Source organism: Muscardinus avellanarius (genome assembly GCF_963383645.1).
Source record: "Muscardinus avellanarius genome assembly, chromosome: 8".
NCBI lineage: Eukaryota > Metazoa > Chordata > Mammalia > Rodentia > Gliridae > Muscardinus > Muscardinus avellanarius.
The window spans coordinates 41,472,366-41,544,454 of record NC_137794.1 but is presented as its reverse complement, the minus strand read 5'-3'; the positions used below and the strand labels follow the sequence as shown (position 1 = coordinate 41,544,454).

At 39.3% G+C, this 72,089-nt stretch overlaps 2 protein-coding genes and 1 pseudogene across 3 annotated transcripts; 2 read left to right on the top strand and 1 right to left on the bottom strand.

The window, feature by feature from the left end:
• Positions 1 to 24,900: 24,900 nt before the first annotated feature.
• On the bottom strand, positions 24,901 to 25,998 carry HTR1E (5-hydroxytryptamine receptor 1E; the record flags this gene model as incomplete). The annotated part of the gene is made up of 1 exon (XM_080700021.1): positions 24,901 to 25,998. The coding sequence occupies one exon, from the start codon at positions 25,996 to 25,998 to the stop codon at positions 24,901 to 24,903; it is 1,098 nt and encodes a 365-aa protein (XP_080556147.1).
• Positions 25,999 to 50,775: 24,777 nt separating this feature from the next.
• On the top strand, positions 50,776 to 51,018 carry LOC308266036 (uncharacterized protein; the record flags this gene model as incomplete). Its single annotated transcript, XM_080700085.1, has 1 exon — positions 50,776 to 51,018. The coding sequence occupies one exon, from the start codon at positions 50,776 to 50,778 to the stop codon at positions 51,016 to 51,018; it is 243 nt and encodes an 80-aa protein (XP_080556211.1).
• Positions 51,019 to 51,365: 347 nt separating this feature from the next.
• On the top strand, positions 51,366 to 51,886 carry LOC308265785 (protein tyrosine phosphatase type IVA 1-like; annotated as a pseudogene). Its single transcript has 2 exons — positions 51,366 to 51,700; positions 51,774 to 51,886. The product of its transcript is annotated as a protein tyrosine phosphatase type IVA 1-like (transcript).
• The last annotated feature ends 20,203 nt before the right edge of the window (positions 51,887 to 72,089 follow it).

Below are 72,089 nucleotides of genomic sequence, written 5' to 3'. Positions count from 1 at the left end.
TCCCAACAATTGTTGGAAGTTGATATTTTTACTCCTCATCCCATTTTTGTAGTTCTGGGATTGAGCCCAGGGGCATTGTACATCTGGGTTACACCCCCACCCTATTTTGTCATTTTTAGACAAGGTTGATGAAGGCCTCACTAAGTCTCTGAGTCTGGCTGTGAACCTGCCATACTCCTGAATCAGCCTCCCTAGTATTGGGAATATAAGCATATACCACCATACACTAGTTTACCCTTATTTTTTTTAAAGAATCTAATTTATTCATTCAACTACTATAAACATACTCCTTTGGTTAATTAAGACAATTTGTCTGGTTAATGTTCTCCCAGTAGAATATCTCTTCAGTTAGAGTATCTCTTTTTTAAAATTATGATACAATATATGTAAAATTTATCATTTTTATTAGTTTTGTGCATATATTCGTTGCCATTAAGAATATTTGTATTGTAAGATCATCATTATTCTCTAAAAAATTTTCATTATCTCAACCAAAACATTCTAAGCCCATCAAAGAGTGACCCCCAAATCCTTTTCCCAGTCCCTGCTTCTAGAATACCTGGGATTATAAGTCTACACAACCACACCTTGCTCACTGTTCAACTTTCTATTTCTATGAATTTGAGTATTCTAGGTACCATGTATAAGTGAAATCATACAGTATTTGTCTCTTTATGACTGGTTCATATTTAACATAATGTCTCTGAGGTTTATCAATATTGTAACAGGTATGAACATGTCATTTTGTTTAAGGCTAAATATCTCAGTGCATGTATGTATTTTATTTTTGTTTTTCATTCATCTGTCCATGAACATTAGGTTCTTTCCATTTTTGGTTATTGTGAACAATGCTGCTATGAACATGAATGTACAGATACGTTTCCATCCCTGCTTTCTTTAGCGTATTACAGGCATCAATGGAATTACTAGCACATAATTGTTTTTAATTTTTTGAGGAATTGTCACCCTGTCTTCCAAAGCAGTCACATTACTTAGCATTCCCATCAGCAATGCACAAGGGTTCTGATTTCTACCCTTATTTCTTTCTATAGATGAAGAAACAGAGTCTGAGAGATTAACAAGTTCTCTGACAGCACTCAGGTAATAATGTTGGAATAGAGATTTAAATAGAGGTTGTCCTATTCCTTGTTCAGTATCCTTTTTAGTTTACCAGAGTAAGTCTCCATTCCAAAAATGTCAGAGAAGTAACTTATTAAAATCATGATTGCTTGAGGATATATTGTCAAGAATCCTAAATAGCTATTCTCAGCCAGCCTCAGCAACTTAGTGAAGCTCTCAGCAGTTAGGGAAACCCTGTTTCCAAATAAATAAAATAGGAAGCCAGGTGTGGTGATGCACACTTGTAATCTGAGTACTTGGGAGACTGAGATAGAAGGATCTGGGTTTGCAGCCAGCCTCAGCTACTTAGTGAGGCCTTCTGCAACTTAATGAGACTATATCAAAATAAAGAGTTAAAAAAAAAATCAGGCTGGAGGTGTAGCTCAGAGGTAGAATACCCCTGGGTTCAGTCCCCAGCTCCATAAAAATAAAAAAAGCTTATGGTTTATCTCCAACTTTCATTTCATTTTCTCCTATGTGCTGGCCTCATTAGCGTAGGCTTCTTTAAACAGCAGAGGATGTGGCCACTGGCAGCTCTAGGCTTCCATTGTCACAATTCCCCGGCACCATGCAAAATCCCAGAGAAGGACTTTGATTGGCCACGCGCCCACTCCTTGCCGGGTGTGGAATTCCGTGGTTGAAAGCCACCTTGCTACCTGGTGGGAAGAGGAGACATTTTTCTACAGTTTCGAGGGAGTTCTTTACAGAGGAACAAAGGGGGGAAAAATGGTTTCTGCGCATGGGCAAGTTGTTCCAGCATGCATGCTAAAGGGAAGGTATGTGGGCAGGAAGACCCTGGTTTCTGACGGTTATCAAAGAGTAAAAAAGCACAGAAAACAAATACTGTCAACTTTCAGAAATGTCCTGTAAGAAAGATGCTTTTTGATTTACTAATACAGCAAGAGTGATGGAATGCAAAACTGCAGTTCTTGACTTTTCCTGATGGTGTAGGCCTGTCCTTCAAATGAGCAGGTGTGAAGTGCTTCCTCTCCTGCGGCCACTCTCCTGCTCTCCTTTTTTTTTGGCTTGCTTTTGCCAAGGCACACAGGGCTGAGCATCACAGCGTCCTGGAGGCAGCGAGTTATGATGCTCATGGAATGTGGTCAGTAAGCCACTTTTCAGATGTAAACTTAGGTACATATTTAAATATATCTTAAATATATCTGTTAATACTATCTTCTGTTAATACTATTTCTTGGAACTTAAGCATACATTTTAGATTTTTTTTTGTATCAGGATTGAACCCAGGGGCATTCTACATCTGAACTATATACACTTTTTTTTTTGGAACAAGGTTTTACTAAGTTGCTTGCTAAGGATCTCACTAAATAGCTGGCCTCGAAGCTATGATTCTCTTATCTCAGCCTCCTAAATAATAGCATTGCAGGCCTGTCCTACCAGCCTGCATAGATTCTTTATACTGTATTAAAAGTTAAGGAAAGATGATTTCCTTGGTAAAAGATACTTAATTGATGTTTTCATACTGCCTGTTTCATGTTTCTGTGTCTTGCTGTCAGGTGTGAAAGTGGAAACTTAATAAACAGGAACCACTTCTTTCCTTTTCCATTTCTCTTGGCCTTTTCATTTTCTTTAAAAAGACAAAATGGTCAAATTCTTGTAGCTCAGGTACTCTCTTTAATGTTCCCTGAAGAGAATCGAACATCCGGGGATTTAGCCAGGCATAGTGGCACATTCCTATAATCCCAGTACTTGGGAGGCTGAGACAGAAGAATCACAAGTTTGAGGTCAGCCTCAGCATTTTAGTGAGGCCCTCTGCAACTTAGTGAGACCCTGTTTCAAACTAAAAACAAACAAACAAATAAAAAAATAAAATAAAATAAAATAGGGCTAGGGGTGTAGCTCTGAGGTAGAATGGCCCTGGGTTCAATCCCTGATATCAACAAAGCAAAACAAAACAAAAAAAAATATAAAACAAAACAAAAGGATTTGGGTACTTTAGTAGGCCGATAAAAAGATTAGTTGCTATGAACCCATGGGGACAAAGTATGTTTATGTATAGACTAGTTAATTTAAGCAAAAATGCATACAGCAAGTTATTGATAATTTATATTTTATTATTTTTAAATGCACCTTCAAAAATTCTACTTTGATGTTATCATCCACATTTTTTCTTTGGGGACTGGAATTTGAACCCAGGGCCATTTTACCTCTAAGCTACACTACCAGCCTTTTTTATTTTTTTATGTTATAAATTTTCAAGAAGGATTGAAAATTCAAGTCCTTGAACCTGCGATCCTCCTATCTCAGCCTCCCAAGTACTAGGATTATAGGTGTGTGTCACCATGCTTGGTGCAAATTATTATTATTATTATTATTATTATTATTATTATTATTATTATTTGCAGTACTGGGGGTGGAACCCAGGGGCTTTTCTACCTCTGGGCTATACTTCCAGACCTATTTTATACTTTATTTGGAAATAGGTCTCACTAAGTTGCTGAGGGCCTCACTAGGTAGCTGAGGCTGGCTTTGAACCTGTGCGATCCTCCTGTCTCAGCCTCCCAAGCGCTGGGATTACAAGCGTGCGCCACCACGCCTGGCCTGGTGCAAATTATTTTAAAAGAACAACTTGGTTTTGAGTCAAATATTAAAGACTAATTCTTCTTTACTGAGCTACTGGCAAAACTGGTGAAGCAGTGAGTTCTCTGTCCTGGCCCACGTTCTCCACTTTCAGGTCTCTGGTTCCATGTGTCTGCCTGATGTCGTCCAGTTGGAGGCTGATATCCTCACTGTCATTTTGTCCTGGCTTGCTCAAAGGTCAGCCTAGAATTTCTGCTTTAGTCCCATCAGAATTCTGCAAGTATGCTTGTATTGTACTTGTTATTTCTTTTTCTTTTCTTCATGGAAATAGCTCCAGTCATGAAATGAGGAAATGAAGGGGATTTCATTCTGTCAATTTTTTTTTTTTTGGCCTTAATGGGGATGGAATCCAGGAGCATTCTCCCTCTAAGCTATACCCCCAGCCCTATTTTATATTCTTTATTTTGAAACAGGTTCTTGCTAAGTTGCAGAGGGCCTCACTAAGTAGCTGAGGCTGTCTTCGAACTGCGATCCTCCTGTCTCAGCCTGTCAAGTATTAGGATTACAAGCATGTGCCACTATACCTGGCTCATTCTGTCAATTTTTGTTCAGATGACTTTGAATGAGGATACATGGGTCTAGGGTGTGCCCACACATACCCCGAATCCGTGCTGTTCAGAGGACGAGCCCTCTAGTCCAGAAACATCATCAGCTGGGTTTCTGTTAGAAATGCACAGTGGCCCTACTCCAGACACACGGAATCAGAAACACAAGAACATTTCCCTTTACTGAACTTTAACACACCATACTGAAGACACTGCCCAAATTCTCTTTCGTCCATTGGAGTCTCAGCCAGGGAAGGAATCTGTATTGTCCAGTTTACCTTTGGTAGCTAGGGCCTGGCATAGAAATATTTGTTGAATGATAAATGAATGGGTATCTGCTGGAGTGAGGGCTATTTGCTTAAGCAAGTTGTTAAGGAACCAGTGCGTTTAAAAGAGCTCAGTTAAGCTGTAGCGTTAACAGCGAAGACAAATGAGGTATGTAATTAATACTTCTGATGCTATTGTTATTACCTCAAAGAGATTTTCTGCCCTGCTGACTAATTAAGCAAGGGTAGACAGTCCAGTCTCAAACATGAGAAAAGATTTGTTCTATTTGGCAAAGAAGGTTACTTGTCATATTCTACCGTAACCCCATCTCCCTTGTGTTCTTTTCCAATGCTGGTGATTGAACCTAGCACCATTCTACCTCTAGGCTACACCCCCAGACTGATTTAAAAAAAAGTATTTGGAAACAGGGAAGCTGGGCGTGGTGGTACTTGGGAGGCTGAGAAAGGAGGATTGCAGTTTTGAGGACAGCCGCAACAAGTAGTGAGAATCTCAACCTAATGAGACCCTGCTTCAAAAATAAAAATAAAAAATAGGCTGAGGTGATAGCTCAGAGGTGGAATGCCACTGGGTTCAGTCCCCAGTAACACACACACACACACACACACACACACACACACACACACACACAGAAAACAGTCTTATTAAGTTGTCGAGAGCCTCCCTAAGTTGCTAAGGCTGGCTTTGAATCTGTGACCCTCCTCTCTCAGCCTCCCACACCCAGCTCTCCTATACCTTTGAGTCATGAGATTTTTATTCTGCTGCTGACATGACTACATATTGTCTTTTGCAGTCTAAAATTTTGTTCTTTTTTCAACTTAAAAAGGTCATCTGCTAGTTAAATTTACTTACATGTCTGTCCTCTTGTTTTATTTCTGAAATCTCTCTAGCATCTTCCCACTCTCTTCCTCGCAGCCCTCCTCTTTCTATAAGCTCCCCCTTTTCTCTCTCTGCTTCCCCCAGTACCTGTCTGCCTGTGTGCCTTCTCCCATTCTCTGTCTCCCATTCAAGGATGCTTTCAGACCTTCAGGTCTGATCATGTTCTCATTTGGTTAAAAACCTTGTTTTGTATGTGTGATATTGGGGATGGAACCCAAGGTTTTTCTACCTGCGTGCTACACTCCCACACCTTTTTTTTTTTTTTGGTATTTTATTTGAAAACAGGGTCTTACTAAGTTGCTGAGAGCCTCACTGATTAGCTGAGGCTGGCTTTAAATCTGTGAGATTCTCCTGCTTTAGCCTCCCAAGTACTGGGATTACAAGTGTGCGCCACCATGCCCAGCTTGGTTTTCTGATGAGGACTGAATAAGATCCAATGTTCTTAACGAGGCACATGAGGCTTCTCGTAGACCCAACTATCCAGCCAACCTCTTCTCCTGCCATTCTCCTTCCTCCCTCATATGTTGGCCACTGCAGGCCACTTCTCATTTCCTGAACACTGTTTATATCTCTGTAGTTTCATACCATTGTTTTTTTTTTTTTTTTTTTTTTTGCGGGCCTGGGGATGGAACTCAAAAGCATTTGACCTCTGAACTACACCCCCTGCCCTATTTTTTATTCTTTATCTTGAAACTAGATCTCATTGAGTTGCAGAGGGCCTCACTAAGTAGCTGAGGCTGCCCACGAGCCACGATCCTCTGGTCTCAGCCTCCTGAATGCTGGGATTACAAGCATGCACCGCCATGCCCGCCTAGTTTCATACCATTTTTTATGCTGTTTATCTAAGTAAATTGTCAGCCTAGTGAACTCGTGTGTGTGTGTGTGTGTGTGTGTGTGTGTGTGTGTGTTTGTGTAACTGCGGATTGAACCCAGGGGTATTCTACTTCCAAGCTATTCCTCCAGCTGTTTTTAACTTTTTTTTTTTTTTGACTAGGTCACTGAAGGCCTCACTAAATTGCTGAGGTTGGTCTTGAACCTGGATCCTCCTGTCTTAGCTTACCAAATACTGGGATTACAGGCATGTACCATGATGCCTGGCTCCTAATGAGCTCTTACGTTCTTTTTTTTTTTTTTTTTTGGTACTGGGGAGGAAACCCAGGGGCCTTCTATTTCCAGACTATACTCCCAGACCTATTTTTATATTTTATTTGGAAACAGGGTCTCACTAAGTTGCTGAGAGCCTAAGTAGCTGAGGCTGGCTTTGAACCTGTGCCATCCTCCTGTCTCAGCCTCCCAAGTGCTGGGATTACAAGTGTGAGCCACCACGCCCAGTTTATGTTCTAGTTTAAAATGTGATCATTGCAGGTCCTTCTTTCCTATCATCTACAGAACTGTTTATTTCTTCTGTGCTCACATAGCACATTGTACATATTTCTAGGATCAAATGTATCACACCATTGCATCCGCTTATTTACTTATCTTCCTGTTCCAATAGACCATATTTTTCTTAAGGTTCAGGGCTGTGTCTTATTCACAACACAATATGTTGCAAAGCTTGACGCACAGATGTTAAATGTCTATTGCTTGAATAAAATTTGTTTTCAATTTAATTTTTAGTAGTCTAATCCTCCTCTCCACCCTTACTGATTTTTAGTGATTTTCCTTTGTAATTTTTATTTTTTAAAATGTGCTTTTACTGTTGCATTACAGCTTCACATCATCATGTAGATCATGTTGACAGTGGCATACATGTACATAGCACCTGGTGCCCCCCTCCATGTTCCTGCTTCCAGATAGAGAGTACTGAGATTGACACTGGTATATTCACGTATGTAGTCAATGGTAGTATTTCCATGGATGAACTATGGTAGTTCACTCCCCTTCTCTTAGACCACCTCTCTGACTCTACTGAGGTTCCTCCTCCATTGTCTAGGGTCCCTCTGAATCCTAAGTATGACCTACCTTGTGCATATTAGAGAAAACATAAGACCCTTCACTTTCTGTGACTGGCTAATCATACTTAACATTAATGTTCTCCAGGTCCTTCCATTTTCTTGCAAATGACACAATTTTGTTTTTCTTTATTGCTGAGTAGAACTCCATTGTGTATATTTCCCATAACTTTGTAATCTCTTCATCGGTTGAGGGACAACTAGGCTGGTTTGGATGCTTGGCTATTTTGAATTGTGTTGCTGTGAGCATGGGTATCCATATATTTCTGTAGTTCTCTGATTTGGGCCCTTTTGATACCCAGGAGTAGGATAGCTGGATCATATGGTGGATCCATTCTAAGCTTTATTTTTTATTTTTGTGGTATTGGGGGTTGAACCTAGGGGTATTCTACCTCTGAGCTATACCCCTAGTTCTATTTTTATTTTTTATTTTGGAACAGGATCTCACTAAGTTGCAGAGTGCCTCGCTAAGTAGCTGAGACTGGCTGAAAACCTGTGATTCTCTTGTCTCAGCCTCCCAAGTACTAGGTTTACAAATGTTCACTACCACACCTGACTTTCTAAGTTTTCTCCATACTGATCTTCATAGTGGCTGATCTGGTTTGCAGTCCCACCAACCCCAATCAGAATGGCAGCTATCAAGAAGTCAAATAAGAATAAATGTTGAAGAGGATGTAAGGAAATAGGAACCCTTTCTTATTTTTATTAGTAGAGTTTCACTCACTAGAAATATGCCAGTTTTCAGTAGATTCAGATCTATAACAATATTAAAGATAAAATTAAAGGAGGTGATATTGTCCCTTAGAATGGTAGTGACTGAGCCCCTATGAGCACATGGTGATGTCATAACTCTGCTCTCCAAAGCCCTATGGGAAGCCCAATGAGGACTCATGTGGGTGACAAAGCTTGGTCCACAAGCCTTTTTCAGAACCTGTGAGCACTTGCGTCTTGAGGCCCCCTGCTTCCCCCACCCTGCCTTTTAGTGCTCCTTCCCACTCCCTAGGTTAAGACTTAAGGAAAATCAAAATCACTTACTCCTTGCCAGTCAAAGGGCACCAAAACTCAAGCAAAGAAAGCAACAAAAAGTAATAACAAGTTCTATGGAGACTAGAATTGAAATACAAGTAGTGAAAACAAAATGGAGAAGTTCAGTTTCATGGAAGAAATTGAAGGGCATCGGAGAGTAAGAGAAATGATACACATTTCCACAGTAGAAAAGTCAACTGAAATGAAGACTTAGCCAGGCGTGTTGGCGCTCGCTTGCAATTCCAGCATTTGGGAGGCTGAGACAGGAGGATCATGGTGCACAGACAGCCTCAGCTACTTAGTGAGGTCCTTTGAAACTTAATGAGACCCTGTTTCAAAGTAAAAAGTAAAAAATAAGACTGAGGCCGGGCGTGGTGGCACATGCTTGTAATCCCCGCGCTTGGGAGGTGGAGACAGGAGGATCGCGCAGGTTTGAAGCCAGTCTCGCTGGCTTAAGAGACCCTGTTTCAAAATAAAATATCAAATAGGTCTAGGAGTGCAGCCTGGAGGTAGAAGGGTTCCATCACCAGTACCACCACCAAAAAAAAAAAAAAACAAAAAACCCAAAAAACAGGACTGAGGGTGTAGTTCAGAGGTAGAATGCCTCTGGGTTCCATCCCCAGTACCCCCCCCCAAAAAAAAAAAAAAAAAAAGAAAGAAAAAGAAATGAATACTCAAATTTGGTCCAGATGTATTATTATTTTCCAGATGAAGCCCTGGGCTAAAGGTTCATGACTCATCACCCTCAGTGCCAGTGGTTCTATGACAGTTTTTTGTTAGTAAAGAGTTTCACTCGCTAGAAAAATGTCAGCTTTCAGTATACTCAGATCTGTACAATATTTAAGATAAAGGAGGTGATACTGTCCCTTACAATGGTAGTGACTGAGCCCTATGAGCTCATAACTCTGCTCTCCAAAGCAGAGTTGCTTGGAAGACAGACAGTAATGCAGGTTACTTCAAGTAGTGGTGGTTTATTGTAATGGTAACTTGCAGTAAGAGAGAAATGGATTTCTGGACTATTCTTATAGTTAAACTCTGGGATTTGGAGCATGGTTTGGGAATGGGAAGGCCATTTGGGGTTAGAAGAGGCATCTCTGGTGGACAAGTGAAATTGCTGGTTTTCAAGCAGCAGGAACTAATTGAGCTTCATTTGTGTGCTCTGCTTTGGATGGGAGTCAACTGCTCTGTTTTGTTTCAGCCTCTGTTTGCTTAGCTTTCTCCTTATGCTTCCAGGGACAATAGAATGTCTCTTTGTGTATTTTTAGTTCAAATCCTTGAGAGTAAGAATGTCACCATTGCAGTGAATCACCTTGTATTTATTGGGAGCTTTAGTACTAGACCACTTCATTGTGTGTGGGCCAGGTGCCTGGGTGCCGCCAACCACTTGACTGCAGGCAGGGAAGCAGGGAGATCACTTCCTCAGAGTCACTTTTCTCATCAGAGACTGTGCCTGGTAACTCATTTAGAAGAAGCTTGCAGAGCCGGGTGTGGTGGCGTACGCTTGTAATCCCAGCATTCGGGAGGCTGAGACCGGAGGATTGCGGTTCGCAGACAGCCTCAGCTACTTAGTGAGGCCCTCTGCAACTTAGTGAGACCCTGTTTCAAAATAAAGAATAAAAAAAAAAATAGGGCAGGGGGTGTAGCTCAGAGGTCAATGGCCCTAGGTTCCATCACCAAACCCGCAAAAAAAAAAAAAAAAAAAAAAAAAAAAAGAGCTTGTGGGCAGGGCTGAAATTCTAAGTCAAAATCCTTTTCATATAGACACATTTTTGGAAGCTGACCATGATTTATCTTCAGCATTACCAATAGGCCAATAGCTTCATATTCTATAATTTCAGTTTGTATAGTATCTAACAATCATACATGAAGGAGACATGTACATACTTAGTACATCTGACATCATGCTTCTGACACTGCATTCCTTCTCCTTTTTCTCCTCCTTTTCTTCCTTCTTTTTCTTCATGGTACTGGAATTGAACAAGGACATTATATTCCTGAGCTAATCTTTGGCCTGATTTTATTTTGAAACAGGGTTTCACTAAGTTGCTATGGCTTGCCTCAAACCTGCAGTCCTCCTGTCTTAGATTTCTCCTCTTCCTCCTCTTCATCCTCCTTGTCCTCCTCCTCCTTTTCTTTCAATACAGATATTTTACTCAACAGTTGTAGGTCATTCCTGTGGGCAAAGAGATGTATGTGATATCCAGGACTCAGCAGTAACTTCAGAGAAGTCTCCAAGCCTCTTGCTCCGATTCCAATAAGGCAAGCACATTGCCCTCCTGTGTGGGGCCTTTCACATTGCTGATAATGGAGTGGCTTATGTTGTGTGCCTGTGTGCACTGTCCCTGGAAGCTGGTCCTGCTCGGTACCTTGATGACCCTGGCCAGCTTGGTGGGATGTACATAGCTCATGTCCATGATGGTGACTTGGTGGTGGTCAGGAGGAGATGACATTACATTTCTGATTAGACTCAACTATTCAGCCTATGACAATTGCTGGTATCAGATTTACCTTTGCTTTGCTTTCTTATTAAGGATCTCTCTCTCTCTCTCTGTCTCTCTCTCTCTCTCTCTCTGTCTCTCTCTCTCTCTCTCTCTCTCTCTCTCTCTCTCTCTCTCTCTCTCTCTCTGTGTGTGTGTATATATCGGGCCTTAGTTTTTCATTAGTGAAAAAATAATAAAAAGTAGCCAGGTAAAATTGTCGGAGAAAAAGCTACATGCTGTCTCAAAGTTTTAATTATATTTGTCAACACTATTTACATTTTAGTTGCCTGTACTATTCTCTGCAAAACACTTCCCTTACTTGCCAACATATAGAAAGAAAAGATGATGGGAAGTTTAGCTTGTAGACTAAGATTTTGTATATGACTACTTCATGCTTGTGGATAAATATTTCATTAGTATCTTTCTTCCTATACTACATATTTTTTTGCTATATTGCTGTTATTCTCTTTTGCCTTCCAAATTCTAACTCAGTCTTGATTGCTTAATAGAGACTTATCCATTTTCCAATCTCCTGTTGAATGTTTAACTATGAATCATAAACACTGTGGGTCATATCCAAAACAATTTTAGGAACAAGAACCATATTGGAGGCATCACAATTCTTGATTTCAAGTTATACTACAGAGTTATAGTAACAAAACCAGCATGGTATTGGAATAAAAACAGACACATAGACCAATAAGATAGAATAGATCGGGCCAGGCGTGGTGGCCCACGCTTGTAATCCCGGCGCTTGGGAGGTGGAGACAGGAGGATCTCTCAGGTTCGACGCCAGCCTCGCTGGCTTAAGAGACCCTGTTTCCAAATAAAAAAAGTATAAAATAGGTCTGGTATTGTAGCTTGGAGGTAGAAGGGTTTCCAGGTACCCCAGTACCACCACATACATAAAACAAAGATTCAGAAAAAAAATCTACACACTTATAGCCAATTAATTTTTGACAAAGTTTCCAAACACATATGTTGGAGAAAAGACAACCTTTTAAACAAATGATATTGAGAAAATTGATAATTCAGTTGTAGAAAAATTGAACTAAATTCAGCTGGAGATGGATCAAAGACATGGAAATTAGACCAGAGAGCTACAAGAGGAAGGCATAGGTCCAATACTCCAAAATATAGGCATAGATATAAACTTCAACAAGACCTTTATAGCTCAGGAAATTAAAAAATGAATGAATTAATGGGATAGCATAAAGCTAAAAAGTTTCTGCTCATCAAAAGAAACCACCCGCCAGGTGTAGTGGTGCATGCTTGTAATCCTAGCATTTGAGAGGCTGAGACAGGTTCAAGGACAGCCTCAGCTACCTAGTGAGGCCCTTTGCAACTCAGCAACTCAGTGAGACCCTGTTTCAAAATAAAGAAGAAAAAATAGAGCTGGAGGTGTACTGAGGGTATAGAATGCTCCTGGGTCCCATCCCCAGTAACACACACAGACACACACACACACACACACACACACTAAAAACAGAAACAAAAACAAAAGGAAGCCATCCAAGCCAGGCATGGGGCACATGCTTGTAATACCAGTACTTGGGAGCTGAGACAGGAGTATCACAGGTTCTCGGCCAGCCTCAGGTACCAAGCAAGGCTCTCCAAAATTTAGTGAGACCCTGTTCAAAATAAAGAATAAAAAATGGTACTGGGGTATATCTCAGAGGTAGAATGTCCCTGAATTCAATTTCCAGTACAGAAAAAAAAAAAAAAAAGAAAAGAAACCACTAGGAATCTAAAGAGCAAGCCTATTTAACGGGAGAAGATCTTTGCCAGTTATCCCTCTGATAGAGGACTAATACCTAGAATATACAAAGAACATAAAAAACTTTACACTAGAAAAATAAAAAAAATGGGCAATTGAACTAAATAGACATTTCACAAAAGAAGAGAGATAAATATGGCCAATAAATACATAAAAAATGTTCAATATTATTAGCAACCAGGGAGATACAAATCAAAACTGACTGAAATTCCATCTATCCCCAATCAAAATGGCAAGCATAAAGAAGTCAAATAAAAATAAATGTTGGCGAGGATGTGGGGAAATTGGAACCCTTTTACACTGTTAATGGGATTACAAATTAGTTCAGCCACTGTGGAGATCAGTGTGGAGATTCCTCAGAAATCCGGGACTAAAGCCACCATATGATCCAGCTTTACCACTCCTGGGTATCTTTCCAAAGGGACTGAAATCACAGAATTACAGTAATATATGCATACTCATGTTCATAGGGGCATAATTCACAAAAGACAAATTGTAGAACCAAACTAGGTAATCTAACCCATCAACAGCTGAATAGATAATGAAATCACGGGAAATATACACAATGAAATTCTACTCAGCAATAAAGAAGAATAAAATTATGTCATTTGCAGGAAAATGGAAGGACCTGAACATTATGTCAAATTAGATTAGCCAGTCACAGAAAGTGAAGAGTCTTATGTGTTCTCTAATATGCAGAAGCTATGAAATAGTTGGGATATCAGGGAGGTGATCTAGGGGACAGGGATGGGGGAAAGTGGGGATTAATGAAGGAATTACTAACATTGGCTTTGTTTTCAGATGTGAAAATACCAATGTCAATCTTGATACCTTGTGTGGGGACGGGGGAGAATGGGGAGAGGACTGGAGGAGGCTCATTAAGTTCGGTGTGCGTGTATGTCACTGTCCACATGATTTACATTATGATGTTAGACTACGATGTACCAATAAAAGCATATTAAAAACTACAGAAATAAAGTTGGCATTTTGTTGACAAAAAGAAATACTTGAGGTCACTGGTCTGCTTATTATTATACACATAAAAGTGTACATTTTTAGACAGGCTTGGTGGTACATGCTTATAATCCGAGCATTTGGGAGGCTGAGATGGGTAGGATCGAGGTTTATGGCCAGCCTCAGCTACTTAGTGAAGTCCCTGACAACTCAGTGAGACCCTGTTTCAAAATAAAGAATAAAAAATAGGGCTGGGGGTGTAGCCCACAGGTAGAATGTCTCTGGGTTCCATCTCCAGTACTGAAAAAAAAGGGTACATTTTTTCCTAGATATGTTTCCAATGCCTTTCCTTTGGCTGCCTTCATAAATTAGCTTTACTTACATTACCCCTTGATGTATAATTGTTGAATACTATACAAACTGGAAAAATATCATAGTTCATATAATCTTATTTCTTGTCTCCAACAATACAGAAATTCTTGCTTAGACATATTCTTGATTATACATTTTTTAAAAGAGCTGCACCTTCTCTTCCCATGCTCCAGAAATTTGAATCACTTTAATTGCTCCTAAGATTCAGATGGGCAAAATGCCCTCCCTCACCTGCTTAAGTAAAGGTAACATTTATATTTTTCTTTAAAATGCTGTTATATCTAAATAAAAATAAATACAATAGGTTTTCTAAGAATCTGTTTCTAAGATCTGGGTGTTATCATTGTATGCCTGTACAATTTGCCCTCATTCATCCCTTTTCCCTTGCAGACTGGAGATCCCAGCCTAGCAGGATGCCAAAGTCAGGGCAGATATTCCTTTAATGTTTGCTATTGTTTTCCAACCTCTACTTTCTGTTGCTAAATTCTTGCTTTCTTTATATTGTTGCTCTTATACTTCTTCCTTTAATTAACATTTTCATAAATCTGCTTAAACTTAGAGGCCCAATTCATTTTGATGACCTAAAACTCTGCTGATAATGTCTCCCAATTCCTCCCATTGCTGTTTCTTTTGCATTATTATCATTGTCCTGATACTCCCTTTCCTTAAAAAAAATTAACAAGTCTGCTTCCGTATTTCAAGAAGATTCTCTCCATACTGATTATATAATTATACTTCTAAATTTCTTAAAGTCTATAATCAATGTGTTCATTTCAATTAAATTCAAAAAACATATATATTATGTAAATTGAATGCCACTGTGCAACAAGCTGTGTGTTAGTGCTTCCCAGGAGCCAATGGATTATTTTCTGAAAGCAATTTCCTCCCTAGAATTATTCTCATCTATATGAAGAAAATAATTTGAAGCCATTTTTTATGGTAAGGCTGAAACCAGTTGTACACTCTCTGGGGTGTGGTTAATAGGGAGAGAGGAGGTTTCCTGATTCAACAACTTAAGGGTCTCAGGAACTTCTAGTGTCAGCTGCCTTCTTATCATTTGAAATGTCTTCTACTGAAAGGTACCTGAGATGACATTTTAGGACATGAGAGTAGGTAACATTCGTGCTTTCTCTCCAATTTAAGAAAAGCTCTAGCTGGGCATGATGGCACATGCTCGTAATCCCAGTGCTTGGGAGGCTGAGACGGGAGGATCACACAAGTCTGAAGTCAGCCTCAGCTACTTAGCGAGGCTCTCAGCAACTTAGTGAGACCTTGTTTCCAAATAAAGTATAAAATAGGTGTGGGAGTATAGCCCTGGGTTCCATCCTCAGTACCACAAACAAAAGAAAAGCTCTTCCCTTTATAAACTAGTTGAGGGTCTGAAATGACATAATTGTCCACAATTCTCATAATAATTCTCATAATAATTCTCATAATAATTCTCATAATAATTCTCATAATAATAATAATAATAATAATAATAATAATAAAATAATTCTAAGTCTGCGGGTACTTAGGTGAGACTCCACCATGCCCGGCTGTCAGAAACTTTTTAATTGATGTGATAACTGCATTTACTGGCCTTTCATTTTGATGTTGGGAAAATTCAGGGCTGGGGTTGTAGCTCAGTGGTAGTGTACTTGACTATCATGCATGAGTCCCCAGGTCTAATCTTTAGTACTGAAAAAGAAACCAGGAAATATATAGGTATGATGTTGGGAAATTGAAATTGGCTTTGACCTTTGAAACCCTCTGTGATGTGCAATTAAACTTCAAAAGCAGCGTGTACATCGTGTTTGGCCTTAAAGTTTTCAATCTCTATTTGATTTCTGAATTAACATTAGTAATGTTTCTGAACATTCCAGGTTGACACACCTGCACTTTTTAGCAGGTAGTCATACTGGTATTTTGGGTGGGGCAGTTCATTATCAAGTGGGACTGACTTATATATTACAGAATTTTGTCTCCCTAAATCCTACACAAGATGCCATTACTCATATTTATTGGAGATAACTAAAATATACATATACATATCCAAATATCTTTTGTGTGTGTGTGTGTGTGTGTGTGTGTGTGTGTGTGTGTGTTGTGTGGTATTGGGAGTCGAAACCAGGGGTATTTTGCCTCTGGGATATATTCCCAGCCCATTTTATTTTAATTTTGAAACAGACTCTCTCTAAGTTGCTGAGGGCCTTGCTAAGTTATTGAGGCTGAACTTGAATTCGTGATCCTCCTGTCTCAGCCTCCCAAGTACTGGGATTGCAAGTGTGTGTCACTGTGCCTGGCTCCCAAACACCTTTTAAAACTACTGTGTAAAAAAGTCCTACTGTGCTGGGTGTGGTGGTGCACGATTGTATTCCTGGAGCTTGGAATGCAGAGACAGGAGGATCGCGCTGGTTCGAAGCTAGCCTTGCTGGCTTAAGAGACCCTGTTTCCAAGTAGAAGGTTTCCAGGAACCCCGGTACCACCAAAAAAAAGGTCCTACTGTGTGGTGCTCAAGCATTTTTTCATCTCATTAATCAGGTTTCTATCATTTCTATTTGTTCTAGTTGGTAGTAAGGCACAATGCTTTTCACTAGTGCATGTGGTGATTCTTGAAAACTGACAAAGATTGATTCAATTCTATGCAGTGGTTATAATTTTCTTCATACTTTTAATTAAAAGTTGCTTTTAAACTGGGATTGCCCCCCGACCCTGGGTGGGTGGACAGGCGCTGGTGGGGCACCCTTAGGCGATCACCTCCCCACCCGAAAGGGCCCTGTGGTCCGGGCCCCTGGCCCCGACCCTGGGTGGGTGGGCAGGCGCTGGTGGGGCACCCCTAGGCAACCCCCTCTCCACCCGGAAGGACCCTGTGGTCCGGGCCTTTGGCCCCGACCCTAGGCGGGTGGGCAGGCACTGGCAAGGCACCCTTAGGCGACCCTCTCCCCACCCAGAAGGACCCTGTGGTCCGGGCCTCTGGCCCTGACCCTGGGCGGGTGGGCAGGCGCTGGTGGGGAACCCCTAGGCGACCCCCTTTTCCCCTGGAAGGACCCTGTATAAAAGGAAAAGAAAAAGAAAAAAGGAAAATAGCAGAGAGGGGTCAAGGAGGCCGTGGCAGATGCCAGGATACTGGAGATGCAGACAAAACTTATCCAAATGAACTGGAATTATTGGAAAAATTCCCCGCTAAGGAGGACTACTTTTTCTCTACATTGTTAAGAATCTTGGACATCACCTGTAAGAAGAGAGACTTTAGTGGAGACCAAGGAGAAAGGTGGTGCTGAACGAGGTCTCCACGTTGGCGGTGGAGACTTGTATTCAGGAGAAGCAGAAATTGGAGCCTACCAACCTTATTATTATTTTTTTTTGGAGAAATTACACCAAAGGTTGAATGCTACCATTGCGCATGCTTAGGAACACTGGACAACATTCAGAGTGAAAAAAGAGTTTGGGAAAGATTTGAAATGGTGGAGGCAGTGGCAATGACAGTGGCCAGTACTCAGGGGAGGCAGAGATCTGATGCATTACACCTGGAACCTTTGAAGTAATGACACCAGAGGCAGAATGCTACCACCATGCACCCTCGAGAACGTGGGACAAATGGTTGGGCGAAGAGGGTGCTCGGATCAGAGCCTGCTGAGGGGTGAGGCCGGCGACGGACACAGCAAAGCTGGGATTGGAGCCTGTCGTGAGGCAAGGCCAGTGCTGGAGCCTCCGAGGCCGGGATCAGAGCCTGCTGAGGGGTTAGGCTGGTGCCGGGGCCAACAAGGCCGGTATTGGAGCCTGCCATGAGGCAAGGCTGGTACTGGGGCCTCTGAGGCCGGGATCGGAGACTGCCATGAGGCAAGGCCGGTGCTGGGGCCTCCGAGGCTGGGATCGGAGCCTGCCGAGGGGTCAGGCTGGTGCCAGGGCCAGCGTGGCTGGGATTGGAGTCTGCCGTGAGGCAAGGCTGGTACTGGGGCCTCCAAGGCCGGGATCAAAGCCTGCTGAGGGGTTAGGCCGGTGGTAGGGCCAGCGGCCGGCATCCAAGCCTGCCATGAGACAAGGCCGATGCTGGAGCCTCTGAGGCTGGGATCGGAGCCTGCCGAGGGGTTAGGCCAGTGCTGGGACCAGTGGCCTACATTGGAGCCTGCTGCGAGGCAAAGCCGGTGCCGGGGCCTCTGAGGCCGGCATTGGAGTCTGCCAAGGGGTTAGGCTGGTGCCAGGACCAGCGGCCGGCATCAGAGCCTTCCATGAGGCAAGGCCGCTATTGAGGCCTCCGAGGCCGGGATTGGAGCCTGCCGAGGGGTTGGGCCGGTGCTGGGGCTAGCGAGGCTGGGATCAGAGTCTGCTGCGAGGCAAGGCCGGGCTGGGGTCTCAGAGGCCGGGATTAGAGCCTGCCGAGGTGTTAGGCCAGTGCCGGGGCCAGCATCCAGCATCGGAGCCTTCTGTGAAGCAAGGCCGCTACTGAGGCCTCCTAGGCCTGGATCGGAGCCTGCCGAGGGGTTAGGCCAATTCCGGGGCCATCTGCTAGCATCGGAGCCTGCCGTGAGACAAGGCCGGTGCTGGGGCCTCCGAGGCCAAAATTGGAGCTAGCTGAGGAGTTAGGCCAGTGTTGGGGCCAGCGAGACCAGAATCGGGGCCTCCCATGAGGCAAGGCCGCTGCTTGAGCCAGCGAGGTCTGGATAAGTCCACCGGGTAGCCAGGCTACAACTGGGTCCATCAAGAGTGGGATCGGTATTTGTAACGCGGCATGCACAGAGAAATAGGGCAGAAAATTAAAACCAGATGCTTCCCCTAATCAGCAATAACTAGGAGGAAAGGGGCAACAGGAAGTGGTCGAGCTATAGAAAGGGCCCTATAGTGAAGCAATTAAGGTGACCAATCAGAGGGTATGGAATAGGGGAGGATGGAGCCTCTTTAAAAAGCAGGAGGTACTTAAACCTATGTATCAAAGTTAATCACCAAACAAGCATGGGATAGAGGGAGGGGGAGGGAATGGGATGGGGACTGGATGAGGGCTAATTGGATGATGTGTGCTTGTATATCCTCTCAAGTCTTGTATTCCAATGTGATATATGATTACAATGCACCAATAAAAATAAATTAAAAAAAAACTGGGATTGGGGGCACATGCTTGTAATCCCAGCATTTGGAAGACTGAGACAGGGAGATCACTGCGGACAGCCTCAGCTACTTTGCGAGGCCCTTTGCAACTCAGTGAGACCCTGTTTCAAAGAATAAAGAATGAAAAATAGGGCTGGGGTGTAGCTCGGAGGTAGATGCTCCTGGGTTCCATCCCTGATGCCAAAAAAGTTGCTTTTACTTGAATTTTTATTGGAGTCAATGCTTATTTTTACTGATTCTGATATTCTCCTTGCTTTTGCAAATGCAGTGCTCAGTGGAGGTAAAAGTGTGTGGAAGACTTTAAAAATTAAGCCAATACAGCAAACTCACATTCTTAGAGTAAGACCAACTTGATGGTTAAGACTCAAATGTCTTGTCTGGTTGCCAGCCCAGTTAGTGAATCTTATTTGGGATTTTTTTTTTTTTTTTTTTGTACTGGGAATTGAACCCAGGGACATTCTACCTCTGAGCTACACCACCAGCCCTTTTTCTCTTTTATTTTGAAACTGAATATCATTAAGTTGCTGAGGGTCTCACTAAATTGCTGAGGCTGACATTGAGCCTGCAATCCTGTTTCAGCCTCCTGAGTACTGGGAGTACAGGTGTATACCACCATGCTCTGTGAGAAACTTCCTCAGACATAATGATCAGAGTTTACAAATGGAAGTCCTATACTGTTGTACATAGCAGTCAGTGTTAGCAATGCAAATAGGGATTCTTATCTTAACCAGTTGTAACTAGGATCTACCAACCAGGGAGTGACTTATGCCCAAAAATTCTTTCACCAGGAATACAAACTGAGACAAGTAAAGTGATGTGTGCCTGTGGTCCCAGTTTTTTGGAAGTCCGAGGCAGGAGAATCACTTAAGCCAAAGAGTTTGGGGCCAGTCTGGGGAATATAGCAAGACCCTATCTCAAAAAACCAAACCAAACCCATACAAAAAATCACTGGATATTCTAGTTTCTAATGGAGGCAGGTTATGTTTGCACTAGAAAAACATCATATTAGAAGACTTCTAATTTTTTTTTTTTTGGTGGTACTAGGTAGGGTTACTGGAAACCCTTCTACCTCTGGACAACACTCCCAGACACCTATTTTTAAAATATTTTTAAATTTGGAAACAGGGTCTCTTAAGCCAGTGAAGCTGGTTTCGAACCTGCGTGATCCTCCTATCTCGGCCTCCCAAACGCGGGGATTACAAGCATGCGCCGCCACGCCCGGTTGAAGATTTCTAATTTTGATGGGCAATAGTAATCAGTATCACCTAACACTTGGTTAAATGAGCAAACTAAATGATAATTAAAAAAAACAGGTTTAGTTTATATTAGTAAAGATATGCAGCTTTTTTAAAACTAAGGGTGAAGGTAGTTGTGAGAGAAATGGATTTAATTAGTAATCTGAAAATAAATTGGTGAAAATGAGCAAGAGAAAATCAGTTCATTCACTTATTTTTTGATTTTTATTTATTTAAACTCTTAAAAATTATAATTGGCCAAAATTTTCAAGGATCATATATGGACGGAGGATAATGAGAAAGTGAAGTGATTTGCTCATACACTTTCTAGGTACAATAGACATGACAAATACTGGAGTTTTAGTATATGTATAATCAAGGTCAAATTTCTTATATCAAAATATCAGCATCCCTGTACAGGCTGTGTGGCCATGTGATTTGTTCAGTAATATTGGAACTGTTTGTGCAGAAATCAATATCCCCTTGTGGCAGACTGCTCATGGTCCACTTGTTTCCATCCTTTTCTTCCTCCTTTTATTCTGAATCCCCATCCTTATTTTTAGCAAGGCATATATACCTGCCCAGCAAGAGACTTCCTCTCTTTGTCTCTCTTATGATCAGTGTGACCACGTGACCCAATACACATGGAATATAAGCAGAAGTGACATGCCTAATTTCCACCTAACTCATTTGTTCTTCACTTTTTCTCTTTCTTCCTATGGACAGGAACATGGAGTCATCTTTGGCCAAGTAGGTGAGGGCCAGCCCCATGGGAAAGGCAGAATCACAAGATGGAAGGAGCCTGGGTCCCTAGAAAACTTGTGGATCAGAGTCCCCTGCTCACTCTGGGCTGCCTTCCTACCTTTTGATTGTCATGTGAGGGAGAAAGAAACTTCCATTAAAAAAAATTGTATTTGAGAGTTTTGTTTTTTGAAAGAACTGTAGTTGGAATCCTAACAAAGGATATTCACGTATAGTCAGTAAGAAATCCATTTTTTTCCAGTGTAGAAGTTATCTTCAGCCTTTTTTGGAACAATGATGGACAAGCAGGGTTCAATTTTGGAGAAAAAGAGATCAATATTTAATCATAGGATTTTAGTAGTTTGATTTTCTGAGTGAAGACAGCATATTTCTATTTTATTTTCTAGAGATTTTACTCCATTCACATTAGCAGACATTTTATTGAGGACCTACTCTATGTAAAACACTGCAAGAGTCTATAGGGATACAGAGAGGAAGTAGACACAGTCTCTGCTCTCATCAAGCTCACAATCTACTGGAGAAGACAGCACAAATACACAAACAAGTGCTCAAGAAGATAAGATTCATATAATAGCTAATGGACAAGTGGTGTTCTGTGGACCACAGAGCTGCAAGAGAGGATTTCCACACACAGACAGGGAAGGAAATTCTCAGGAAGACTTTATGGATGAGATTATGTCTGAGTGGCATGTTGAAGGACTAATGGAAGAAAAGATTGGGAGTGGTGGTCCTCAGCTTTCTGAGGCACTGAGAGGACAGCTAGGGGAGCTTTGAAAGCATAGGCAACATTCAGAATTATGTGGTGTGTGAGTGGAAAGAAGTGGTAAAATAGATTCTGAAAAGGTAGTTTGAGGCCACATAGAGGATACTTGTATGCTGTAGTAGAAAACTACTTTTTAACTGATGGAGAAAGAGTAGAGGATTTTAAGTATTACAACTTAAAACCAACAGTACACAGCTTGGGTATGATACTCTCAAATTTTAGTGTGTATCAGCATCTCATGGATAGCTTGTGAAAATAGAAATCAGTGGATCCACTCTCAGAATTTCTAATCCAGTAGGTCATAGTGAGCTCTAGACTTTGCATTTTTATCCAATTTCTTGGTGATGTTAGTGTTGCTGGTCTGGAGAGGCCACTCTGAGAACCTCCTCACAGTGCTGGAGGACAATGCTGCTGGCAGGTGTACAGGGGAAGAGTTTCAGGTGGAGGGGTCCAGAAGCAGGCTTATCTGATAAAGGAGAGGACCAAATCATTGGAGAACAAGGTGGCAGATACAAATGGACAAAGCTTTAATGCTATCTGGGTGTGGGAGACTTTCCTATGACAGAGAATTACACTTACCTAGTAGAAATGATAAAAAGTATGGTAATTCTATTATCTGAGACTGAGAACAGAATGTAAGAGGAGAAGGCTTGTGGGTAGGAAGATAATCATGGTTAGTTTAGATTGGCTGCATTTTTGGTACCCATGGAATATTCATGGGGAGATGCTCACCAGACACAATTGATGGGGTGGGAGGGAGAGAGAGGGAGAGAGAGAGAGAGGTATCAAAATTAAAGTTACAAATGGAAGAGACACAGGCATAGAACTAATTGTTAAAATGGCAGTTTGAGATGAAATATGGAGATATAGGAAGTGACTGCCGCTGAGGACAAAGCCCTAAGATAAAGAGTGATAGGACAAATGGTGAGAAGGTAAGGAGAAAGTTGGAGAATCAGGAGGGCAAAATATCCTCAAAGGCAAGGGCTTATGTAAGAAGCGAATGGTCTTCTGTTGTAATTGATAAGAGAATGAGGTAAAGATGGAGGGAAGAACACCGAATTTATCCACTGGCCAGTCCATGACCGTTGTCTGTTAGCTAGCCCATGGCCTTTGGGAGATCAGAATGGGGAGAACTGTGAGGATGTAATCAGATGGCAAGGGATAGAAAAGTCACTGAAAGGTGAGAGGTGGAGGCAGAAGTGGATTAGTGATAAAAGAAACTCGGGTAGGAGAATTAGGGGAAAGATAAACCAGGAGCTTAATGTGGAAGGAGGGCTAGAGAAGGTTGGTGTTAGTGTCCAAAGATTTAAGAACAGCTGCACATGGTGACCTGTAATTCCAGTACTTGGGAGGAAGAAACAGGGGGATTGCAGGTTTAAAAACAGCCTTAGCTACTTAGGACCTCTGCAAATTAGTGAGATCATTTTCAAAATAAATAATAGAGCTCAGAGGTGGAATACATCTGGGTTTATTCCCCAGTACCATAAAAAATAAAAACAAAAGAAAGAAAGAAAGAAAAAGACCGAGAAAAACGATAGGTGAGAGTAGGGAAGAGTGGGGACAAAAAGGGTTAGTCTGGGGAAGAGAGGTAGGGAGAGGAGCACAATTACAGACACGTCGGAAGGGGATGGATTTAAGAGCTGAGAACTTGGAGGTGGCAAGGAGGTAAATCAATGTCTTATCAGTGAGCACGGGGAGTGAACAGGTGAGGAGTGGCTCTGAACAGGGTCATCGGGCCCGGCAGCCTCCTGGCTCCACATACAGGCTGGTATGGAGGCCCCAGGGATTCCAGGAGACACAATCTCACACTCATTTCCTGATTGGTGGCCTTTGCTGTATACATAGATTTCAACATTTTATTTCTTTCCACGTGTACAACTGGTAATTTAATGAGTAACGTTCCCTGACAAAGTTTTTTCAAATAATGTATTCCCTCATTTGATCACTGCACTCTATTAAGCTTCTTTAAAAGTTCCCCAAACCTGACATTCACACCCACCTGAATCCTGCTAGATTGAGAGAGTGTATGGGAGGCTTAGCTGGGATACTTTGGAGAATGGGAGGAGCCCCAGTGTGTCTGTCAGCAATGCATTGACCAAAGTAGATTTAGATGATTTCTTATTTGTTTAGGTTTCATTTTTATAGTTAAAGATTTAGGAAAGTGCCAGTGTGTTCATGGCTGGATAATTTTTAGAGAATAAAGAAAATTATTTAATTATGAATCCCAAAGAGCTTTTTGTGCTTAGAAAGAGTAGGTTATATAGTCACAGAGCTATAGCAAACGATTTTAGCTCACATCTGCAAGAAGAGATGACAGGATGCCACTTTCTTTTTATGTAGTCATGCAGTTCCCACTGGAATATGTATGCATATTGAGCTATAACCTCAGATTTAATGCCACACGAGGATAAGCTATCAGATATTTGATTGATAAACAATTAGAAATTCTGCAAATAAAATTTGGGGGCATTTTTATTTACTTATTTACTTATTTATTTTTATTTTTTATTTTTTTGTGGTACTGGGGATGGAACCCAGGGGCATTCTACTCCAATCTACATCCCCAGCCCTATTTTTTATTCTTTATTTTGAAACAGGATCTCACTGAGTTGCAAAGGGCCTCACTAAGTAGCTGAGGCTGTCCTTTGAACTGTGATTCTCCTGTCTCAGCCTCCCAATTGCTGGGATTAAAAGTGTGCGCCACCACACCTGGCTTGGGGGGCATTTTTTAATTGCATGGTTAGCCAAAATGTCTAGAAAAAAAAGAACAGAAAAAGCATGAACTCTTTCACTTTATTATTATTTCTATTTAATTTCTATTTTATATGGTAATGTTTATTTGAAATGATGTATCACAGATAAGACCAGAGGTAGAAGAAAAGCATACCAAATAACAAGCCTCAAACGCAACAGAACTAAACAAACAAATGAACAAGACCACACATACTTACAAACTCTCCTGAACCAAGTGTGTTCAAGAATTAATAAGCCACAACCCTTACCCCATCCACTCACAAGGCTCTGGTAAAAAAGTCATGCCTCTTGGCTTTTTTTTTTTTTTTTAACTAAGTATGCTCTCGGCACCGAATGAGTTTTTTAAAAGCCAGTTTAAAGTCTTCATTGAAACTGGTGTACAACATAGGGTTAATCAGAGAATTAACATAGCCAAGCCATGTCAAAAAATCAGCCACTTCGGAAGACACGGTGTAAATGCTCAGACCTACAATCAACTCTTTGATGAAAAATGGCAGCCAAGACAGGATGAACGCGCCCAAAATCAGCCCCAGGATGCGGGCTGCCTTGCGTTCCCTGGTGCTAGAGATTTGCTGGCGCTCTCCCGGCTGATCTAGATCATTGTCAAAGGGAGGGATCCTGATGGAAGCATGGATCTTTTCAAACTCTGTGGTAGGGTCTGAGGTGGAGAAGTCAGACACACAGAAAGTCTGAGTAAGTTTGCAGTTCGCAAAAGAATTCTGGCTGTCTGTGCTTCTGTTGCTTAAATGCCGGCTCGATCCCCTCTTCTGATAAAGGCTCTTGGCTGCATGGTAAATGCGGTAATAGAGAATCAGGATCAAAGTCAAGGGGATATAAAATGCCCCAAGCGTGGAGTAGATGGTGTAGATGACGTGGTCGTGTTGGATGGTGCACTGGCTGGGGGGCGGGCTGAGTTGGCGGTGGCTCCTCCAGAATAGAGGGGGCATAGAGATGAAGATGGAGATGGTCCAGACGGTGAGGACCATCAGCCCCGCCCTCTTGGCGGTCCTCTTCCTGGCATATTCAATAGCATTGGTGATGGCCCAGTACCTGTCCAAAGCAATTACACAGAGATGGAGGATGGAGCAGGTGCAGCAGGTCATGTCCACACTGAGCCACACCTCACAGATGAAGTACCCCAGCTTCCAGCTGTCCATGACGATGTACATGATGCTCAGGGGCATGACAAGCACTGCCACCAGGAGGTCTGTCACTGCCAGAGAGCAGATTAGGTAGTTGGCAGGCTGGTGGAGCTTCTTGGTGGTGCAGATGGCCACAATCACTGCCGAGTTCAGCAACATGGTCAAGGTGGTGATGACCACCAGAGTCAGGCATATGAACATCTTCTCCGTGACAGTCTTGGGCCTCATGGCCACAGTGGCTTCTGTGGTACAGTTTGTGAGGTTCATGTTTCCCTTCTTCCAGTCCACGCTGTGGAGAAGCTGTGGGCTGCTTTCCTTCAGCTGGAAGCCATGTAGCCTTGAATGCCTTTCATCTGTGAGAAGTCTATAATTTCGTCAGCTATGCAGTCATTTGTGTTCCATTTCTTGTGGGTCACAGCATTTCTTCTGAATGGAGAGTTCCTGGAAAATATTATGCTACTGGTTAATGAATAAAAAAAAGCCATATTTTTTTCTTGGAAAACTTGTTAATACTTTGGTTTTTATAAAATACCATACATTTTAGATATAATTTTCTTTTTTGTCTCTGCAATTTGTATATATTTTTACTTTATTCCTCAAAGAATACTTTCTTTTTGAGTTAAGTTCCCAAACTCTTTTTGATAAATATAGATTTTTTAAGTCTATTTTTCCACCTAAATATATATATATATATATATATATATATATATATATATAGTCACCTGATTATATGTATATATTTTACCACCTGAATATATGTGCAAAAAGACCTTCTGAATATTTGAAGACATATATTTACCTTATCTAAGACTTTAACATTATGGTACATTCAAAATATTATATTGTTTATAATGAACAAGCTTGAAAGCAGATTTTAAATTTCATAGCAAATAATCAATTCTGACAGTATGTTGGTGTCACAGTGGGGATGTACAATTTTGTCTAATTACTTCTGACATTTTACATATCCCACTGCATATTTCTTTGAAGAAAAGAGAGAATAAAACATACAACATTACTTTGATGTTTGTGGCAGATTGTTTCCAGAGCAATACAGTAAATCAACAATACCATCTCCAAGCTCATATATTGGGGCTGGGGGTGTAGTTCCGAGGTAGAGTGCTTGCATAGCATATGTGAAGCACTGGGTTCAGTCTCCAGCACCTTGAAACAAAGCAAAACAAACAAACCCCAACCCAAAAGCCAAACAACAAAAACACCCAGAAAAAATTGAACTCTTATAAGGAGGGAAGGATGGGGAAAAGGTGGTCAGATATGACAATGCATTCTTTATGTATGGAACGATCATACATAATATATTTATTGATATATACAATTAATGTGCTAATAATAAAATAAAAATGAATGAAATACATATATGATGAAAGAACAAAATAGTGCTTCATTTCAGTTAACATTTGTGTTCCACATGTGTACCCATATACATACGTATTTGTCTATCTCCCAGAGAATTGTGATTAAGCAGGTCAGTCAATGAGATAGTGGCATTTTAAAAGAAAGATAAATCAAAATCTGCATGAGAGCATTCAGTTCTGGCTAATGGCTCTTAAATAGAAGGCTGATCAGATTCTCTGATTTTTGTTCCATGGGATTAGGGCCAGGATGATTTTAAAGAAAAGTGGGTGTTATAGCAGTTTAAGAAGGGACCTAGGTTGATGTGTGTGTCAGGTGTAACAAACACAATGTTAGCAAAGGATGGGGTAGCAAAGGATGGGGTAGCAGCAGCGAGGCATGTGTGAGGCTGGAGTGAATGTGAGGGGGAGTCTTTCGATGGATCTGGGATGACAAGACAGAAAGCAGAAGCAAAATCTCCAGGCTGTGGGTAAAATCTAGATCTGGGTAAAATTTCTCCTGCTCACACAGCAAAAACCAAGAGGAGGGGGAGATGGAAGTCATTTATCCTTCAGCTGTAAAATTTCAATAAAAGATAACAAGATTTCACTAAAGACCATAAATGGGAGAACTATTTTAAGCGTCTGTATCTTTCTGTCGTTACACGATACCTGTCTTTTCCGTTATCTTTCATGTGTTTCTGTGGATGTCCCTACGTTTGGATGTCTCTTGTTGTTTCTCTTGTTCTTCTATGTGACTTATTCCACCAACAACTCCTCTATTAGATTGAATATTTTCTTCTACATTGGTATCTTTTCCTCCTTATAAACAGATCAAAATTGTATTTTAGGCAGGCTAGAAAAGTGAAAGAAGATAGGCTTTGAAATCAGACAGACCTGGCTTCAGACTAGTCAACTGGACCGTTGACTAGTGGCTTGAGTCAACCTTTCTACATTTTATCTGTGTTCCAAGTATTTATTTCTTCATTTTAGACCTCTTTTTTTTTTTTTTTTTGGTGGTACCGGGGTTCCTGGAAGCCCTTCTACCTCTGGGCTACACTCCCAGACCTATTTTATTCTTCTTCTTCTTTTTTTTTAATGTGGAAACAGGGTCTCTTAAGCCAGCACGGCTGGCTTTGAACCTGCGCCATCCTCCTGTCTCTGCCTCCCAAGCGTGGGGATTACAAGCGTGTGCCACCATGCCCAGCTAGACCTCTATCTTTTTAATAAAATAAAACAAGGTGTGTGTGTGTGTGTGTGTGTGTGTGTGTGTGTGTGCGCATGTGTGTGTGTGTGTATGCACATGTACATATCTTCATCCTCAGTTATGTTTTATTAGGTTGCTAAAATTTGTTAGGTATAGTGGTTTTTAATAAAAATACTTTTTTATTCTGGGGCTAATATAGAGAAAATAGAAAGATGTTTGGATAAGGGATGAAAAGCTATAAATTTCATTTTATGGTACAGCAACTAGAAGATGCATTTGTTTTGAGAGCATGCATTTTAAAACATCAAAAATAACTCAGCTCTATGGAGCTGTCTAAATCTGCTCTTTACTGAGCTCCCTCAACTCCTAATTGTCATTTCTCTCGTGACACCATTTTCTTCCTTGTTTTTTAACTGCTCTCATTGCCCCTAGCAGACTATATATTTCTGGTAGGTAGTATTTATGCCTGATCCATTTTTACTTACTTATAGTTAAATTATCAAAAATATTACAGGTTGGGCAGCTGCCTTCTCAGCTCTTTAAGGTGACGTTCTGGTTTATTTTATGCTTAAGCCTTTTAGAACAGGAGTTATATTTTGTGCTTTTGTATTTTTAGTCACAAATCCAGCTTGCCATCTTCCAACACTTTTTCTCTTTAACAGTGTCTTGATGTTTGCTGCACAATAACACATAAAATATGTTCTTTTGAAGGGTCAGGTAAGATTAGGTCCAGGAAGACTCAAGTGGGCAGCAATTAAGACTGCACAGGTCTGAAAACTGGGCCTTGAGCCCTTCACTGTTGGAAAGCTAGGGATGTATGGAAGAACGGCAAAGCAGACAGTCAAGGGCAGCTGTTGAGGTGGAGGAAAAAGAGAAGAGGTGATTTTATTCTAAGACCACATGTAGAAAGCTTATAGACCAAGAGAGAGTGATCAGTGGCATAAATACTGCTGAAAAGCTGGGGTGATGGGAATGGACTGGGTAATATGATGATATCAGTGACCTGACTGATGGAAATGAAAGGCTGAATGAAGCAGCTTCAAGGAAGAGTTGGAGGAGAAAAAAATAGAGACAGTGATCAAGCACACTTATTTTAAGGGCCTTGCTGAAAAAGAGTACAGACATAAGGCAGTAGTTATGGAAGGGGATGTGGAGTCAAGGTGGTGGTTATTGTATAGTAAAATGAGAGATTGTCTTTTTACAACCGGGCTGTTATATAGTTTTCTTTGCTACTCTACTCAATATCTTTTCTATTGGGATAGAGAGCATTTTCGGAGCAAGTGACATAAAGAGAGGGGAAAAAAAGCAGCAAAGGAGGAGGAGGATGATGAGAGTCAGGCAGTGGAGTCTGGGGCACCAGTTAAGCAGAGTTCCTTAAGCATTTAGATAATTTCTGGGGCAGTGAAGAGGGTAAAGATCATGGTTATACTCAGGAAGTGATTCAACCTCAATTCTCTTAGGTTCCTTTTATCTTCTTAGGAAAATAATACATAGTTTCATGACCACTACCAATTTCTTAGTAGATAATATGATTTTTAATTAGAACAGTGCTGGTTAAATAGTACCTAGAAATCTCTTATGTTGTCTTAGCTTTTCACATAGTGGCGGAGGAGGGACTGTGATAACGCTTCACTCAAAACATGTTCTACAGAACTGATCCAAATACTAATATCAACACACTAAATTTTATTAGTCTAGCAGAATGGAATATTAGCTAATCATAGTTAAAAATCAATGCATCCTATTTAGGAATAGAAATGGGAATTTCATGGGGATTTGTAACTTTTAGTTTCTGCTTTAATTGTGACATAGAAAGTACCACTGCAGCCCCAGGGTCTATTCAAATGTTTTTTTCATAAAATTAATAATAGGAAAGAATCATTATAAACCAAATTTGTCAGTACACACTGCTTTCTATTTGTGGCTATACTACAGAGCCTGCAATTTATACCATTCTAGTGAAAGTCAGAACACTGGGGAGATTAAGTCATGGGAACACTATTTTATTTCAGGGCATCATCTTTTGCAGATAGAGAGAGGTAAGAATGTCTTTTTTCCTCATCCATCAGGATTTCCATAGTATCTAGCATTATCTAAAAGGATAAGTTATCTGGCACTTGCTCACAACATCTCTCTTTCTTTCTTTCTTTCTTTCTTTCTTTCTTTCTTTCTTTCTTTCTTTCTTTCTTTCTCTTTCTTTCTCTCTTTCTTTCTTTCTTTCTTTCTTTCTTTCCTTCCTTCTTTCTTTCTTCTTCTTTTTTTTTGAAGGTCTGGGGGTGGAATCCAGGGGCATTCGACCTCCGACCTACACCTCCTGCCCTATTTTTTATTCTTTATTTTGAAACTGGGTCTCACTGAGTTGCAGAGGGCCTCACTAAGAAGCTGAGGCTGTCCGCAAACCGCGACCCTCCGGTCTCAGCCTCCCGAATGCTGGGATTACAAGCGTGCGCCACCACGCCCGGCTTCACAACATTTTTCTTAGAGAAAGTTTTATATTTTGTGTCTAGTTTCTTCATTAGAAAACTAAATTAACTGCACAAATTCTATTTTGTTCTGAAAAGTGTTCCTGAGTCAGATGTTTTGGCAAGAAAGCTTAGAGTGGTGGCTACTTGTGTGGACTCTGAACACTGGCTTAGTCATGCATCAATTGTAGTGTAAGGCTAAGAAGTTCTTTAACCTTACCCTATTCCCTTAGATAAAAAGTTGCTTCTTTAATTTAGGGATGGTGAGCTGGGCATGGTGGCACACACCTGTAATTTCAGTACTTAGGAGGCTGAGACAGGTTTGAGGCCATTCCTCAGCAATTTAACTAGGTCCTCAGCAATTTAGTAAAACCCTGTTTCAAAATAAAAAATAAAATAGGGTTGTGGAGGTAGCTCAGAGGTAGAATGCCCCTGCGTTCAATCCCCAGTTACCCTTCCTTCCACGCACACACAAATTAGACATGATGATATGTTCCTCATAGAGTTGGAGTGATTTGAAGATCAAATGAGTTAATGAATGTAGATCAAATAGAACAATAATTAGAACACAGAAGGTGGTATGTAAGTGTTGGTCATCATTGGTTATATGATTTCCCCTAAGGATTTTTGCACTGGGATAAATTTCTTGCTACAAACATTGATGTGTAATAGAAATAAATATATGTTTTTTACCCACTAAGTCAGGTCCACTCATTCACCAAGTCATTCTGAAGGCTTATGGTTTAGAAAACAAATAAAAATGTTAATCATAGTTGAGGTTTCTGAAATGAGATCTGGGGATATAGGTAAGATGAGTAGAGGGTGATAGTTTGGGTGGGATAGTGAAAGCATAGGATGGCCTGAGAGGATAAGGAAGGTAATTTAGAGGACAGGGTATCAGAAAAAGAATACATTGACTGGCAAAATGGTGTTGTCACCTTTGAGATGATAATATAACAGTTAGATATTATAATACTCTAGGTAACTGATAAAAGTTTCCTCAATTTGAAGAGTTTGTCTAAAACATATGTTTATAATTAGAGACTTTTTTGGTACTGGAGATTGAACCCAGAGACATTCTACCTCTGAGCTACACTTCCAGCCCTTTCTCTTTTATTTTGACAGGGTCTTGATAAGTTTCTGAGAGTCTTGCTGTTGCTGAGACTGGCCTTGAGCCTGTGATCTTCCTGTCTCAGCCTCCCAAGCTTTGGGATTACAGGTGTGTACCACTGAGCCTGGCTGATGGTAAACATTTTCATTTGTATAGTATATATTTCAGAACTAAGAAAGTGCTGTTGGTTTATTACTATTCACTAAACTCCAGGTTTTATTTGAATTTATTCAATATTTCCATTAATGACTTCTCTCTTTTTCAATGCAAGATACCACATTGTATTTAGTTTCATAACTTTCTAGTCTCCTTTGGCCTATGACAGTTTTTAATCTTTGCTATTTTTTATGACTTTGACTCTTTTGAGAATTACTGGCCAGGTATCCTGTAGAATGAAGTTCCCCTTCTTATTATATCAAAGAACATGACATTTGTATGACATCACTGGTGATGTTACTGTTACAGGTTGGGGTTAGAATATCCCCCTAGACCGAACATAGACAATGCAGCCATGTTGGAGGTGGGGATTGATTACTGAGGAGGGGTCCGTGGGGGTATGCTATTGGGGATTACATATGGTCCCTCCTCCCCTTCCTTTCTGCTTCCCCCCTCTGGCCTCCTTGGTGTGAAAACAGAACCCTGTGCTCTTCTGTTTTGCTCCCTGCACCATGCCCTGAGCTCTGCAGACTTCACCTGGCTGAATACGGACCGAACCCCTGACATCTTTAGAATTGTGAGCAAATACATCTTCCTTCCTCTAAGTGGTTTTAATCAAGTTTTCTGGGATTTATCAGTGAGAATACTAACTGAAACATCAACCTTCATCACCTTCATCACCTTAAGAGACATTAATCCTTAAATTCCTAGTTTTCAATTCTGCAAATATTTTAATGAAATTGACACAAATGTATTAAAAATTGGAAACAGTAATCTAGAATTATATTTATATATATTTTCAAAAACACATGGAAATATATACATATGTATTTTCAAACTCTAATCATTCAGCTATTACTTTTCTCAAATGAATAGACCTCTAAAAAATAATAATTGTTCCTGCTGGGTGTGGTGGCACATGCTTGTAATCCCAGTGAGGCTCTCAGCAACTTAGTGAGACTCTGTTTCCAAATAAAGTATAAAATAGGTCTGGGAGTATAGCCTGGAGGTAGAAAGTCCCTGGGTTCCACCCCTAATACCACACACACACACACACACACACACACACACACACACTCTCTCTCTATATCTATATCTATATCTATCTATCTATATATATAGACAGTGTATATATATACATATATATATATACTAACTCTTAAACAAATATATATATATATAATATATAAACTCTTAAACAAATATATATATATATATTTGTTTAAGAGTTAGTATAAGTGGTATATTTGTTACTCAATTTACTTTTTTTTTGGTACTGGGGATTGACCCAGGGGCATTCTAACTCCAAGATACACTCCCAGAACTATTTTTTATTCTTTATTTTGAAATAAGGTTTCACTAAGTTGGTGAGTGCCTCACTAAGTTGCTGAGGCTGGCCTTGAACCTGCGATCCTCCTGTATCAGCCTCCCAAGTACTGGGATTATAAGAGTACCACTATGTCCAGCTCAATTTACATTTTTACAAGTGTTCTACATATAGAGCCTTGGGACAAAGTGGGTTAAGGTAGAGTTTGCTGGGATTCTCCATTGTAAAGTTGCTATTTTCCCCCCTTTTTTCTTCATTTTTCAGAAGTCAGTCACCAAGAATATAACTCTTCTTATGGGTGGGGAATTAGATCCTACCTCCTGGATAGAGGGTATATATATATATATATATATATATATATATATATATACATATATATATATGAATTTTATAATGTTTATCTCGACTTCTCTATTCTACTCACTCATTTATCAATATTGATTATTTATTTATTTATTTATTGTACTGGGGACTGAACTCAGGGGCAGTCTACCTTCAAGCTGAACCCCTAGCCCTCTTTTATTTAATTTTTATTTGGGAGCAGGGTCTTAATAAGTTGCAGAGGGCCTTGCCACGTTGCTCAGGCTGTCCTCTAGCTTACGACCCTCCCATCTCATCCCCTAAGTATTGGGATTGTAGGTGTGACCACCATGCCTTACTCAATATTTATTTTATTTGGTGGGTTATAATCCAGCACCAGGTTACTTATTTTACTGCTCACAGTGTTACCACCATGGCCACTGAGAGTTCGTTCAGTTTAGTTCCTGTGGTACCACTTCTTTTAATAAGGATGATTTCTTTGTCTAGTGTGGACTGGCAACAACTTCTCTTTGAAAGCTGATGGGGAAAAATCATTTGTCTTGTAAAATATAGATAAGGTTTTAGTCAATAAAGAGTCTCTATTTCAGGCAAATAAAGCCTTTTAATATGAAGGACACCTGCGGGAGTGTTATTTACTTTTCAGCTGAGAATAATAAAAATGAACTCTATGAAGTGCCTGTCATTTAAGCTTTCTGGTATTTGAGGCTGTATTAGCATATTTTTAAAAAATGAAATGACTTTTGTTGACCCAGCTTAATGATGAAGTACCCTATTCCTCACAGAAAATCTGGGCTCCTTCCTGTGCTGTCTACACATTTTCCTTTTGAATCTTCCATGGTGCAGTGTGCCTTTGTGGCAGATTCAAGAGGATGAGCATTTAAGTTGCCTGCAAGGCTGAGGTTTCACACTGGGCTTCCACCTGAGAAAGTACTGCCATCTTAGAACACTTAGTCCTGTTCCCACTGCCTTGAAGGCATATCTACAAGGAAAAGGTTGGTACGTATCTCCTCTTGAGGATCAACCTACTTCAGGTTGAGCAGTAGGAGATAGAATGTTGTGTAGAAAGGATGGGTCTAGCACAGAGACCTCCTGCAGATATACCTCAGACCTACTTATGATTGGCTGTGTGACCTTGAAAAAGTCATTATATGCTTTGAGTCTTATTTCTCTATCTGTAAAATTAGGACTTTATTATTTCTGAATATCTTTCAGGTCTAACATCCACGACTTTTATGGTGGATTATTTTTATTTTTTATTTTTTTTATAATTTTTTTTATTGGTGCACTGTATTCATACATCATAGTGGGATACAAACTTTTGTAGACATACACGCACACATTGCCCAGTCAGCCCCCACCTGATCCCCACCCCATTCTTTCCCCATTCCTCCCTCCCATGCTTGGCTTAGTGGTTTACATCTAGTATTATAGCAATTTATCCAAAATTAACAATGATAATCTCACAGAACAGTTTCATTTGTCTGATACCAAGCTTTTGATGACTTAAAGATAACATTTCAATATTTCTTTTTACTTTCTTTCTTACCAGAGAATATTTTTTTCTATTTTTTTAGGTGAAACTATCATATATTTATATATTTATTTTTCAGAAAAAAAATCTATCCTAATATGGAATATGGACTCTAGATACCCAAAACAATCTTGAAAAAGAACAAAGCTAGAAGATATATATTTTCTGATTTCAAACCATATAAAGCTACAATAATTGAAACAGTGTAGTACTATTCTAAAGGCAGATATATAAACCATTGGAGTTAAATAAAAGCCTAGAGCTAAATTCTTCCCTATATTGTCAAGTTATTTTTGACAAGGTTTCCACGAACATTTGGTGGTGGAAATAATAATCTTTTAACTAAATATTGTTGAAAAATAATAATTACATGGAAAAGAATAAAATTGGACCCTTACCTAATCCCTCATACAAGTATTAACTCAAAATAGATAAAAGACCTAAATATAAATCTTAAGACTATAAACTTTTAGGAGAAAATCTGGGTCATAAAACCTCACAACATTGAAATCGGCAGTGATTTCTTGGATATGATTTCAATGGCACAGGCAACAGAAGAGTATACAAACTCCCTAAAAAAATAAAAAAAAATATTGTATATCCAAAGACAATGTAAACAGAGTTAAAAGTTTCTAATAGAATTGGATAAAATATTTCCAAATGCTATATCTGAAGGTATATTAATATTCTAACTAGAAATCCTAAAAATTAACAACAATAAAGGCAAACAATACCATTTAGAGATAGGTAAAAGACTAACATAAATAGTGAATCTCCACAGATAACAAATCTTAGTTGTCTGTTGGATGGAAAATCTTGTTTCTCTGGTTCTGGTGTGTGTTACCTATTTCTTCTTTGTAGTTAATCTCTTTGAGTATTTTCTCTAGTGCTGGTTTTGAAGACATAAATTTCTTCAGTTTCTGTTTGTCATGGAAGCTTCTTATTTCTCCATCTAATTTGATAGAAAGTTTTGCTGGGTAGGAAATTTTTGGCTGGAAGTTGTTTTCTTTCAGAGTTTGGAATATGTTACTCCAAGCCCTTCTGGCTCTCATGACTTGGTTTGGGAAGTCTGGAGTGATTCTAATTGGTTTGCCTCTGAATGTCACTTGGCCCTTTCTGTTTGTTGCCTTTAAGATTCTCTGCTTGGCTTCCACATTGGTCATTTTGACAATTATGTGGTGTGGGGATCCTCTTTTCTGATCCTGTCTAAAGGGAGTTCTATAAGTTTCCTGGACCTGTGTATCGACCTCTTGCTCTATGTTTGGAAAATTTTCTGCTATTACTTCCTTGAAGAGATTGTTGATCCCTTTGGTTTCACTTTCTTTTCCCTCCTCTATTCCAATTATTCTTAGGTTAGCTCTCTTAAAATGGGCCCATATTTCTTCAATGTCAGATTCCTGCTGTCGGATATTTTTTTCTAGATTAGAAACTATAAGTTCATTTTTGGAATGATCATTTTCTAAGAGCGAGATTCTGTTCTCCATGTGGTCTAATCGGTTGTTTGTGCTTTGAATTGAGGCCTTTACTTCATTAATTGCATCCTTTATCTCTTTTTGGCTCTCTCTGAGTTCTTTTCGAAGCACCTCTATTATTTCTACAGTTATTTTCCTGATTTGATCTTCTAGAAATCTCTGATTTTCTGTTTTATCGGGTTCTGATGTTGTGGGGTTGTGGACATTCATTGCTCCATTGTTATTCCTCTTTCCCATGATTTTGAAAGTTTGTGCCTTCTCTGGGTTCTTCCTTTGGGTCACTATGACTTCACTTAAGGTGTTCTGGATCTCGAGTAAGTAGTATCTCAGTTCCTACTACTCCTTTACTGGGTTTTATCACAGAGTCTCTGACCCAGAGAGTCGATAGAGGCTGCGTTAGACTGTGGGGGGTGCCAGGTTGCACGTTCTCCTATGGTGTGATATCTCTGCCACCGCCACTCCCCCACCGGGTCAAGTCCCAGGGAGTACAGTACTGGGATTTCTCCTCTGTGGCCCGCAATTTGACTCACTGTTCTTGATTACGCAGATGTAGCTGTACTGGACTCGGTGAATTCAGTGAATTCGCTGCTGCTGCCGCTGGTGGCAATATGGCGCCGCTGCTACGCCCTAGGCCACGAGGATGGCATATTTCTTCTTGATTTTGAGTTCCACTCTGAATCCCTGCAGCGTGTGCTGAGCTCAGCCACTGGGAGCTTTAGATGCTCCCTGTGCTGAGAAGTCCCGCCTGGCTGTTTCTCAGCGGCTCACCTCGGCTTGCTGTAGCCGTCCGGTGAACTTGCTGCTGCCGCCGGCAGTATGGCGCTGCTGCCGCGTCCTCGGGCGTGAGGCCGGTGTATCTCCTCTGTGGCTCTGAGCTCTGTTCTCAGTCCGCTTTCTCTCTGGAGCCTGGTGATTTTTTTGTTTCTCTGGTGATGGTGTTTTCTTGCTATGAAAGGTGCTGATTTTGTGGTAATGGAGATTGGTTGTTAGCGGGGCTCTTAAGCCCCGCTTTTCTCGGTCGCCATCTTCCCGGAAGTCCCTCTGGATTATTTTTAAATTTTATAACTTTCACAAAGTTATAGCCAATAGGTTAGAAAGAAAATAGAAGTGGTTGTTTCTTTAAGAAAGATCAATGAATAGCCAGATATGGCAAAGCTCTTTATGTATTCTGGAATATTGTAGAAGTAGACAATAGTTCTCTGTTCCTTTGTTATTGTGGGAGGTTGGATGAGGTCAGTGCATTTGCCTTACCACTAACTTGTGGCAACTTTTAAGACTCATGTGTGTTATGGAGAGTTAACTTTGCATATGCAGCAAAAACTTATGGGGAAGTTGGCAATAGAAACAGACTGGGAATAACAACCAAGCCTCATTTCATATATTAGCATCTATACTGACTGCGTGTTGAACTTCCTAAGGTGGCACTTGGGCTCAGAATGAGGACTGTTGTGAACCAATGAGTGATATTGCCGTGGGTGTGGGAAGGAACTAGGAAGCACTCATCCTATCTTCTTGCCATTTTTTTTTTTTTTTTTTTTTTGGTGGTACTGGGGTTCCTGGAAACCCTTCTACCTCCGGGCTACACTCCCAGACCTTTTTATTAAAATATTTTTATTTGGAAACAGGGTCTCTTAAGCCAGCCCAGCTGGCTTCAAACCTGCGCGATCCTCCTGTCTCCCGCCTCCCAAGCTCGGGGATTACAAGTGTGCGCCACTATGCCCAGCTCTTCTTGCCATTTCAGTCCTGTATTTATTAACTTACTTTGTATTTAACTGTCCTCAAAAAGCAAATGTGTTTTCCTTTTCCTTTTGTTTTTTTTCTAAGGATCTAACCCAGGGTATTCTATTTCTGAGTTATACCCCCAGGCCCTCATTTTATTTTTATTTTGAAACAGGGTCTCCCTAAGTTTCCATGTGCTAATTTAGAATCTATGATCCTCTTGTGTCAGCCTCCCAAATTCTGGGATTATAGGAGTTCACCACTGCATTTAGCTGCATGGCTTTAAAAAATATCAGTGCATTATAATCATACGTGATGATAAAGCTCCGGGTGATAGGGGTATACATGCACACAGCGCTCATTAAGCCTCCTCTAGTTCCTGTTCCACTCCCCATCTTCACTTGTACAACACTGTGATTGACATTGATAAATGTTTGTATGCACGTCATGTCCACTGAAGTGTTTCTCTTTTCAAGTTTGCTTTTTCTCTTTATGGCCATATATTTATATTGTCTGACTCCCAAGTTTATAATATTTACTTTGTCAGATTTCCTTCCTTTATTTTCTTCCTCAATATTATAGTTATTTAGGGAGCCAAGAGGCCTTTGTTATACTTCTAGTTACCCGTGGTGAACATCCTTCGAAGCTCAGCTATCATTAGCCACAGTCTCTTCTAAAATATAGTTAATTAGATTTCATTATTTCCCAGCAAAGTGTGGAAAGAGTCTATTGGGATTAGCAGCACTAATCAGAATTTGAAAGGGCACTGATGTCTCTGGAAATATGATATGATTATATTTAGTTTTTCTTCATAAACTGTTACAAGTGGAGTATTTCAGATATAATAGGAAAGGCAAATAGTTCACTCCCTATAAATGCCAACTCATGGGTGCTGATGGTGAGGTTCCTGGGCTGGGGATTCAGAGGTGGTATCTAAACTCATAAATAGGGAGCTGTGACTGATCAGTGATCAGTCATTAGTAACTAGCCTAGACTAGTATCTAAAAAGCTATGATTTTTCTACCTTTCTAAAATTAAAAATAATTTGTCCTTCCAGATGACCTCAAAGGTCTTGAGGACTGTTATCTTGATTCAGTCTAATTTTGATCCCAGCTTTGCCTAGAGAAAAACAATTTCTGACCACTATGCTTATTCAGTCAAGCTCTTGGAAGAAAACTGGTAAAATTGTGACCCTTCATGATACCTTTCTTAATGTTTATAAGAGACACACCAAGGTAGTTACCTAAGTTTTTTCCTTTCCAAGATAGCAAAAATAGTAAACACATCCCTACAGATATTGGAATTTGTTCTACAAAACTGGAAGAATATCATTATAGGTGTGTGTGTGTGTGTGTGTGTGTGTGTGTGTGTGTGTGTTACTAGAGATTGAATCCAGGGGCATTTTTTTTTTTGTGGTGGTACTGGGGTTCCTGGAAACCCTTCTACCCCCGGGCTAAACTCCCAGACCTATTTTATATATATTTTTGGAAACAGAGTCTCTTAAGCCAGCGAGGCTGGCTTCGAACCAGCGTGATCCTCCTGTCTCCTCCTCCCAAGCATGGGTATTACAACTGTGCACCACAACACTCGGCTCCAAGGGCATTCTACCTCCAAACTATACCCCCAGCCCTTTTTGTTTTGTTTTGAAATGTGGTCTCACTAGGTTGCTAAGAGTTTTGTGAAATTGCTGAGTCTCAAACCCGTGATCTCAGAACCCTCTGTCTCAGCCTCCCAAGAACTGAGATTACATGCCCAGTTGCCAGCATAGATTTTTAAGTAACAGTTTTACTAATTCATGAGATGGTCAAAACTGATAGATGGGTAATAGTAGTTTTATGAGGTGAAAATTGTGTGTTGAAAAATAACTCATGTTTACCACACAAGGTAATAGGTGAATACAGGGGAAATGTGCAGAGAAAAAAGTGTTCTAATAAATTTGGTATGTGAGAAAAGTCAAAAGCATTCCAATACTTTGTAGACAAGGGCATTCCATGCTTTCCATTCTGACCTGACAACACATGGTTTTTAGAGTTAAGATTTGCTTTAAAAGTCCCCTCCCATTATAATGTGTACTGTAGAGTTGATAAGAAGCAAGTGAATGTACATATAAAAATTAAAAAATATATATTGCTGCGTTGTAGTCATACATCTTGATGAGGCACAGGATGGCAGAGACATACATGCACAAATCACTCATTTAGCCCTTCCTCAATTCCTACCCCATTCCCTTCTCCAATATCCTTTTTGTGTTTGGCTTAGTGACTGATAAGTTTGTTGTGAATGTATATCATGCGTGTGCAGATCAATTTTTTTCAATCCTCTAAACCTAGGCAGATACCTATAACTGGACAGATAGTACTGGGGCTAAAGAATGATCATGGTCCTTACCTTTGATAAGCTCTCAGTTCAACAGAGAAGATAGATCTGAGTGATGCTAAGCTGATAAGAGGCCCTTCACCCCATTTAATACATCTTTCCTTACCTTGAGGGTGGGCTGCATGCTGATGCTGTCTCTGCTGAATAGCACTACTCAAGTTCCTCCTTCTTGGTACTGGGCATAGAACCCAGGGGTGCTTTCCCACTTAGATACATGCCCAATCTTTTTTGTTTCTTATTTTGAGATAGGGTCTAATGAACTAATTTGCCTAGGCTGGCTCTGAATTTCTGATTCTCCCTCCTCAGCCTCCAGGATTGCTGGGATTATGGGTGTGTCCATTGTACCTGTACCTAGTTCCTTTTGATCTGGAAAACCCTTCCCTAGTTTCTTTTGTTTATTTGGGCTCTCTTCTCTTTCCAAGGCACCAAAATTTCTTCCCATTTGTGAGGTCTTTTTGAATATTTCTTACAGTTATTTGTTTAAATATTCAGGGCCAAGTTGAGACATTAAAGAGTTCAAGCATTACAAAACTATTTTGATGTTTCTTCTACATGTCATTAAGATATGCTAAACAATGTTGATTATAAGCAAGTTCCACAAAGTTTGGATTTTGATGACCACTTTAATGCCCATTGAGGACACATCAAGAATTAAATTGTTGCAAAAACATTGTTTTTTCTGTGTCTATTTTTGGTGCTCCTCCTAAAAATGTACTCGATCTGCTTTGGGGTAATCTAGTAGTGTTCACGCCTGTCTTTTGTACCGGACTGAGACCATCATCTTTGTTTCCTCAGTTCAAAGGCCAGAAAATGGCAGACAGTCATTCTGTAAGCCTTTGCAGAGTGACTGAGTGAATGAATCACAGTTATTGACACATGGTGTGCACTGTCTCTGATTATGAAAAGGCATCCAGGACAAAGTGGAAGCTGGTAAATCCTTACTTGATGATGCCTGTGGTTGTGACAGTTATCTGTACATCAAAACCTGTGATACCCATTTCATAACCCAGGTTTAACTGTATTTTCCACTCCTCTCACTTTAGGTTTGGTTTTGTAATTATCACATCTCAATGACATGTGAACAAAAGTGATGCATGTTACTTTTGGGCTGCAGCTTCTAAGAGACAGGGATGTTTTTTTGTGCTTTTTTTCCTTCCATTAAATGAATAAATGCAGAAGATTATGAGGTTAATATAAATTTGAATTTAATCAGGAGGATTGATGAGGAAAATTATTAGTTAAGTAAAAGCCAAATACCTCTAGAAGTATGTGTATTAAAAAACTATACTATTGGGGGACTTCCAGGAAGATGGCGACGGAGCAAAACGGGGCTTACAAGCTCCGCTAACAACCAATCTCTAGTACCACAAAATCAGCGCCTTTCATAGCCAGAAAACACCATCAGCAGAGAAACAAAAAATGTAATTTTAAGGGACAGAGGAAAAGAGGGCTGGAAAAACGAGACACCAGAAACCAGACCGCAGTGCTGCAGCCGGAGCCACGGCATGAAGCGGCGGGCGCCATTTTGCCTTGCAGCACCAGGCTCCAGAGAGGAGGGTAACTCATAACAGAGCTCAGAAACCAGAGAGGAGATACGCCGGCCTCACGCCTGAGAACACAACAGCAGCGCCTTACTGCTGGCGGCAGCGGCGAGTTCACCGGACGGCACCAGACCAACGCACTCAACAGCCCACCATGCTCCAGAGAGGAGCGGCGGAAAGCGAGCTGAGGTGAGCCGCTGTGGAACAGCTGGGCGGGATTCGGCAGATTCCTCGGGGCAGGGAGCATCTAAAGCTCCCAGGGGCTGGGCTCAGTGCACCCTGCAGGGACTCAGAGTGGAGTTCAAAAAAAGAGAAGAAATACGCCAGCCTCACGGTCAGGGCGCAGCAGCGGCACCATATTGCTACCGGCGGCAGCAGCAGTGAAATCCCAGTACTGTACTCCCAGGGACTTGACCCAGTGGGGGAGTGGTGGTGGCAGAGACATTACACAATAGGAGAACGCCCAACCTGGCACCCTCCATGGTCTAAAGCAGCCTCGATTGACTCCCAGGGTCTGAGACTCTGTGATACAACCCAGTAAAGGAGTAGTGGGAACTGAGATACCATAGACTTGAGATCCACAGCACCTTAAGTGAAGTCGTAGTGACCCAGGGAAGAACCCAGAGAAGGCACAAACTTCTGAAATCATGGGAAAGAGGAATAACAATGGAGCAATGAATGCCCACATCCCCACAACATCAGAACCTGCTAAAACAGAAATTCAGAGATTTATAGAAGATCAAATCAGAAAATTAACTGTAGAAATAATAGAGGTGTTTTGAAAAGAATTCAGAGAGAGCCAAAGAGAGATGAAGGATGCAATTAATGAAGTAAAGGCCTCAATTCAAAGTACAAACAACCAATTAGACCACATGGAGAATAGAATCTCGCTCTTAGAAGATGATCAATCCAAAAATGAATGCATAGTTTCTAATTTAGAAAAAAAAATCCGACAGCAGGAATCTGACATTGAAGAAATATGGGCCCATTTTAAGAGAGCTAACCTAAGAATAATTGGAATAGAGGAGAGAAAAGAAGGTGAAACCAAAGGGATTAACAATCTTTTCAAGGAAATAATAGCAGAAAATTTTCCAAACATAGAGCAAGAGGTCGATACACAGGTCCAGGAAACTTATAGAACTCCCTTTAGACAGGATCGGAAAAGAGGATCCCCACACCACATAATTGTCAAAATGACCAATGTGGAAGCCAAGCAGAGAATCTTAAAGGCAACAAACAGAAAGGGCCAAGTGACATTGAGAGGCTAACCAATTAGAATCACTCCAGACTTCCCAAACCAAGTCATGAGAGCCAGAAGGGCTTGGAGTAACATAATCCAAACTCTGAAAGAAAACAACTTCCAGCCAAAAATTTCCTACCCAGCAAAACTTTCTATCAAATTAGATGGGGAAATAAGAAGCTTCCACAACAAACAGAAACTGAAGGAATTTATGTCTTCAAAACCAGCACTAGAGAAAATACTCAAAGAGATTAACTACAAAGAAGAAATAGGTAACACACACCAGAACCAGAGAAACAAGATTTTCCATCCAACAGACAATTAAGATTGGTTATCTGTGGAGATTCATTATTTATTTTAGTCTTTTACCTATCTCTAAATTGTATTGTTTGCTTTTATTGTTGCTAATTTTTAGGATTTATAGTTGGAATATTAATATACCTTCAGATATAGCATTTGGAAATATTTTATCCCATTCTATTAGAAACTTTTAACTCTGTTTACATTGTCTTTGGATATACAATTTTTTTTTAAATTTTTTAGGGAGTTTGTATACTCTTCTGTTGCTTGTGCCATTGAAATCATATCCAAGAAATCACTGCCAATTTTAATGTTGTGAGGTTTCATGACCCAGATTTTCTTCTAAAAGTTTATATTCTTAAGATTTATATTTAGGTCTTTTATCTATTTTGAGTTAATATTTGTATATGTGTTAGGTAAGGGTCTAATTTTATTCTTTTTCATGTAATTATTATTTTTCAACAATATTTAGTTAAAAGATTAGTATTTCCTCCACCAAATGTTTGTGGAAACCTTGTCAAAAATAACTTGACAATATAGGGAAGAATTTATCTCTAGGCTTTTATTTAACTCCAATGGTTTATATATCTGCCTTTAGAACAGTACTACACTGTTTCAGTTATTGTAGCTTTATATGGTTTGAAATCAGAAAATATACATTTTCTAGCTTTGTTCTTCTTCGAGATTGTTTTGGGTATCTAGAGTCCATATTCCATATCAGGATAGATTTTTTCTGAAAAATAAATAAATAAATGCATGATAGCTTCACCTAAAAAAATGAAAAGAAAAAAATTCTCTGGTAAGAAAGAAAGCAAAAAGAAATATTGAACTGTTATCTTTTAGTCATCAAAAGCTTGGTATCAGATAAATGAAACTGTTTTGTGAGATTATCATTGTTAATATTGGATAAATTGCTATAAAACTAGATGTCAACCACTAAGCCAAGCATGGGAAGGAGGGATGGGGGGGGGAAAGGGGTGGGGATCGGGTAGGGGCTAACTGGGTGATGTGTGCATGTATGTCTACAAAAGTATTTTCTCTATACCATTATGATGTATGAATACATTGCACCAATAAAAAGTAAAATAAAATTTTAAAAAACTATACTATTGTTTTAATTCAGGATAAATCTTTTTGAGTTTTACATATTGGTCATTTTAAAAAGCTAATTGCTTAATAAGATGGATAGTTTTATTCAGTGAGTTAGAAATAGAAAAAACGTTTTCTTTGAAATATCTAAAAACTAAGCTGGGTGTGGTGGCACATGCTTGTAATCCCAGCATTTGGGAGGCTGAGACCTGAGGATCACAGTTCGTGGACAGCCTCAGCTACTTAGTGAGGCCCTCCGTAAATCAGTGAGACCCTGTTTCAAAATAAAGAATAAAAAATTGGGCGGGGGGTGTAGCTCGGAGGTCGAATGCATCCCCAGACCAGAAAAAAAAAAAAAAACTATTAAAATGCATTTCTTGGATAATTACTAAGATTTTTCTCTACTCTGGTTAGATTTTCTTTCTTTCTTTCTCTTTTTTTGTGGTGCTTTGGACTGAACTCAGAGGCATTCTACCTCCAAGTTACATCCCCAGCCCATTTTTTATTTCTTATTTGGAAACAGGGTTTCACCAAGTTGCTGAGAGCCTCATGAAGTCGCTGAGGCTAGCCACAAACCTGCTATCTTCCTGTCTCAGTCTCCCAAGTAACAGAATTACCAGCTTGTGCTACCATGCCCACCTCTGGTTAGATATTTATGAACAGTGGAATCATTATGAAAATATACAATGTAACAATGGGTGCATCTATAAAATTAAATGAACATTTCTGAAAACAAAATAAGGTGCATGAGCTGGAAGGATGAGTTGGCTCTGGGATGGTGAGTGTGGACCACTTTAACTGATTATTTTAAAAAATACATATGTAAATTTATCTCTTGAACGAATGATCAAACACAAACAAGAAATCTTTTATGGGATACTTATGAAAGTCTGTCCACAGTAAATGAAAGACAGAAGAGGTAGATGCCATCTTCATAAATAATTACTGTTCGGACTTCTGCGTTTTGAGCTGGGCGTGGTGGCTCACGCTTGTAATCCCCGCGCTTGGGAGGCTGAGTCAGGAGGATTGCACAGGTTGGAAGCCAGCCTCAGCTACTTAGGGAGGCTCTCAGCAACTTAGTGAGACCCTGTTTCCAAATAAAAATATAAAATAGGTCTGGGAGTATAGCCCAGAGGTAGAAGGCCTCTGGGTTACACCCCCAATACCACACACACACACACACACACAATTACTGGCTTATCAAAAATTAAAAAAATTTTCTCATGATTTTATAAGGTCTTGAAATTATTTAAATTTAAATTTTTTACTTGAAATCATTGCCAGCTACTCTTCTGATAAAAGAATAATATTCAGAATATATAAAAAACAAAAAATTTAAAACCACAAACCAAGTTATGTAATCAGTAAATGAATTAGACACTTTCTGAAAAGAACAAATACAAATGGCCAACAGATAAATGAAAAAAAATGTTCAACATTATTAGCAATCAGGAAAATATAAATTAAAACTATACTGAGCTTTCATCCACTCCAGTGAGAATGAAAATTATTAAGAATACAAACAATAATAAATTCTGGTGAGGATATGGGAAAAAAAAGTAATGCTTATACATTGTTGATGGGATTGTAAATTAGTACAATTAGAAAACCAGTTCTTTTGAGGAGACTCCCCAAAAGACTGGGAATGGGACTATCATATGATCTAGCTATGCATTCCTTGGTATCTTTCCAAAAGAATTAAAGTTAGAATACTATAGTTTTCTTTCTTTTTAAACAACAGCACAATTTACAATAGCCAAGTTATGGAGCTTGGAGTCTGTCAACAGATGAATGGATAAATAAAAGGTGGTATATGCATACAATAGAGTTTTATTTGGCCATGAAGAAGACCAAAGTTATATTATGTACAGGAAAATGGATGAAATTTAAGAGCATCACGCCAAGTGAGATCAGCCAGTCTTTGAAAATCAAGGGCTATATATTTTCTTTCATATGTGGAAGCTAGAGAGAACAAATAAAGAACAAGGACCTCATGAAAATTAGGAGAAAGACTAATAGCATAGTGGCAAGGGATTGAGGAAGGGTGAAGGAGAGGGTAAGGAAAGGTTCAGAGAAGAAAACAGACTAAAAACTGTTATGCGCATATATGAATGTCACTATCATGCACAACCATGATGCCCAATTAAAAAGAGAAATCAAACTATAATTTTCTTTTACTTGATTAAGAAGCATTACCACAGGGGGGAAAAACAACCTGTTTCCATGGACATAATGACAGCATCCAGGAATATCCAAGATATCTTAATTTTTTTTCACCCAACACCTCAAATCTACTGTAATCAGTTATAGATTGTTTTTTACTATAATTGCAATTCGAACTTTTTTGGTTGTAGAATAGTTCAAGAGACCAGAGGCCATATGAGAAGATAGCTATCAAATGCTTAATTCCTGTAGTGGAATTCTTAAAAAGACCTTTAGTAATACAATGAAACATTCAAGCTAGTCATTCATACCCTGGGTCCCCTCAAAAATTAAAAGATAGACCTTCTCTGATTGCATTGGACTGATAAGATTTTAAAGGTGATAATGCAGTCATATTTATTCAGACTTTGTAGTCTGAGCCTGTTAATGATCAGTAAAGTAAATACTACATGAATGAACACATTATGTTTATGTGCATGCATTTAGTGGAAAGTAAGCTAATAAGCAGTTTCATATTGGGTTATTTGTTGATGAAGACTAGTGAAATATAAATAAGGGAAAAAGGCAATATCTGCTCCTGAGTCTGATTGTTACCAAAGTAAAGTACTAGTGCTTTTGGTAAAACTTTTACCTCTTATAAACCAAAGGTTTATTAGCCTGTTATTCAGTATAATAAGCATTCACTAAGCAATAGATAGTGACCAAAGTTAAATTGCATTAAATTTTAAATTGATATGAGAGGAAGTACACTTTCACCTTTTTTTATATGTGTGATATTGGGGATTGAATCCCAGTCCTTAGTTACACCCAGCTTGCTGTTAAGACTTTAGTGATAGGATTTTCTTCCTTGTGGTTTCCCATAGGGGCATAAGGAGAGACTGCAGCAGGACTTTCAGAACAATTTTCTACTCACTGTGAAAACTTGTGAGAGGTTGTTGAAATTGGGGAAGGCCTGACATTCTCTCTCTCTCTCCCACCTTCCTGTCAGCTCATAGACCTGCCTGGGTCCCAGGGAGGCTGGAGCCTTCATGTCCAGGCTCCATCAGTAAGCAGAACACCAGGTTATGCAAGCTTAGCTCAGTTAGACCTCAGTTCTTTCAGTTCCAGTGAGAGCTGGTGAAAAAGTCAGGCTGGTCATTCACTGATTATCTTTATTTCAGAAAAGTCTGGTATATAATTTTGGTATCAGTTATAGCTGAATTTGTCAACAGTTTTGATAAAGCAGATGCCATGATCCCTATTTGGAAATGTGTAGATTGTTTTGAAGTGTAAATGAGTTAACAGAGGTAAAGCACGTAAACAGTACTTGGCACATAATAAGTGCTAGTTAGGTGATAGCTCTGATTATTATGATAGTGGCTTTTAATTGTTACTGTTTTTCAGTATGTTTGATTTTTAAATGTGTGATTAATACTCTCAAACATCCAACATAAATACTGTTTCCTAGTTCATAAGGTTGTTGCAAGAATTGAATTAGACAACACTGCATATGTCAATGAGCTTTGTAAACTGCAAAGTACATCTTTAATGGTGATGATAATATGATATTTAGAATCTTTCCGACAAGATTACTGACTCTATGATTGCTACTCCCTCCCAAATGCTCTTATCTCTTCTTGATTTTCCAAGACCAATTCAATCTTTTGGTCAAGTAACACACCGTTGTAAATAGATCACTAAGTATTTTTCTGTTTTCCTATCATGAATAAAAAAAAAGTTTTAAAAACATGCTATTTCTTAACTCTATTGAAACAAAGCTGTCATGTTCTGGGTTTGTGCCGATCGTGCTATTATAAAAGGTTTCAGAACATTTATGAAGGAATCCAAGATTATAAATAGAATTTGGACTGATGTTGGGGTAGAATTGAAAGTAAAACAAAAGATAGGTCAAAAGAAGACAGAAAAAGAGACAATAACTTTAATCTGAAAGTCTTGTGCTAAAATTCCCCATACCTTTACTACCCACTCCAGTTTTTCTCCCAGGCTTATCTCTTCCAAATTTCATTTCTTTTCTTTTTGTTTATTTTTCTGTTCAGGGTTTGATCCTAGAGATATTCTACCTCTGAGCGACATCCCCAGCCCTACTGCATTTTTTTTTTAATTTTGATACATGGTCTCACTAAGTTGTGGAGTGCCTTTGCTGAGTTGCTGAGGCTGACCATGAACCCAAAATCCTCCTTTCTCAGCTTCAGAAATACTGGGATTATAGGATTTACTATTATGCCTGGTTTATTTTTTTATTTTGAAACAGGCTTTTGCTAAGTTGCTGAGCCTGGCCATGAACTTGTGATCCTCCTGTCTCAGCCTCCCAAATACTAGAATTACAGGTGTGAGGTACTGTGCCCATCTACTCCTAAATTTCTGAGAAATCTACAAATCTTATATTACTACAAATCTACTCATTATAAAAATTGCCCCATGTCCTGTTATTTATCCCATGTAATATACTATGCATGTATTTTTGGAATATATTAAGCAAAAGGAGATACGATATTTTAAGAAACCTAATATAGAGTACATTTCAAACATTATTGATTGGACAGAGGAGACATCAACTTGAAGATCCCAAGAACAGCCAGACTACCATATCTGTCTGTGATCATCAGACTGATGTCATTGCCACATGCCTTCCCATGTTTACTCCTCAGTTTCCTTTACAAAATGATCGCAAATACCCCAAAGTGCATCTTGTTCTCAAGATGGTTCATATTCTCCCTTGAATGTATACTTCTTGTCCTAAATAAGTCTTTGCTTACCTCTATCTGACATGTCTTGAAATTATTTTCTGAGACTCTTTAAATTCTTTTCTGAGACGTTTGTCAAGGACTCTGTCATCCTGAGTTGAGCCCCTCTCCCTTTCAGGACCTCAGTAGACCCCCAGTGGTGACACTGTCATGGAGTGTTTTAGTGTTAACCCAAATCTGGATCAAACTACTTTGTTTTACATATCTGCTAGTTCTTTTTCTAAGAAAAAGTGACCCCACTGAGTGGCCAGGGCAACTTCTTGTTTTTCCTATTGTCTTATTTTCCTCAAACGTATTTACTGACTCAACAGATACTTATTTATTTAACATCTACATTGCCAGTTTTTGTTGCAGTTATTGAGAATATGTTATAAAAATGTTTGCCTTCTACAGGATTGTATAATGTTCACAGAATAATTCATTTAATACAAAATATTAATCGCGGCTCATTTAGAGGCAGACATAAGAGTATATCTTGTATAATTTTTGGACACTATAAATTATTCAAAATACTTTAAATAAGTAAATATTTTAAATATGGAAACATTCCAAAAACTTGAGGTTTATTTAGTTATTGATTTGTTTAATCAGATTAATCTCACAACATTGCTTGTATATTTTTATGGAATCCATTATTACAAAATAAATAATTATCTTTAGCACTAATAATACCACTAAGCTTGACTTGATACTGTTAATTAAGACTTTTAGATTGTCCCTAACATCTTTGTCTTTAAAACTTCCTTATTAGCTATGCATGGTGGAGCACGCTTGTAATACCAGCATTTGTGAGGCTGAGACTGGAGGACCGTGGTTTGTGGACAGCCTCAGCTACTTAGTGAGGCCCTCTGCAACTTAGTGAGCCCCCGTTTCAAAGTAAAGAATAAAAAAATAGGGCTCAGGCGACGCACTCTGCTGCCAGCCGCTCACTGCATGGTAGCCTGGTGCCCCCGCCGCCACCTGCATCTCGGCCGCCGCCCTGCGATGACCACCGCTGCCCCCTGCCCTGCAGCCGCCGCCTGCCGCCTCGGGACCGGCTGTATAATTAGGCCACAATCTTCAATGAGTAGAGATATTCCTCAGTTCTGTGGTGTTCTTGGTCAGACATTTATGGAGTTTCTGAAGGGCAGTGGAGATTACTGCCAGGCACAGCACGACCTCTATGCAGACAAGTGAACTGTAGAAATTCATTACTACCCCACCAAGAAGCCCCCAGAAGAGTGGTTAACCTGGACACAGAAAGGTTGAATTAAAATCCACAGAGCATTTTATGCGAGTTCTGACCCGGATGGGGTAAACCTCGGTGCACTTCCTTTCTATTGCCTCAGTGTTACTGGATTGAAGAATTGCTGCTTCTTGTTAGGAGGTTCATTTCATGTCCCATTACTCCCAACTTCATACTCAAAGCACTGAGAATATCAAGTGGAGCAGATTGAAGTCGACTTCAGTTACTTTGCATCATTTATGTATTCGATTTTTAAAATTCTTTCATACCCTATTGAGTGTTTTTAAACTAAATTGACATGGCTCGAATGAACTGCCCCGCTCCTGTGGAAGTCACATACTAGAACATGAGATTCCTTATTCACACAATCCAACCAATGCGACCTTAAGCAGATTTATAGAGGAACTTAAGAAGTATGGAGTTGCCACAATAGTTAGAGTGTCTGAAGCAACTTATGATACTACTCTGGTGGAGAAAGAAGGCATGCATGTTCTTGATTGGCCTTTTGATGATGGTGTACCACCATCCAACCAGACTGCTGATGACTGGTTAAGTGTTGTGAAGGTTAAATTTCATGAAGACCCTGGTTGCTGTATTGCTGTTCACTGTGTTGCCGGCCTTGGGAGAGCTCCAGTGCTTGTTGCCCTGTCATTAATTAATTAATTGAATGAAATATGAAGATGCAGGACAGTTCATAAGATAAAAGCGGCGTGGAGCTTTTAACAGCAAGCAACTTATGTATTTGGAGAAATATCGTCCTAAAATGCGGCTGCCTTCAAAGACTCCAATGGTCATAGAAACAACTGTTGCATTCAGTAAAACTGGGATGCCTGATGCTATTGCCTTGGAAGTGGAATTTGAGACGGGACTTAATAATCAGCCAACATGTTGGCTTGTGAAAAAGTCTAATGAAGCTTGCATAGGAGTATTGGAAAGCAGTTTTACCAGGCCACAAGCTTGACAGAATATCAGCATCTATGTTTGGGTTATGATCAACCAATTTGGATCTTAGCAAAAAGATTCTTGCTGTTCAGCATTTAAAATGTGCTTATCATTTGTACCAAATGACCTTTCCTGAAATCGTTCGGTATTGAGTTATATCTTTAAATCTGTTTCTTTGCCAGAATCTCAATATATAAGAAATTTAGAAAGATTAGGTGCCAAAATAACCAGCACAATACTTGTATATTTTTAGTATTATGCAGAACCAAAATTCTAGGAACTAAGAACACTCTAGACCTTATGTGATTTGTTTCTTCAGTCATTGCAAAAAGTAGGGCCTAGATGGTTGTTTGTCTGCTCACTCTGTGTTTACATCTCCCACATTCACACCAGTATACATCAGGTTGGCTTTACCATTTTTTAAAAATTTTACCAGTCTTTTTTGTGTGTGTGTGTGTGGTACTGGGGTGTCTGGAAGCCCTTCTACCTCCGGGCTACACTCCCAGACCTATTTATATTTTGAAACAGGGTCTTGTAAGCCAGCGCGGCTGGCTTGAAACCTGCGCGATCCTCCTGTCTCCACCTCCCAAGCGCAGGGATTACAAGTGTGCGCCACCACGCCCAGCTAAATTTTACCAAGTCTTAACAGTGATTATTTAATGTCCTTTGAGTCTTATCTTGTGCTATTATGGGAAATGTCCATTTTGAAAATCTACATTATTATAGAAGCACATGTCTTTAATGTTTTCAGAGAAAAAAAGCCTTACAGTTAATTTAATGTTTGCACTCTGAGGTGCAACTTAACAGGGAGGGCCTGAAAAAAAGAATGTAATTGCTTTTGTCTCGTGCAGAACATGTAGAAGATGCTCTCTAATTTAGTAAATATTTTTTTAAAAAGTAGAGATGCTTTGTTACTTGTAGCTAAAACAATTCTTAATAAAAAAATTTCTGAAATTCTTGTAATTTTTTTCCATACTTATCAGTTGTTTACCAACTTTTGTTTGAAGTGTGATTTTTTCCCCTTTTTTCCCAAACTCTCATGCAAAGAAAGTAGTGGGTTTCTGCTAATGATTTGAGCAGACATCTAATATTTTATATGCCTTTTCAGCTGTGTAACTTAGTATTTGGATACTTGATAATTTGTTTTATTATATAATTGATAAAATGGTGATGTGTATTAATGTTAGTTCAACAATATATTTATACTGTCTGGGAATGTGTGGTTATAGTTTTGTGGGAGAAATAATTTATCAGTGTTCACCAGCTTGTAAAACTTAGTGCGAGAGCTTAAACATCTAAATAAATAATAAAATGCATTTATCATCATTGAGATTGTTTTGCTTAAAGTTAACTTTGTAGAAAACAAGATAAATTACGTTTCAGTTAAAAAAAAGAAAAAAAAGAATAAAAAATAGGGCAGGGGGTGTAGCTTGGAGGTCGAATGCCCCTGGGTTCCATCCTCAGACCCACAAAAAAACCCCAGAAACCCGCAACCTCCCCAAACCCCCCACTTCCTTATCCTAGAATTTGAGGTCTTTTTTCTTGAAAGAATCTTTATTTTAACCCAAACACGACAACAATAGTGAGATGTACGTTTCTCACTTAGTAGTTCTTAAATCATCATTTTGTAGATATTGTCTTTATTAGAAAAGACTTTTCTTTTTGGGGTATGTTAAGTTCAATTGAAATAATGAAGTTAAACAATGTTAGGTTAGGTTAAAAAATAGTTTTCTGTGTTTTGAATTGTAAATATCTCAAGTTCATAAAAATGAAAGAGAAGGACATTTGTACCACCAATAGTTTATGATATTTAAACCTGGCTTACAGCTGGGCATGGTGGCACACACTTATAATCCTCGTGCTTGAGAGGCAGAGACAGGAGGATCGTGCAGGTTCGAAGCCAGCCACACTGGCTTAGGAGACCCTGTTTCCAAATAAAAATATAAGAATAGGTCTGGGTGTAGCCCAGAGGTAGAAGGGTTTCCAGGAACCCCAGTACCACCAAAAAATAATAAATAAATAAAAAATAAAAATAAACCTTGCTTACTTATAGAAACCAAAAATAAATTTGTATAATTTCTTTTACATGTTAAAGATATTTCTTAATTTGCAATGCATTTTGCTATCCTTAACCTGGATTGAGGAATGCTCTCTCTGTGTCTGTCTGTCTCTCTCTTTCTCTCCTCTGCCTCTATCAATTTTCTCTAGTATCATAACAAATACTTCACATTATATGGTTTAGGATAAGAAAATGCCATATAATGGAATATAATTAAAGTATTTGGTGTGATAATGAATCAGTTATATGCTATATTCCATATTGATTCAACTGGTTTTCATTCAAACTATCCAGTTTCATTTTATTATTTTTAGAATTTTTCTATTTTATAATCTTTCGATTCCACTTAGTTTCCTTAAAGAGCTCAGGTTCTTTTAAATTCTGCACTGTCAGATAAAGAAATGGTTCTTAGAATCCTAGAAATCCTTTGTCTGGCAGAGAAACAAATGATTAAACTGAAGAAACAGGTGGACTCAGGTCCAGGCTGAGCCTGGGCAGGGCATACTGTGGTGTTTGTCCATACCCTTCTTCAGGCCAAACTCACCTGGTTCTAAGTTAAGTGAAAAGTTTTAATTTTCTGTGAAAAAACATTTGAGATGTAGTGGGTATGTCTGGCCAGAGTTCCTGGAATTAATGAGGTAACGGGAATGGAGGCTTAGACAAGAGGCTTAAAATTATGATTCCTTCCTTTGCTAGTTATTACCTTTGGTTAAGGCACTTGACATCTCTGAGACCAGCAAATGGAAGATAACATCAAAGGTTAGTTGTGAGAGTTAAATAATATATGCACTACACTTAATATAGTATATTGTAGGTATTAAATGGATAGGTAATTGTTTACTTATAAGATATAGGAATGTTGTACAAATGCCCTTCGGTTCAATCCTTAGCACCACAGTGGAGAGAAAAGTATTCCACACTTGCTATATCAGTTTAAAAAAAAGCCCTTTTCAAATTAGAGCAGCTGGTAAGCAGCAAATCATGGTTCCTATAAGGTATACTAATTAGGCACATGGCCTGGGAACTCATAAAACTTTAAGGCTGGAAGTCACACTGGAACCTCTCTGGTCTTCAATTCTTATTCTATAGAAGAGCACCTGGAAAGGTGAACAAATTGTCTGTTAATGAAAGGTAGATCATAACTAACAGTCCCCAGACTGAAAGTGTACACCTGCTTCCTCTGTATCATACAACCGACACCGTTTGTTTCTGGTGGTGGTGGTACTTCAGATCGCCTGAACACAGGGACTCTCAACTGATCAGTTCCGCAAGCCATTCTACACACTTGCACACAGGCTCAGACATAATTTATGTTCATAACAACTCAAAGGGGAAATGTGGATCTAATAGGAAGTAGTATATTCTAGAGATGGAATTGAAACAATTGCCTTAAGTTTAAATACACACTTTGCTTTTCAACAGTAATAAAGAACTGCCAAGGCTCTGGAGCGAGAGGAGTTGTTGTGTTTGAGGGAGGAGGATTGGCTTTACTGTCAGAAAGTTGATGATTATAAAATATGTATTTGTTTATATTCATAAAGTTGTCAACATGAAGTATGATGACTAAAAACTAGCATTAACAAGATGGAAAGGATTCTGAAATTCTTTGCCAAAAACATGTGCTAGAGCTGTTGTGGAAGCAAATATCTTCATTTCTGAATAAAACTCCCTTCAGAGCTATTATTTGGGTGGTGTCTGTGTTGAGGGCATCTGCTGCTCTGTCCCTCCTTATCTGTGACTGTATTCCAGTCCTCCAGGGCTGACCTCAACTGACAGGACAGTCCAGTCTGCTCTCCTTTTTATTTAGACTTGGTCAATGAGAGGCTTTGTCAGGAGCTCAGAGGAAGGGAAGAAAGTGAGTTTTGGTTTTTAATTTCCTCAGCTTCCTGCTTGTTGAGCTTCAGGTTGGCAATTTCTGCATCTCTCTACCCAGAGTCAGTTCCTGTTAGGTGCCCTTGTATGTGACTCTCACCAGGCTGGCTTCTGAGAAAAATCCTCCTTTTTAATGGTACTGAGGGTGGAACCCAGAGGCTTTCTACCTCCGGGCTATATTCCCAGACCTTTCTTTTTTTATATTTTATTTGGAAACAGGGTCTCACTAAGTTGCTGAAAGCGTAAGCAGCTGAGGCTGTCTTCAAACCCGTGCGATCCTCCTGTCTCAGCCTCCCAAGAGCGGGGGTTACAAGCGTGCGCCACCACGCCTGGCCCAAATCCTCCTTTTTAAACATAGAAGTAACAACCTTCTTCTGTTGTCAGTCCTGGGCTCGTTCTTCCTCACTGTGTCTTTTCTTAACCCTGCCCACTGTTGTGTCCAGTCTTTCCATTAAAATCTCTCAATAACCCCTTTGAATTGCACCTTGAGAGTCTTTCCAGGCCTTGATACAGGCATACACCTAATTTGTATATGCACAGGATTTTATTATCATTAACTCTCATAAAGTCTTCAGTGGCTTCTTTGCTTGTGTTTTGCAACTATACTGTAATAGACTCATATACATGCATAGCCACTTTGCCTCTTCACAATATTTAGCTATTATCTATTTTCCCAACTTTGTTGAAACTTCAAAAATACATCTTATTTTATTCATTCTATCTACTTCCCTTTTTTGTGGTAATTTCTCTGACCACCTATTGTTATTATTCAGTCTACAGAAATAGTTTTTACTTTTTTGAGTCATGTGAATCAGATGAAAATATAATTCTTCCTAGAAAAGTACATGAAATATGTATACAGCAAATTTGCATATGACTTATTTGGTTAAGCTGGAAATTGATTTTTAACTGCATACTATTGAAAAAAATCATGTAAATTTTGTGGTGACTTTCTGAAAATAACGAAAATGAATATAAATTGTGCAAAAGTAAATCTTAAAAATAAACTTTAATTCTGCCCCAAATGAGTTTTATGATATTAAAATTGAAAAGGAGGTTGATATAGCAGAATGAAAGTTATCTTGGGTATTTAACTGATTTTGACATTTTTATTTTGATAGCATCTAGTGATAAAAACTGACTCAGAGTAAGGTTGCTGTCAAAGAACTAACTAAGACTGTTTTGGGTTGAATTTATAAAGCATCATTTCTTTTGTCTTCAAATGAATGAAGTTACCTTTGCAGAGCTGGCATTACTGATTCTCTCTATGCCAGAAAACAAAGAACTCTGAGTCCATGTTTAAGTTTTAATGTTGTCAGAACAGAAGATGTCTGCAAGCAAACTCTTCTATATTTCTATGTGTTTTTTTTCTAATGGAGGAAAGCTAAGAAGGCCTTGTAACTCTTGACTTTAACCCATGGAAGCACTTTCCCTCCATATCACAAGGTTGTAATGGAGGTTCACTTGTGATTTTGGCTATTGGATTTGAGCTTAGACAAACTTTGATCAATTATGATGTTCCTGGATGCAGGTACAAAAAAAAAAGCTCAATTCGATAACAAATCAAAGAGTAAAGTCTATGATCTCACATATCAAAGGGTCCAGAAGTAAAGCCTGCCTTAGGCAGATTGGTGACTCAGTGATTCAATTATGTCACTGGGGACCTAAATTCTCCCCATATTCTGCTACTTATTCTCAAACAGCTTGGAATTCAGACTGGTTCTTTTATGGTTGCAAGATCCTCACCAAGAATATATTCTTGATCACGTTCTAAAAGAGAACTCTTCCCCTGTGACTGGACCAACATAGTTCATGTGACTTCCCTACATAAAATGCTAGACAGAAAAATGCCATGTGCTTACTGGTTTTTAAACCAAACAGAGAAAATTTGACAATGAGATCTATTTTAACTCAATCATTTGTGGGTGGAGAGAAAATATTTGGAACAAAATCAGGATAGTATTAGGAAGGAAGAGAAATAGATTCTGGGAAAATAATTTCCCTTCTGATATATTCAGTAGCATCTAAATAGCATCTGTAGGAAGCATATAAAATGAACTCAGCTAGAATATCTGCTAACTAAACTAAATTATGAAATACATGTTCATTAGTTTGTTGTAAGAATGGATATGCTTTTTCTCTAGAAGGAGCAAAATTTGGCTTAAGCTTAAATAATTACTCTTTGGAGATCCAGCAGATTTGGTGTAGCAGAGAATAATTTCATATTACGTTGAACCAAAACTATAAAAAGGCAATGTCTTATTACCCTGGCTTTGACAGGAGCCTAGCATAGACATTTTTCTTTTCTTTTTTGGTGGTTCTGGGGTTCCTGGAAACCCTTCTACCTCCGGTATACACTCCAAGGCCTATTTTATATTTTTATTTGGAAACAGGGTCTCTTAAGCCAGCCTCGAGATCCTCCAGCCTGTGAGATCCTCCTGTCTCCGCCTCCCAGGCGCTGGGATTACAAGTGTGCGCCACCACGCCTGGCAACATTTTTCTAGATGGTTTGTAGAGGGTTGACATGAGTTATAGTTTGTGTATCAGTGCAGAAAAATAAGATGTGATGCTACATGTTTCAGGTGTTCCACTTATACATATGTAACAATTTTCCTTACCAAAGTTTTGACTAACCAAGCAGCCTTTTGCTATTTTGAAGATGTTGATGCCTATGTAGTTTCTATAAGCAACTCTCAAAATAGCAATTTTTAAACATATCAATAAGTAACATTGAGCAAAATCTCAAAATTGGTTGCAGCAAGTCTCTGTATGTCAGTTTCGTGCAGTTATATGTTGAAAAAGTGTATGATGTAGAAATTTCTCCATTGTTTTCTTAGATTTTCTGGTTTGGGAGTAGATGACATTTCTTCCCTCATTTTGATAGTCTCTTACTTTAGTGCTTATGATATAGTTCGAGCCCTTTACCATGGATTTGGTGGCCCAGCCAGGTTTTCTTGAACACCATTCTGTTTTCACACTTCTCCCATTAGCTTCTCTCTTCTGCTTCTTCCTCTATTTCTTCTCTATTTATTCCTTGACACCACCCTCAATCTCACCTTTTCTCTTTCTTTTTTGCTTCTCTCTTTCACTTTTATCTTCCATAATATATTCCTGGTATTCTTTTTCTTACTGACATTCTTGTCTCATCAGAAAAAAATCTTTCCAGCAACAGAATATAATAAGCAATTAATGTCCCCCAAAACTCAAACCTGCAGTCAGGTTTGGAAGCAGGACATGGCTGGAGGTGGGTGGTGTAGGGTGTGGCTTTGGGGACTGTATCTGTCCCTTGCTTTTGTTTTTCTCTCTCTCTCTCTTTCCTTTCTGCTACCGTGGTTTGGAGCTTTGCTGCCATGGTTCCTGTCTTAAGAGCCTGCTGAACATAGACGGACTAAGAAATGACTCCTGAAACCTCTAAAGCAGTGAGGTAAATAAATCTTTCTTTCCCTGAGTTGTACTTATCAGGTACTTTGATCACAGTGGTGAAAAATTGACAAAACAGCAGTATTTTACATGAAACATATTAATAGTTTTGTTCTCCTTTGCCAATTATTGACTCACAGAGAGTGAAGGAAACCTCCATGATAAGAAATTTGTGTGCGTGCGTGTGTGTGTGTGTGGTGTGTGTGTGTGTGTGTGTGTGTGTGTGTGTGATAGAGAGAGAGAGAGAGAGAGAGAGAGAGAGAGAGAGATTTTTACTAAAAAACTTAAATACAGTTATATTGATGATTTAGCTGATTGATAGAAAACAGTGTGTTTCAAGTGTATTAGTAAATTAAGACTTTGGCCAAGGACTTTAAGATGTTAGAATGTCCCTAGTTTAAAAATTCTACCAGTCCTTTCTTTTTTTATTAATTTAAAAATTTTGTCAATAGTAATTACAGTTGAGAAGGTGACCATGTGTGGGAATTCTGGTGTAGTGAGGAGGATACACAAGTAGGATGACCTGTTGTGGTGTGTAAAACCCCAAGCCAGTGGCAAGGAATGGAGTTAGTGGCCTTGCAGGGGGGTTTCAGAGAATTAACAGGGTAAACTTCCATGAGTGGTCACATCCTGAGGGGAATAAGATAAACATCTCTGTGGGGAAGATAGTAGTTTCACATAGGGGAAATACTTAAGTAAGAAACAATTTTAAGGTTAATTGGAGCCGATTTCTCAATGTTGGACAAAGGAATTGGAAATTTGGAAAGGGAGAAAGTTGGATTAAACTTAGTGGATTTGAACTACTTAGCCAGAAAGTATATAGTAAATGTAGATATTGATAGATGTCTTAACAACTATAGAGGTGAATGTGCATGGACTCAAATGTCTAAGTGTCTCTGCATAGCTCAGAACTCCTAAGCTCTGTTCACTGAGCATTCTTGGAAACAGCAGCACTCTCAATGTCATAAGAACTCCTAGGGCTTTTCTTAAGGAAGCCCCAAGTCATTATAGACATGGATGAGTTCAGGTCTGGAGAGGAAAGAACAAATGAGGTTGGGATATCTAATATCACATGGCAAGGACCTGCTCCAAGAAGGATAAGAAGGTACCAAAATACACAAAAGCCACTTTTTTTTTGGTGGTACTGAGGGTAGAACCCAGAGGCTTTCTACCTCCGGGCTATACTCCCAGACCCATTTTTATATTTTATTTGGAAACAGGGTCTCACTAAGTTGCTGAGAGCCTCACTAAGTAGCTGAGGCTGACTTCGAACCTGCACAAGCCTCCTGTCTCAGCTTCCCAAGCGCGAGGATTACAAGCGTGCGCCACCACGCCCGGCCACAGGAGCCACTTTGAAGAAGGACTCTTGCTGGTTAAATCTTGCCAATTGAGCTTCAACATAAATAATATGAACTGAATATTATTTTCAATTATTGAATATGAATAAAATAAATGGTAACTCGATTCTGATAAAAATGAATGAATAAATTAAAAGTTTCTAAGTATGTCCCAACAAAATATCAATAAGTATACAGAGGAAACCTATAATTTCAGAGTTGAGAAAATTGGCAGAAATCATCTTAAACAATCGAAGTGATCATAACCAGGAATAGAAGACACCATAACCATACACTGTTCAATGAAAAACACAGCATCACTTCTGTGGTATTTCATTTATTTATTTATTTAGGCACTGAGGATTGAACCCAGGGTCATTCTGCTTCTGAGCTATATCCTCAGCCTTATTTTTTTATTCTTTATTTTGAGACAAGGTCTTGATAAGTTGCAGAAAGCCTCACTAATTAGCTGAGGCTGTCCATGAACCGAAATCCTCCTATCTCAGCCTCCCAAGTACTGGGATTACAAGTGTGTGCCACCATACCTGGCTACTTCTGTGGTATTTCTACTGAAGATGCATAACCTAGATCTAGTCCTGAGTAAATATCAGATAAATCCAAACTGATGGCTATTCTACTAGCTTGTAACTTTCTAAAGTGTAAAGGTCATGAACATTAAGAATAAAATACTACTCCAAATGGAATAAAATTATAGAAACAGGATAATTAAATGCAATGCAACACTTGATCTCAACAGGGCCCCTTTCCTATAATAACAGTACTGGGCTGAAGAATAGATAGCATTGTTATATCAGTATTAATTTTCTGATCTTGATGGTTGTTCTGTGGTTATGTGGAAAATGTTTCTGTTATTTGTAGCAAATACACATTAAAGTATTCAGGGTTGATGGGACATTAGGGTGGCAACTTAATCTTACGTGGGTTAAGAAAAGAGTTCTTTTTATTATTTATCTACTACTTTTCCGTAAGAAATGAAAGTCAAAGGTAGGGGAAAAAATTCCAGCTGTGGATACAAGAATAATATTTATTTCCATTTTTTGGAGGAGGTATTTGAATGGAAATTTGAAGGATGGGAGGATCTGGTCATAGATGAAGGGAAATCATTCTAAGAGAGAATACACAGGAGCTATGTGGACTCACTGAATCGTCCAGTCAGCCTCTCTGCCACTACTGCTGTGATTCTGGCTCATTATTTCTTACCTAACAGCTTTTTCTGCTTCCAGAAAGCATATGGCTTTAAAGCTGAGGATTTAAGATGGGATGTGGAAGATAGAATGGAAGATAACTTTTCCCCCTAGAAAAATAGATCCTCCTACTGAGCAGCAGGAAGGTGCCCGACTTTGCTAGAGAATTTCTCCACAACAGACCAAGCTGTGAAGTATAACTATGACAAAGAGCTAGCTAATTAGAAACAGCAGCTGTAAAACAAGCTCCCACCTTCAAGGTGCTATTTATAGAAACGATCTTGTAAAGAAAAATGTTTATCTAGTCTCTCTGCTCTGAGAAGTAAGATCTAACTAGTAAAAATCCATTCTTATAAAAGTTATATAGGCTTATTACAGAAATTCATGATGGTACAGCATGTTGAAAATGAAAAGTAACAATGACCTATTACTCTACAACCCCAATTACTACTAGAAAATTTCCTCCATAGTTTTTCATTAGATATACAGTTACATGAATACCTGGGATAATTCTCTGCCTTTTTTCCTTTGGGTGGTGGGTGTGGGTGGTGCGAATGGAATCCAGTGCTTCATGCATGCTAGGCAAGTACTCTACCACTGAGCTATACTCCCAGCCCTCTGCTTAGAAAAAAATTGATAATAATTATATAGTAATCATCTTGAATGGCTATGAAACAACCTTTGAAAATATAATTTTTAAAAGCATAGATATACTATTATATTTAGACCTTTATATATTTATCCCTATTAAAAGTAATATTGAAATAACTTGTCATTTTTGTGTCTCTATTTTCTTAAGATAATTCCTCAAAGTATAATCAAGTCACATGATAAAATGTTTCAGGGCTTTTATAAAAATTGGAAAACTTCTCTCCAGAAATACTATATTATTGTACACAATCACCAATTATAATGAAAAGAGTTCTAGAGTCTTGTAAAAGTTGGCTATTTCACCCAGTTCAAATAATTTTTTTCTGAGAGTATCTAAAATATATCTTCAAATATTTTTTTTGGTGGTACTGGAGGTGGACCCCAGAGGCTTTCTACCTCCGGGGTATGCTCCCAGACCTATTTTATATTTTTATTTGGAAACAGGGTCTCACTAAGTTGCTGAGAGCCTCACTAAGTAACTGAGGCTGGCTTCGAACCTGTGCGATCCTCCCGTCTCAGCCTCCCAAGCGCAGGGATTACAAGCGTGCGCTACCACGCCCGGCTTCAAATATTCTGAGTGGCCTCTACTCTTCACATTACTAGGAATATGAAAGGTTAGGAAATAAAGAAGAATTTAAATACATTTCACTAACATAATTTAAACAGCATTAACTCATGAATAGGATGAATAATGCTTCAACCATCATTTATGCTATTTTAAGATGGTAATTGAAGCAAGAAATTCAGTTGGTATAAATTTTACAGTTAGTTCCAGTAACTATTATAGAAAAGATTATGTTTATTGCAAAATAAAATATATGTATGTATGTATATATAATGCTATGTTAAAAATTATAATGATGCAGCTGAACAAAAAATTTTTTTACTCTTGACATCTGTCACTCGATTACCTGCTTTGTGGGTTATCTACTTGGTGGGTTACATGAAGCAAGTTTTAGAAGCATTTTAAAATGGTTCCTGATACTATCTAGTACAATGATTATCTTTTTTTTTAACATCCCATCAACTTATGTTAGACAATCCAAACTCATTTTGGTACCACTGTAGTTGAAATACGATTAGGAAGGGAGGTCAGTTGTAGAATACATTATAGAACAAGGTCCCAAACACATATTAATGACTTTTGATTGTCAACTCTTTGCATTCTCTCCTTAGAAAAGATAATTGGAAGTTGTATAAAAACATTTTTTTGGGGGTAGAAATCAGAGTAATCACTTATACCTATGATACCTTTCAGAATTTTGGGAGTTCTATGTGATTTTTATAATCCATAACGATTTTGCAGAACAATGCACTCAGAGGAGAAAAAGGGTGAGGAAGTTAATTATAACAAATATTTTATATGTGTAGTTATCATATTATTTTTATGTCAAATCTCAAAGTAGGTATTGTTATTGTCATTTTATAGACCAGGAAGCCAAGGATGTTGAGCTGGGCTGTCCTGTATTAGAATCTAGGTTGGGCGATCAGCTGCTCATTGATCTCTTCCAAGTAGAATATATGTATGTGGAAGCAGTTGTTACGTTAGGATTTATTTTTCATTTTATTTTATTTAATTTTTGGTCCTTAGGATGGAACCCAGAGGCATTCTACCTCCAAACTACACTCCCAGCCCAATTTAATTTCTTATTTGGAAACAGGGTCTCATTAGATTGTTGAGAGTCTTTCTAAGTTTCTGAGGCTAGCCTTGAACCTGCCATCGTACTGTCTCAGTCTTCTAGTACTAGGATTACAAGCATACACTATCATGCCTGGCTGACATTAGGATTTTAAAAAAACTTTTCAGTTTTTTTTCTTTTTTTTTCCTCTGTGCTGCTGGCATGGGGCTATAGATCACAACAGCATTAAGACACAGTTTCTGCCCTTAAGAAACTTTACCTGTAGGAGCTGTTAAGAAGGTTTGGCCGGGACTGAGAGAATCCAATTTAAAATGATTTCAGGAAGCATAAAAAATAAAAAAAATAAAACGATTCAAAGAGAAACAAGAAAGGCATTAGCTTATTTAATTAAATACTCCAGGGACAAGATTGATTTCTAGTTTGACCTAGGGCTTCAAATGATTTTCTGTCTCTCCATTTCTTGGTCTACTCTTTCAATTTTGGTTCCTTCTGTAGCCTCCTTTAGCAAGATAAATCTAATGTGAGTTGAGTCTTTGTTCAAGTTCCCCAGCCCAAATTTCACATGTTTCTCTTCTTAGTCATACACGCCTTCCTGAACCAATCACCAGGGTTTGGGCATGATTTGTGTGCTAAGTGGCTTTGCCCTAGGTCTTATGTGCGTCCTCTGGCTGGGGTCAAGTCAATGTTACCAATGTATCTGAGCCTAGTGTTAGGAGAAGAGCGTCCATTTAGAGAGAAAATTTCACTAGGAGAGAGATGAAGAGAAGTTGGGAATGAAGAACAATATCTGTAACAGAGGTGAAAGCACTAAGAGACTAGACTATTAGACTGTCTAACATGCAAAAGGCTACAGAGACCACAGGAGGGTATTTGATTCTCTGGTCCAGGTCCAGGAAATACATCTGGGGAAATTTTTCAAGCAGAAACCTGAAAGACGAGTGGTAGGTAAGGGCCTGGGCTGGGTTAGAGAAGCAGGCAGAGGCGAGATCAGAAACATCTTGGGGCTCGCTTGATGGATCTTGGACTTTACTATGAGGACATTGGAATGGAAGTCCTCCCATCACCTCTGCACCATTAAACACTTAGATTTTGAATATTCTCTATTTTTTTTCTCATATTTTTGTTTTAATATTCTTCTGCCCATATATGCTCTCTCAATTCCAACCAGGCACTTTGACTGTTTCCTGTAAGTTACTTCGTCTACATTCTCTGTTACACACATCTATTTAGATATAGTAGGTTATATCAAGAATCAATTCTGGGGAAGTGATACAGCGGATTTTCCAGATTCGTATAATAATGATGGCCTTTTAAATAATTAACTATTCTCTGGCCTTTTGTATTTGTGACTGCCCCTATTTCCAGATTCAACTAATAGTAGATCAAAAGTATTTGTTTTTTTTATGTTTAGCCTTTTGACAAACTTCTCATTTTCTATTTTATTGTCTCACATATTTGTGAAACATGAGGAGAACATAAATGGATATTTTCATCCTATAGACTAAGAGATAATTGCACAAAACAGCTGACATAACAACTCAGAAACACAGTGAGAGCTCACATTCTGATAGGACTACTCTCTGGGCTGCTTGTGCTGTGTCTTACACACAGGAGGTATTCAATTAGTATCTTGTTTTGATCATGATATTTATTTATTTATTTATTTATATTGGTGCATTGTAATCATACATCACATTGGGATACAAGACTTGAGAGGATATACAAGCACACATCATCCAATTAGCCCTCATCCAATCCCCAACCCACTCCCTCCCCCTCCCTTGATCCCATGCTTGATTGGTGATTATCTTTGATATATTTGTTTACGCACCTCCTGAGTTTTAAAGAGGTTCCATCCTCCCCCATCCCATAGCCTCTGATTGGTCACATTAATTGCTTCTCTATAGGGCTCTTTCTACAACTCAACCTCCTCCTTTTACCCCTTTCCTCCTAGTTTTTGCTAATTAGGGGAAGCATCTGGTTTTTATTTTCTGTGATATTTCTCTGTGCATGCCGCATTGCAAGTTCCGATCTCACTCTTGATGGCCCCAGAAGTGGTCTGGCCACCTGGAGGACTCTGATCCTGACTTCACTGGCTCCAGCCTTGGCCTTGCCACATGGGAGGCCCCGATCCTGGCCTCGCTGGTCCCCGCACTGGCCTAACTCCTTGGCAGGCTCCTATCATGGCTTCGGAGGCCCCAGCACCGGCCTTGCCTCATGGCAGGCAAGGCCCTGGCACCGGCCTAATCTTTTGGCAGGCTCCGATCCCAGCCTCGGAGGCCGCAGTAGTGGCCTTGCCTCATGGCAGGCTCTTATGACAGCTTCGCTGGCCCCGGACCCGGCCTAACCCTTCAGTAGGCTCCTATCCTGGCCTTGGAGGACCCAGCACTGGCCTTTGCCTCACAGCAGGCTCTGATCCCGGACTCACTGGCCCCAGCACTGGCCTCACCCCTCGGTAGGCTCCAATCCCCGCCTCGGAGAACCCAACACCGGCTTTGCTTCATGGCAGGCTCCAATCCCAGCTTTGCTGTCCCCGTCACTGGCCTCACCCCTCGGCAGGCTCCGATCAGAGCACCCTCTTCGCTCAGCAGGTTGTTCCATGTTCCCAAGGATGCATGGTGGCAGCATTCTGCCTCTGGGGTTATTTCTTCAAAAGTTCCAGATGTATTGCATCAGATCTCTGCCTCCCTTGAGTACTGGCCGCTGCCATTGTCACTGCCTTTCTCCTAGGTCTCCACTAAACTTTCTCCTTACAGGTGATGTCCAGGATTCTTGAGGATGTAAAGAAGCAGTCCTCCTTTGCGGGGAATTTTTCCAAAAGTTCCAGTTCAGTTGGATATGTTTTGTCTGCATCTTTAGTATCCTGGCTGCCACCGCGGCCATCTTGACCCCTCTCCAATATTTTTCTTTTTTCTTTTCCTTTTATTTATTTATTTTTAAATAAGAGAAAACAGTATGTGTGGTTTGATGAGGTTGTGGGATCAGGCACTCGGTAGCAATGAATTTTTTTCTTTCCTCCTTTCCAAGAGTGGAGTCCAACAGCCTCATCGCACAGAGCAGTCGGCTGTTCTAAGTGCACCATGGCCTGGCGCAGCACAGCAGTACTGGGTTCCTCTCTACCTGCGGCTGGGCCTCCTGTTTGGTACCAGGCCTCCCGGAACTCGGGCTCAGCCTCCTGCCTGGCACCATGCCTTCTCGGGGGTAGACCGGGCCGCCCACCCCCCACCCGGGGCACTGGACCTTCTGGCCTGGACCTCTGGACCTTCCAGGGGGCCGGGTTGCCCCGCATGACACCTGCCCGGGGCCTAGGGCCTTGCGGCCCAGGCCCTGGTTCTTCCAGGGGGCCGGCGTGCCTCATGCAACCCCCGTCCGGGGCCCAGGGTCTTGCGGCCCGGGCCTCCGGTTCTTCTGGGGGTCTGGTGTGCCCTGCGTGAGCCCCGCCCAGGGCCCAAGGCCTTTCGGCCCAGGCCCTGGTTCTTCCTGGGGGCGGTGTGCCCCATGCGACCCCTGGCCGGAGCCCAGGGCCTTGCCTAGATCAAAAGTATTTGGAAAAAGATTATGTCTGTAGTGAACAGGTACAGACTCTTCTCCTTGTTATTATTACCTAAACAATACAGTATAACAAATAGTTACATTGTATTAGGCATTATAAGTAATCTAGAGATGATCTGAAGTGTATGGGAGGATGTGTATAGGTTATATGTAAATACTATGCCTGTTTTTTTTTTTTTTTGGTGGTACTGGGGGTAGAATCCAGGGGCTTGTTACCTCCGGGCTATAGTCCCAGACCTATTTTTTTTATATTTTATTTGGAAACAGGATCTCACTAAGTTTCTGAGAGCCTCACTAAGTATCTGAGGCTGGCTTCGAACCTGTGTGATCCTCCTGTCTCAGCCAAGCACAGGGATTAGAAGCGTGCGCAACCACGCCCGGCTTTACTATGCCGTTTTATACAAGGAACTTGAGCATCTGAAGATTTTAGGATCTGTGGGGTGTCCTAGAACCAATCCTTCTTGGACACTGAGGGACTACCTTATGACATAGGTGGTATTTAAAATTTGTGGGGACAAGGTGAATTACCTTTAAATAGATTTGGATTACTTGGTAGTCATCAACTAACGAAATAAAGTTAGATCTCTACTACACATCAAAATAAATACAAAAAAGTGTTAAAGCTTTACATAAAAAATTGGTAGTGCTAGATAAAAGCTTTGGGGTTCCTTTTTATTGTTTTTTTTTTTAAAAATGTACTGGTGCATTATAATCATATATCACTGTGAGTACAGGATGGTAGAAGCATACATACACACATCACTCATTTAGCACTCCCTCAATTCCCACCCCATTCTCTCTACCTTTAAAAAATAACCTATATTGATAAAAACTTTTATGACTATAAAACCAAGCCTGAAAGTCACAAAGATTGACAAATACACCACTAGTTTATTAAAACTAGATAGTTCTGTATGGTAGAAAATAACATTAACAAATGCAAAAGACCAAAACCATACAAGGAAAAATATGGCAATTCAGATTATTTACTCAGAGCTAATTTCATTAGTATCAAGAGAGCTTTCCAAAACCAATCATAAAAGAATAACCATAGGTAACACTCACCAGAACCAGAGAAATAAGATTTTCCATCCAACAGACAACTAAGATTGGTTATCTGTGGAGATTCATTATTTATGTTAGTCTTTTACCTACCTCTAAATTGTATTGTTTGCCTTTATTGTTGTTAATTTTTAGGATTTCTAGTTGGGATATTAATATACCTTCAGATATAGCATTTGGAAATATTTTATCCAATTCTATTAGTAACTTTTAACTCTGTTTACATTGTCTTTGGATATACAATATTTTTTTTATTTTTTAGGGAGTTTGTATATTCTTCTGTTGCCTGTGCCATTGAAATCATATCCAAGAAATCACTGCCAATTTCAATGTTGTGAGGTTTTATGACCCGGATTTTCTCCTAAAAGTTTATAGTCTTAAGATTTATATTTAGGTCTTTTATCTATTTTGAGTTAATACTTGTATGTGGGATTAGGTAAGGGTCCAATTTTATTCTTTTCCATGTAATTATTATTTTTCAACAATATTTAGTTAAAAGAATATTATTTCCACCACCAAATGTTCGTGGAAACCTTGTCAAAAATAACTTGACAATATAGGGAAGAATTTAGCTCTAGGCTTGTATTTAACTCCAATGGTTTATATATCTGCCTTTAGAACAGTACTACACTGTTTCAATTATTGTATCTTTATATGGTTTGAAATCAGAAAATATCTATCTGCTAGCTTTGTTCTTCTTCAAGATCGTTTTGGGTATCTAGAGTCCATATTCCATATTAGGATAGATTTTTTTCTGAAAAATAAATATATAAATATATGATAGTTTCACCAAAAAAACAGGAAAAAATATGCTCTGGTAAGAAAGAAAGCAAAAAGAAATATTGAAATGTTATCTTTAAATCATCAAAAGCTTGGCATCAGACAAATGAAACTGTTATGTGAGATTATCATTTTTAATTTTGGATAAATTGCTATAATACTAGATGTCAACCACTAAGCCAAGCATTTGAGGGAGGGATGGGGAGAGAATGGGGTGGGGATCGGGTGGGGGCTGACTGGGCGATGTGTGCATGTATGTCTACAAAAGTTTGTATCCCACTATGATGTATGAATACAGTGCACCAATAAAATAAAAATAAAAAAAAAAAAAAAAAAAAAGAAAAACTGATAGAGCTATTCATAGAAAAGTGGCATTCACAAAAGAGAAAATACTAAGCTTTTAAATTGGTGCATTGTAGTAATACATCTTAATGGAGTTCAAGATGGAAGAGGCATCCCCCTCAGTTAGGCTGCCTTATTTGCTCCACTATGATGTTGGCTGTGGGCCTACTGTATATTGCCTTTATGATGTTGAGGTATTTTCCTTCTATTCTGATTCTCTGGTGATTTTAGCATAAATGGGTGTTGGATTTTATCAAATGCTTTTCCAGTATCTATTGAAATAATCATGTAATTTTTGTCTTTGGTTCTGTTTATGTGATAAATTACATGGATTGTTTTTTGTATGTTGAACCAGCTTTGCATCGCTGGAATGTACCCTTCTTGGTCATGGTGTGTGATTTTCTTGATGTGTTTTGAATGTGTGTTACTGGTATTTTGTTTAGCAGTTTCATGTCTAAGTTAATCAATGATATAAGTTTGTAGTTTTCTTCCTTGAGCTGTCATTATTTGGATTTAGTATTAATATGATGTTAGCTTCGTAGAATGTATTTGGGAGAGTCCTGTTTCTTTCAATTTCATGGAATAGACTGAGGAGTATTGACACTAGCTCTTCTATAAAGGTTTTATAAAATTCACTTGGGAAATCATCAGGTCCTGGGATTTTGTTTGATGGTCGGCCCATTATTGCTGCTTCAATCTCTTTGATTGCTATTGATCAGTTTAAATTTCTATATCTTCTTGACTCAGTTTAGAAAGGTTGCATTTATCTAAAAATTTGTCAATTTCTTCCAGATTTTCCATTTTGTTGGAGTATAATTTTTCAAAGTAGTTTCTGATAATCCTCTGGATTTATACACTGTTGGTGGTAATATCTCTTATTTCATCTCTTATTTTAGAAATTTGTATTGATTCCCTCTTCTTTTATGCTTAGATTGGCTAGTGGTTTATTTATCTTGTTTATTTTTTTGAGAAACCAGATTTTGGTTTTGTTGATTTTCTGTTTTTTTCTCTACTTAATTGATTTCTGCTCTAATTTGAATAACTTCCTATCTTCTACTGACTTTGGGGTTAGACTATTCCTGTTTTTTCAAGGGATTTGAAGTTTGTCATTAATTTTTTTATATAGTGATTTATGTTCTTATGTGGGCACTCAGAGCTCTTAATATTGCCTTCAGGGTGTCCCAGAGATTTGATATGTTGTATATCTATTTTCATTTGTTTCTAGGAATTTCTTAATTTCACCACTTACTTCATCTATGACTCATTCCTCATTCAGTAGTGTGGTCTTCAGTCACCACATGTTTATGTGGTTACTCTGGGTCTTCTTATAGTTGATTTTTACTTTCATTCCATTGTGGTCTGAAAAAATGCAGGAGAGTATGTCACTTTTTTGAATTTTTTAGTGCTCACTTTGTGGCCCAGGATGTGGTATATTTTTGAGAAGATTCCAGGAGCAAGTGAGAAAATGCTGTAATTGGGTGGAATATTCTGTATGTGTCTAATAGGTCCATTGGCTCATGGTGTTCTTTAGGTCTGGGGCATCTTTACTGACTACTTAAAATTCTGATGAGCTGCATCTCCTTGCTTCATTTCAAGTCATTGGGATTTTTGCTGGGGGTCTGTGGCAGTCTCAGTGTAGTGATAAAACGTTAATATAGCAGTTTGAGAGGAGTGTTGAAATATCCTAGTTTAATTGTATTTGGGATCTATGTGTGACCTAATGTCACCAAGAGTTTGCTTTATAAAAGTGGCTGCACCTATGTTTAGGCATAAACGTTGACTATTATTTTATCTTGCTGGATTGTTACTTTTACCAGTAAAAATTGATATGCTTTGTCTCTTCTGATAAGATTGAGCCTGAAGTTTAATATGTCTGGTATTGTAGTTGCTACTCCTGCTTGTCTTCAAGTTCCATTGGCATGGATTACCTTGCTCTAGCCCTTCACTTTTAGTTTGTTACTATCTTTATTTGTAAGGTGTGTTTCTTGCAGGCAGTATATAGATGGATTTTGGTTTTTAATCCAATTTTCCACTTTATGTCTTTTTATTGGGAAGTTGAGGCCATATATGTTCAGCATGATTATTGAGAGATGATTTTTAATTCTTCACATTTTGAGTTTTAGATTCTGTTTGAAGTAGTGTTTGTTGTTTTTTCCTTAG